The sequence below is a fragment of the Crinia signifera genome, chromosome 5, assembly GCF_055691185.1.
Source record: "Crinia signifera chromosome 5, ASM5569118v1, whole genome shotgun sequence".
In the NCBI taxonomy this organism is placed as follows: domain Eukaryota; kingdom Metazoa; phylum Chordata; class Amphibia; order Anura; family Myobatrachidae; genus Crinia; species Crinia signifera.
The window spans coordinates 41,590,074-41,653,095 of NC_139221.1; the positions used below are offsets into that span (position 1 = coordinate 41,590,074).

The 63,022-nt window shown below is 44.8% G+C and overlaps 1 long non-coding RNA gene across 1 annotated transcript; it reads left to right on the plus strand.

Annotated features, from left to right (window-relative positions):
* The first annotated feature begins 41,293 nt into the window (after nucleotides 1-41,293).
* LOC146079429 (uncharacterized) lies at nucleotides 41,294-43,089 on the plus strand. Its single transcript, XR_014474526.1, has 2 exons — nucleotides 41,294-42,050; nucleotides 42,908-43,089. It is a non-coding gene; the product is annotated as an uncharacterized LOC146079429 (long non-coding RNA).
* Nucleotides 43,090-63,022: the final 19,933 nt, after the last annotated feature.

The window sequence follows — 63,022 nt, forward strand, 5'->3', positions numbered from 1 at the left end:
TACATTTTTATGCCATACCTTGCCCTCTTACTGGGAAGGTACTGGCGGAATTTAACCCTTCCTTTAAAATGTATAAGGGACTCGTCAATACAAATAAATTTTTCAGGGATGTACATCTCTGCAAATTTGGCACTGAAATGATCAATGACCGGCCTGACTTTGAATAGCCGGTCAAAGGTGGGATCATCTCTGGGTGGGCACAGTGTATTATCGGTGTAATGTAAAAATTTAAGGATTATCTCAAAACGAGCCCGAGTCATGGCCATACGGTAAAATGGGGTGCTGTACAGAACATCTGTACTCCAATATTGCCTAATTTCTGGCTTTTTTACTATGCCCATATGTAACACCAGACCCCAAAACGTCATCATCTCTACTGCATCTACAGGGGTCCACCTAGCAAATGATGACGTGGGGTTTTGAGCAATAAACTGCTGGGCATATAAATTACTTTGGTCCACCATTAAATTTATAAAATCATCAGAGAAAAATAATTTGAAAAAGTCAATTTCTCTGAGACCTGCTGAATCAAATTTGATTCCAGGGATGGCCAAAAACTCAGGAACCTGGGGCTCAAAATTGTCTGGTGGTGGGGTCCATACGGGATCAATCATTTGGGGGGGGGGGTGTCTCAGCTGCTCTACGGGGGCGTCTTTGAGGGGGTCCCTCATCAGCAGAGGAGGAAGAGGAGCTTAAGGCGAATCCTTCAAATTCCCCGCTTGCATCACTGGCTGTGTCAGAGTCAGAGGCAAGCATGGCATATGCCTCCTCCGCTGAATACATTCTTCTGGATGACTGGGATGACATTTGGGATGACATTTTTGATGCCATTTTTATTTTTGTGTTTCTGTAAGTGTTATGTTTCAACACGTGTATAGTGTAGGGGGGTACAAACTTTATTTCAACACGAGGGGTATGTAGTGTGTAGTGTGTATGTAGTGCAGAAAAAAAAAATACTTTATACAGGAATTTGATCCCCAAAAAAAAAAAAAATAAATAAATTGAAGGGGTTAAAAAAAAAAAAAAAGGTCCTGCGCCAAAAATTGAGCACAGATGTTGGTCAGTAACGTCCGTCACTGAACAGCGCTCAAAGGCAACAGGACACCCACAAAAACAACGTGGGTGTAAAAACAAAAAAAAAAAATAAAAAAAAAAACTGCAGAAAAAAAATGATATCAACCTGTGCCAAAAATGCTGTTCAGTGATTGTACGTCACTGATCAGCGGCCACAGGACACCCACAAAAGCAACGTGGGTGTAAAAACAATTTAAAAAAAATTTCCACAGCACTCTCCAAAAAAAAAACAATTTAAAAAAACTGCAGAAAAAAAAATATCAACCCTGTGCCAAAAATGCTGTTCAGTGATTGTACGTCACTGATCAGCGTCAGCGGCCACAGGACACCCACACAAGCAACGTGGGTGTAAAAACAAAACCCCACTGCAGATCAGTGATGCAGTGATGCAACACTGATTAGCAGTGAGGGGCAGCAGACACACAACCTGACAGGGTATATATATAAAAAAAAAACCCTGGACCCCCAAAAAGTTGCTGATTAATTAATTTAAACTGACCAGCACAAAAGGGGGGCAGCAGGGGGGGCAGCAGTCAGTTGCACACGCAGCACAACCTTTGGTGCAACTGACAGGTATATATATAAAAAAAAAAAACCCTGGACCCCCAAAAAGTTGCTGATCAGTTAATTAATTAGCACAATCAGCACAAAAGGGGGGGCAGCAGTCAGTTGCACAGGCAGCACAACCTTTGCTTCAACTGACAGGTATATATATAAAAAAAAACCTCTGCACCCCCAAAAAGTTGCTGATCACCTCAGATATAGTGATCAGCACAAAAGGGGGTGCAGCAGACACAAAATATAGCACTCTCTATCACTCTCTATCACTCTCTATCACTCTCTGTCACTATCTGTCCCTATCTCTCACGATCTGTGACTCTATGACACTGCAGCAGCAGCACACACAGAAGTCACAAGATCCAGGAAGTATCCAGCTGCTGGCAGCACGCTACCAGCGGTGATCAGCGGTGATCAGGTAAGTTTCAGGCAAGGATCAGGTATGTATCACGACAGATTGGCACGGTGACCGCTCTGCACGCAATTCCAGACCGGAATGGCGTCTGCAGTGCAGTCACAGTTAGTTTAAATCACGCGCCTTGGCTGTGATTGGTCCGTGGGTCCCACGGACCAATCACAGCCTTGGGGGCAGGTGGGGTGAGGTGTCGTCGTCACCGATGACCCCCTCATGACCCCTGACGCCCGGCGGTGATTGACACCTGTGTTACCGAGCGTCTGATTCGCTGGTAACACAGGAAAACGCTGTGAATGGCTGTTCACACTGAACAGCCAATCACAGCGATCGCCGACGGGGGGGCGGCATCGCAGCCCCCCCTGGGCATGCAGGGACATGTCTGCTGTCAGGGACAGCAGACATCGTCCCTCTGTCCCCGCGTCTATAGACGCGGGGACAATTTAAAGTCATGACGTATATATACGTCATGTGTCGGGAAGTACATCCCGGCCATGACGTATATATACGTCAAATGTCGGGAAGGGGTTAAACACTCCCGTAAACTGAAAGTGCGGTGAAGGCAGAGTGTCATGTGCCAAAAATTGCAAGGCTGCAACTGTCCTACAGGGCACACAAGCCTTTGCCAGCAGCACCGGGCATATGACACTGGAAGCCTGAGCACCCAAAGACACCCAGCAACCCTTGCCTAGCTGATCATTCTTAGAATGGCAGATCTTGCACATCACCAGACTGTACCTGAAGACTATGTATTCGACAACAGACCTGAATCAGCAGAGCCTTCACGAACAGGGAGCCGGTTGTGGGGTCTGGACTGTTCCACTCACAAGAATGGATGCAATTGTTTTCCGGACATTTTTCTCATAGTCTTTGTAGTATTCCACAGCTGTATGTAGCAGGCCTGACTGAGAACCATTCATTTCAGATTTTGTGATTGGTTTAACATGATTCAAGCACTCAAAGTCATATAATATCATATGTTTGTATGGCCCAAACATCAACTTTTTTTTCAGAAGGAACCTTATGGGCCTGAGTCTGGGTCATTGGAACGATGCGGGATGCCATGTTCTTCACCATGAATGCTTCCTGACTGTTACAGTCCTGATTCAGGCACACAGTTTCTGTAATGTATTGGGCATTAGTAGGCAGTGACTGAGAAGGGATGAGGCTGTTGCATTTTATGATTTAGGACAGAAAGAAATGTCGCTGTGTGGTGCACCAAGTAAAGAGTCTATTAAAATCTAACCTTTATTATTGTTGGTTAAAATTATAGCGAAAATATAAAAGACACAAAGAACATAAATGACATACAAATTGTTAAAAAAGGATAAGAATTATCCTTGCTACGTGGGGTCCCACACTCCTTATTTGTGATTTTAGTACATATTCTGTCTAGTGAATATTTTAAGTTGTTTATGTATATGTGGCGAGCAGTGAACACACTTTATAAATTACCCCGTAGGTGGGGAAGAGGTTGGTATGGCTTAAGGTGGACTAGTGCGGTTGCAATACCAATTAATTTCTCACTTTATCTGAGTGATATTACTGGTTATGCCACAATTAATGTTCTGGCAATATTTGCACTGTGTCTGTGTCGACAAATGCTGCTGTTGCTCAGTGTGTAGTGTTTCCACGATAGGGAGAGCGTGTTAGCAACTTTGGATTTCACTTTTTAATCGTGTGCACACACAATGGTCACTGTAGGTTAGTCAAGTATCTTAGTAATGGTATTGATATAGTCCCTGGAGTGCAACTTGTCTGAAATAAAGACACGTTGTCTCACAATGTAGTAGGACTTATATCGGCGTTTCTTAGGAATATAATTTCAACCGACCAATACTTGTCTAGAGAAGCGCTAGTAGTTACTCAAAGGTATCACTGATACACTGTTTCTATGTTTCATCAGATGTTTGTGTTAATTACACCTTGGTTTGCAACGTTAATGTTGCTATTATTTAAAGTTACCAATAATCGCTCAGTGTGTAGTGTTCACACACATTACTCAAATGAGGTGGGACTGGAGAAGTGGTAATATCCCGGGTGTGCTATAGTCACACGTCGACTGAGTATGTCAGTGGCGGTGTCATTCACTATACAATCTACTGTCCCTGGAGCGCAGCGTGCGTATTAAATACACGCTGTCTCACAATTATGTAGGACTGTCTGACAGTTATTGATTCGAGGTGTGCGCTCTTCAGCCAACAGGCTGTATATTGATGCGCTCACCTGGTGATGTATTTATTCAACTTTGAACAGTGCCACAACAAATAATTAGGCAATTATGAACAATGTTTGTACTGACAGATATTAGTGATTGCTCAGTGTATTTTGTTCCCCGAGTTTAGAGGAGCGTAACGGTGACTTTTTAATCTCAATTTCACGTTTAATCGTGTACACAGTTATGTCAGTGATAATATTAAAATCGTCCCTGGAGTGCAATGTATCTAGTTTCTAGACACGTTGTCTCACTATGTAACAGGACTAGTGTCGGTTTTATAGGATAAGGTTTCAATTAGATAATTCCATTAGACCAATTCTATTAAAGGTATCAGTGATACGTGGTTCCAGCATGAATAGTGCACCAAATCAAGAGTGCCAGCAATCGCTCAGTGTGTGGTGTTCACATATATCTCTCAACGGGGCAAAACTTGAAAGTGATAGTGCGTCAGTTATACTGCGATCATATGCCGACTATGATAATTCAATAATAGCGTGGATCACCATATATTGTACGGAGAACAGTATTAATAACGTACACTCTGCCGTGTCTGGAGCGCAGCGTGTATGGTAGTTCACACGCTGTCTCCCAAACAGACAGGATCGTTTTGGCAGTTACAAGTTCAAAAGTATGCGCCCTTTAGCCAACGGGCTATGCGTTGATGCGCTCGCTCGGTAATGTGATTATTCAAATTTTAAGCTAGACAGATCAAAAATTTTTAGTACATTTCAATAGGGGTAAGGGAGTGGGGAGAGCCCACGAAGTGTACGGTCGGCGTACGCTTCGCTAATGAGCTTCGTCAGGACCAACCTGGGTGGTTCCTGAGAGCTCCTTAAGTACCTGTGAGTCTATGATTATGCTAATGTGTTTCCGCGCTCATTGGTTGTCCTGCTAGTCAATCAAAGATTGTACACAGTGCTGAATGACATGTTCCGTTTACTGCTGATAGAAAAAACTTCTGTTACAAGGAGAACAGAGCAGTTGTCATTATAGATATACGCTGGATATCAGGTGCCATCATATGTGTAAATTAAAATAGGGCACCTTAGGGTAGAAAATCATTATGAGGGTACGCTTATTTAAAGAAAATAAAAATAAAAATAAAAATAAAAATGTGTGGTTATGGCTGGACAAAGGCTTATAAAAGTCTGCTAGATCGTTTACTAATCCATAGTCCCCATTGACACTAAAATCCAACTATTTAGGGAAAGAGTACATGACCTCCAATGGGATGTTTTGAAGTGGAAAAGTACATAGAAATATACGATTATATGTTAAACAGCATTATTATCCGGTCAGAGGGAACCGATGATTGATATATCAGTGTTCCACTCGTTTTGAAAATATTGCTATTTGCATAGCAGCGGCATTCTTATTGGATGACACATATTTAATGCGTGCGCATATATGATTATCAGAAAATAATATAGTATTCATGAAAATTAATTAATTGTAATCTGCTATTACTAGTGGTACCTCGGGCATCTTGTGTGGATACATCACATTGTATACCGATAATTGGGATGCTCCGGGGATATTAAATAATGAATTAATAAATTATGTTCTGATATTACTGTTTATGCATCAAGGCATCCGTGAGAGTATATCACATTGTATATTGAGATGCTTCCGGAGAATTTAATATTTAATAAAGATTGTCATTCTAGTTGATTCGATAAAGTATGTATTAATATTAATGAAGATTCCAGGGTGTGGATAGGGGGATGTATTGACTCTAAAAATAGGTCTCTAAGATACAGGTGAGAATGTGTTTTATCAGTGTATTGCAGTGTGAATGAAGGTGTGGATGGCTCTATGGCCCACATTGGCTAAACGTGATAATTGGAAGGAAAATATTCGTGTGATGGTAGGAGAAAAAATGCAAAGTAAAATTGGTGAAAACAGAAAAATTGAAAAAACTAGTGAAAAAACAAGGGGTAAGGGATGGACACAAAAGAAGGAATATGTATGGTAGTAATTGAAGAAAAATGATGCGAATATAAGTGATCACGTGGATGTATTCATCCACTGGTGTGAGATGAAGGCCGGGGTGGTACATCCCGCCTGGGTCCCTAATGCCGTCACCTTCCACGCGTGTGATGGAGGTAACATGTGATATATTTAGACACATGTACCCCATATGCGGGATAGGGGGCGACAGTCGTTTCCCAGCGGGTGCACTTCTCCTGGCTAATAATTGGTGGTGTATGCAGTCTTGCTGCTAGTTATGGTGAAGTACAAGATTGTGTTGGGTCAGTGAAGGGGCATACAACATGGTGACATCTATAATAGTGTTCTCACATATACTTGACAAAAACACGCAGTATATGTTAGATATTAGAGGGTACATGGTATGCTGAATAGTTGGGGGTGAATTTTAGAGAAAAACAGTATAATTATTTTCTTCGTTGAGTCCTGCTGGGTACATAGACCCCATCAGGAAAATCAAACGAGTTTCTTGTTTTAAAAGTTCTCTATCCCAGTCTCCTCTCCTTATGTTCATGGTGACTTTGGTCATCCCATAGGCCTTTAAATTGTTGGAAACGCCATGATGGTGTTGGAGAAAATGTCTCGCTACTGGGGTTAGGGGTTTGAAATTCGCTTTGTCTCTTGAGGCATTTTTGATGTTCAATAAATGCTCGGAAAGTCTTTTCTTAAATGGTCTGCGAGTTTTTCCGATATATTGCTTGCCACAGGGACACTCCAGATTATATATAATTCCTGCAGTGTCACAGGTGATGTAGTCCTTGATCTGCCAGGTCCTGCCAAATTTGTCAATATAAGTGTCACGTGGTGTAATGAAAGTGCATACTTTGCATGTGCCGCATTTAAAGGTACCTTTCTTTTTAATCTTTACTGTGGTCCCTTTTTCTAAGTGGCTGTGTACCAAGATATCCCTTAAATTCTTACTCCGCCTCCAGCTGATATCAACCTTATTGGTCAGGATCTCATTCAAGTCTTCATCAGTTTTTAAGATGTTAACATGTTTGTTGAGTATCTGTTGGACTTCCTCCCATTCTTTACAGAAAGTGCCGATAAATCGTATTTTTTCTTTCTTGTCTGGTGTTTTGACCCTAGGGACTAGAAGTTCCTCCCTTTTGACTTTTTGTACGTCTTTTCTAGCTTTCTGGGTGGATTTTTTGCTGTATCCTCTGTTGTGCAATCTGATGTCCAACTCGTCTGCTCTCTTCTTGTATGTTTCGTCCTCGGAGCAGTTTCGTCTGGTTCTGAGGTATTCCCCTTTGGGTAAGCCTCTAATTACAGGTGGGAAGTGTGCGCTTTGGTTGTGCAAAAGGGAGTTAGTGGAGGTTTTTTTACGAAAGATGTCTGTGCTGATGGTACCATTGGTCTCTACGCAAATTCGGAGATCCAGATACTCCACTTCTCTTTGGCTGGCATGGTGAGTGAGCCTGAGATTTAGATGGTTACTATTGAGTAATGCGAGGAACTCTTCAAATAGACTAAGATCTCCTTCCCATACAAGGAGGAGATCGTCTATATATCTCAGCCATATGAGCACATGTTGGGTATAAACCTCATTAGGTTCTGTGAATACTATCTCTCGTTCCCACCACCCCAGGTACAGGTTGGCATACGTGGGGGCACAAGTGCTCCCCATCGCAGTCCCCTGCACTTGGAGGTAGAACAGATCATTACAGACGAAGTAGTTTTTAGATAAGACGAATTGTAACAATTTTATTATGAAATCATGGAGTGGTGTTTCTCTTTCCATACTTAGGAAGTACTTAGAGGCCTGTATACCGTATTGATGGATTATACTAGTATACAGGCTCTCCACATCACAAGTGACAAGCCAGGCATGGGGACTCAAGGTGATGCCCTGTAGTTTGTTCAGGACATCCATTGTGTCCCGAACGTATGAGGGTAGTGTGTTGACAAATCTCCTCAGGTGGTGATCTACGAACTGACTGGCTTTCTCAGTCAGTCCGCCCATACCAGACACGATGGGTCTTCCCGGTGGATTGACCTCATCTTTGTGCACTTTGGGAAGTAGATATAGTGTGGGTATCTTAACATGCTTAACTGAGAGGAAATCGTATTGTGTTTTTGAGATGACCCCATTGTTTTTTGCTCCTTCCAAAATCCGCTGGTAAGTGTTCAGGAAGTCGTCAGTGGGATTGAATGTCAACCTCTTATAGCACGTTGTGTCCTTAAGTTGTCGATCTAATTCCTTTTGGTATTTGCTTAAGGACCACAAAACCACGTTGCCTCCTTTATCAGAAGGTTTTACTATGGTGTCACTCCATTCACTGATCACCTTCAGGGCTTCCCGTTCGAGTGCACTCATGTTGTCCTCAAATCTAAAGAGGTGTTTTTTGCGTTCCAGATCATCTAGGTCCCTAGTGACCATTTCAAGGAACACCTTTGCTTGAGGGCAGATGGAGTAGTCAGGTAAGAAGACAGATTTTCTTTTTAGTGCTGGTGTATTTGGGTTCATGCCAGTTGGTGGGTCATTATCAATAACATTCAATTCATTCTCATCCGAGAGACCTTCCAGAATCTCAAGGATCCCAATGTCTTGGTTGTCAAAAATTTCATTAATGAGTGGTTGGTGTGGGTCAACTTCAATGGTTGGTGACAGTTGTGAGGAACTGGGGTTATCACTATGTTTCTTAAAGAACTTCTTCAGCAACAATTTTCTGACATAAAGGTTCAAGTCCTTCTGGTATTCAAAACGATCAAATGTTTTTACAGAGGAGAAACTAAGGCCTTTGCTGAGAACAGCTATTTGGGCTTCATCAAGTATATGGTCTGTGAGATTGATGATCCTCAGAGAATCACTCGAGGCTACCTCCTGTAGCGTCTCGTCTCTCTCCGGTCTTCCCTCCAATCTCTTGGTCCCCTTTTGGGCCTTCTTTCCCCTCCTAGTCCTCCTATGTCTCGTCCCAGGGTCTCTCTGAGATCCCTGGGACTGACCCCTAAAAAATGTTGATTGCTACGTCTGTCAGTGGTCTGATTGATCGAGTTTGTAGGTTCACTGTCAGACGAATCAATGTCTGAGGTGGTATATCCCGTAGTACTGTTTAGGGGTTTCTTCCTATTATTCTGATTCCATCTGTAGACCCGGTTAGTCTGGAAGTCATTAAGATCTCTTTGAAGTTTGCTTTTCTTGCGGCTGACAACCTCTTTCTCCACACTCTCTAGTTCTGTCTTAATTTTAAGGTACGCTCTCTGAAATTTGTCGAGACTCTCAAAGTTCTTAAGTTTGTCACTAAGCACATTTATTTCCTGTGTACATTGATTTAGAGTTATCTCATCATGTTTTATCAAAATATTGATGAGATTGAACGAACATGTCGTCAAAGTTTTTTCCCACTCATGTTTCAGAGCGTCATTTGCCAGTTCAAAGGAGGGGAATACTCTGGGTCGTAAGCCCCTTGGTGTGATTTGTTGTTTAAGGTAGTTTTCATAAGTCGCTTTATTCCAAAAAGTCCTGGTTTGTTTAGCCAGGACATTTTTTAGTGCATGCATGTCACTGATCCAGTCTTCTTTACTGGTATCAATCTGCGCACCTAAGCGCACCTGTTGCATTTTATGCCTGCTCAGGGATGGTGGATGATGTCACATGATGTCAGCGCCTGCCCCCTTTACGGCGAAGTGCGAAACACATCCTCTCTCTCCCGGAACACATCCTCTCTCACGTTAGAGAGAGGTTTCACACCGGAGGGAGGTGGAGGGGAATGCGGACTTTCGGACGGGTGGCGGTTACCTTTTTGATGGGCTGCGAACATACGCAGCCCCATGAACGATCCTGAATCAGGCACATTTTTTTCATTTTCATTTATTTTTTACAGCAGATCAGATTAAGGCTTACAATATTGTGTTGTGTTTTGTTGCAAACATCCCGCCTAGGGCCAGAAAGCCGGCCACGCGCAATGCTGATGTGCATGCAGTTGGAAGCAGTGGCGTAATTATCGAGGGTGCAGGGATTGAAACTCCTATGGCGCCCCACATCTTGGGGGTCTTTAAAGACAATCTCACTGCAATGCATCAGGTCTTGGGGTACCAGTATTTTACAAACCATGGCAATGGAAGAACTGATACATAAATTGACCAGTTGTCGGTCATAGTGAAAGCCCCAGTAAAGTGCTTATCCCCTCCTGATCCCTCCCCCTAAAGATAGTTACCAGCTGCCTGGGCTGCTGCTCCACTCACCAGCATTCCCCCACCCTGCAACTCACCCTACACCCGGTGAAGAAGAATCGGTATGTAGCAGTCAGGGGGCAGCCCTGGTACTAAAACGCAGGCATGTTCTGGGGGGTGTCAGAGCCAGCAACTGCATCCTCATACATAGCGGTTCTGATACTTGTACCACTCCTTTATTACTAGGATTAGCGTTTCAAATCTGCTAAACCTGTCTAAAGTCCTGGCTGAACTCCCAAAGCATAGAGTTTGCACACATTACATCTCTCATCTCAGGAGGTTGGGATCTGGATGTATCTCCTAGCTTCATGTGTGCCCGAATGGAGGAACGGTTGAATTGCTCCGTCATGTGCCATCTAGTGGCAACCTGGGGAAAAACAAGTGAATTAGCAGATATGAGAAGGTGAAGGTTGTCAATCAAATATCAATACCAGCAGCTGTGACATTTGCCTATCTAATCAGATGGACAGTTGTGTCCACCTCTGAAGCAGGTCCTCAGAAACTAGAGTTAATCACTTATACTATATCACTTATACTATGCAACTCCCCCCATTGTCCTTTGTATGGGTCTTCTATTTAATAAGGTGCCTTCAATAGAGCTTAAATGGCTAATTCTGTGTCAGATGCAGAAGTGTCCATGAGACTGAGATGTAAAAAAACCAGGGATGGGGAACCTTTGGCCCTCCAGCTGTTGTTGAACCACACATACCAGCATGCACTGCTACTGCTTTCTATTTGGCCATGTTAAAACTGTTGCATGCTGGGATGTGTAGTTCACGAACAGCTGGAGGGCCAAAGGTTCCCCATCCTTGTCTTAGGGCCTCTAGAGCCTTGGATCCGGGTATGAGTCATTGAGTCCGACCCTATTTAGGTCAACATACATACATTGGGTTGACCACTGAAGGTCGACAGGGCTGTAAGATCGACACTAGGATTAGGTCAACAATGGCAAAGCCTACAGTCAAAAGGTCGACAAGAATTTTTGTCCCGAATGTCTCGACATAGACACCGTCAAAGCGTACAACGTCCCCTCGCATGGAATGCTACGCTTGGCACACTATGTTATTCTCCCACCACGCCATAGTGGATGGTAGGGCATGAAATCCCATGTCGACTTATAAAAACGTGAAAAACTTGGTGACCTTTTGACTGTTGACATTGCAATTGTTGGCCTAATGCTTGTGTCAACCTTCCAACCCTGTCAACCCTAGCCACGTTTCAGGTGTCGACCTTAGTTCCCCATGAGCCTTAATCCGACTTTGGCTGTAAACCCTAGGGAAGTGTATACACAGCAAAGCCTGCACAAAATGAATCCAAAAATGACAGTAAATTGTTCCTCTTAAGTCATTTTATTAAAATATAAACTGTTAAGTTGCAATTCATGAAATTCCGGATACGAGTGACAGAAGGTAGACCGATCTAGAACACGGGCAGCTTCCAGCCTGTCAAAATGATGGAACAACAAACTGTAACAGTAATGTGAGCTCCAGAAGCTGTGCATGCCCTGAACGCAACACTTGAATTGCCCTGTTGGGTGCTATCTAGTTGCCGCTGGCATGATTGATTTCCCCCCTAGAGGTAAGGAGCAGCCAATTGTGCACCACCTGTCTTTAGTGGGCATTTTTTTTTAAACTGCCATGCTGCCGGCACTGCTGATCTCAGAGGATGCGGAGCAGAGCAGGCTGATCGCATTAGTGCTTCTCCACCGCTTAGCGTGCCTGTCATCAGGGTTTGCTCACTCTGCCCTGCTCCATCAACAAATACAGCCAACAGCCCAATGCAGGAAGGAGAACTGTGGGGTCTTGGAGGCGCTGGCTCTCATTTGCAAACTGCATGTACTGTACCAATGGGATTATCTAAAAGCTGGCCCAACATATGCTGCTGAGGAGTGATATTGGGGGCAAGCTGTCCCAGGTCAGTGGTGTTGGGGGTCTTTTATAGCTGTCACAGGGGGTCAGTTGGGTATGTCTCTGCAAACTATCACAGGGAAGGGGGTGTCTGTGGCACCCTGAGTAAGTCCCTCTGTCACTTCCTGTGTATGTCCCTCTGTCGGGATGCGGTAAATTTCCCGGCGGTCGGAATGCCGACCGCCGAAATACCAAAACTTTCTCAATCCGTGGGTATCCATTACACCCATTGAGGGAGAATAAATTAGCGTGCCGAGGGTAGCGAGGCACTGGGCCCGCAAGGGGGGGGGATCCATGTGTCCCCTTGTCAGGATTCCAGCGTCAGGATTATGACCGCCGGTATTCCATACCGAATCCCCTCTATCACCCCATGTATATCCGTCAATGGGCCTTATTTTGGTTCACTCTTAGAGGCAAAATCCTTCTTAGATGGGTAAAACCATGTGCACTGCAGGTGGGGCAGATATAACATGTGCAGATAGAATTAGATTTGGGTGGGGTTTTTCTTCAAAGTGAGATATATATTGCAGTGTAGAAATAAAGCAGCCAGTATTTTCCCTGCACAGAAACAAAATACTCACCCAAATCTAATTCTCTCTGCACATGTTACATTTGCCCCCCTGCAGCGCACATGGTTTTACCCATCTAAGAAGGAATTTGCCTCTAAGAGTGAACCAAAATAAGGCCCAATGTCACCGTGTTTGCTCCTTTGTCACTGTCATCCCAAGCATATGCACAGTGTCACCCTGTGTATGTCCTTATGTCACTCTGTGTCTATAACACTCTCACGCTGTGTATGTCCCTCCGTCACCCCTTGTATATGTCACTTTTTCACCCCATGTGTAAGTGCCACTGTCACCCGTGTATGTGCACCACTCTCTCTCCCTGTGTTTGCCCCTATATTGGCCCGTGTGTATACGCCACTGTCCAGTGTTGTCATCAGAAAATGTGGGGCCTTGGACTGACGAAATAGGCAGCTTCCCCCCTTCCCCTCTCTTTCTCAAAACCCCAGCATGCTTGGTCGACCTCCGGTATCTGCAGCACTGGCCACAGTACTCTATCCCTACATTGCTTAAAGGGAATTGTGAACTTTGTTTATGACAAATTAGACTTCAGTCCTGGACCCCCTTATTAAGTAGGTCCCCTTTCTGCCTGTGCCTTGAACTGGAGTCCTGGCAGTTCTCCTATGATGGTGACCCTGCCACTGTCACCCCATGTTTATGTGCACAGTCACACTGTGTATGTTCCTCGTGTATGTCACTTTGTCACCCTGTGTAAACATATCTGTTACACTGTGTACAGTATATGCGCCTATGCCCCTCTGTTTAGAAGGGCCACTGTCACCCATGTAGGCCCTTCTGTTGCCCCATGTATATGGGCCACTGCCACCCTGTGTATATGCTAATTTCTCACTGAGTGCCACTGTCAACCGTGTCAGTCTCCTTGTCACCCTGTAAATATGTGCCACTGTCACCCTGTGTTTGCCCCTATGTCTCTGTGTATTCCCTATGCCACCACCTGTATATGCCTCACTGTCACCGTGTTACAATAAAGAGGGGTGTGGCACACAGAGATGGCATATCCTATGAGACCACGCCCCTTTTTCTTTGTGCCCTCTAAGCTCCCTGCTTCCCCCATCATGGTGACTCCCTGTCATTCTTTTCTGGATCCGCCCCTGGGAGCACATTAGCATTTTACTATATAGGACAATAATATTACCGATGCTTAAGCATGGCTTTTCATGCCACAGTAAATGAATGAGCTCTCACACACACACTAAAATACCATATACCAGTGGTTCCCAAACTGTGTGCCTAGGCACCCATGGGGTGCCTCAGGACACTTGCAGGGGTGCCCTGGGTTGGAGGTCCAAGACCAACTCAAATGATTTATGGTCAAAGTAATAGGCAAAACCAGTGCTTGTGGCTTCCAATAATAATTTATGTGGACAAACAGAAGCGAATCCTGTCCCTTAGCACAAAATTTGACCCAGAAGTGATGTACTGTATAAACACAAATTACGTCATTTAATTATTTTTTTTCAAAATGCGTCAATAAGAAACTTTTGGCTTAGGGTGCCTTGAAAAAAATTCTGATTCTCTAGGGTGCCGTGATTCACAAAAGTTTGGGAACCACTGCCATATACAAATAAATGTGGCGTTCTTATGTTTAGCCAAAAATGTTCAAATTCAAAAGCTTGACCAATATGGTACATAAGCATGTGACATAAATGTGTACCTGTACAGACGCCACCTTTTGGTGTCAAATCATATTACAACTTTATTTAAACAAGGTAAAGTTGCTCTAGTTAATACCTCAGTATTTTGCATGTTGAAAGCAGGGTTGACAATTTTATATGAGTGCTTCAGAAAGAGGAATTAGACATTTCTTCTGTGGAAAGAAAATTGGGAAGACTCAGCATGGGAAGTAAAAACCTTTGAAGATGGAGACGCATGTACTTACCTCTTATAGCCACACTGATGATTGAGGTTTTTGGTGCTAAGATAGCTAAAAAAAAAAAAAACACCACTGGAAAGGAAATATATGCAAGTTTACAGTTTTTGCGGCGAGGTGCTGTAAATCTTTCATCTCTGTCTGAGTCCGTGTTTTATGTCGGCATTACCTATATATTATTACGCAAACCATTTGGCAATGCCGAGGGGAAGGCACAGAATTTATATTTTTCCGTTTCTGAAATGAAAACAGACTTATTATATTTAAAGAGGGAATAGCACAGAAAACAAGTTTCATACTGAAAATAACAAGTTCTCAACTTAGCATACATACAGTACAATTAGCATAATTTAGGCACAGAAGAGGAAGGGGAGACTGCCCTGTTCACCAGAGCTTACAACCTAGATTATTATTATGACTTCATTTATATTGCACCACAAGTAGTGGCGGTGTGTTCACCTTGATAGTTGCAATCGATGTTGGAGCTGTGATTGGCCATCGGAGACCATTTATGGTTTCATTCATCGATGGGCATCCATCTTTTCTCAGTGAATGGCCCGCGGGCGCCAATCACAGCTTGGGGATGGTGCCATGCGCCGTGTCCCAGCACCTTGCCAAGGGAAAAAAATATATATTCTTTGCCATCCATGTAGGAAAACCATTTGGGTTTCTCCCAACTATGGCAAAACTATTTGACATCGGTCATAAACCATCGATTATTTCCACAAGGGTTCCACAGTCAGATATTCCTCAATATATTTGTTTCATTACAATGACATTTCAAATGATCTTATACTCCTATGAGATCTTTATATATACATGCATAGCCGGATCCAAGGAGCGGCAACAGGGGCGGTCGTCCCGGGGCTCTTAAACTTTAGCGGCACCCACACTCTCCCCCTGAATCATGCATGCCGCTGGTACTGAAATTGAAGCACAGCTCTAGTCACATAGCCACTGCCAGCGCTGCCTGCCGAGGTGCTGCTGAAGTCACTGTCAGCCTCTCACAGGATTTCTGTGACATCCAGGACCCAGTAACTATAGTGTGGCAGCCCCAGCTGTGGCTTGGGGGAGCCAGTGATCTCAGGGCGCACTGAAAAATACCTGCTGTCCTGTATGAATACACAGTTTGCTGTCACTCATTAGTAGTGGCCCACAGTGGTTGTGTACTGTAGCTGCGTAACGTAGGTGACAGTCCGCCCCCCCTCCCCAGGGTTCTCGCCTCCTCTGCACCTGGGGTCAGCCAGTGTCATTACCCGCACATACTTCCGGCTGATAGTATCTCCGGTCGGTCCTTGGTGACGGAAGACTACAGTATGTCAGCAGACAGGATGACCTCCCTGTTACACCACATGGGCGCACGTGACTCCTGGGGAGCTGCAGCACTACATATGGCGGTGCACAGTGGCCCAGGTAACCAGTCAATTCCTTATTGATAAATGCGCCACAAATTTTTTGGCAGGGGGGAGCTAAATTTATAGTTACGCCACTGCCAGGACCTGAGAGGGAGGCTGCGCCATTTCACTCAGCTCCTTCCTCAGTGGTTCCGGCAGACTGGCTGGCAGCAGGCTTTGACCTGCGTGGCACCATACCGCCCTACCGCTGCCCCCTATAGTGCAGGCAGCAGCTGTAACATTCAGATACCTGGAGTCCCGATCTAGTACCTATTTACTCTTTTTTTTTTTAGTAACAACAAACTTCTGTTGTTATTATTAATAACTATGGTATACAGCAGGGGTGAGGAACCTTTTTTGTGCCAAGGGCCGTTTGTATGGGGAAAAAATCCTTCGGGGGCCATATGTAAAAATTTCTGTAACATATTGTACTGCTGCAGCCGTTTGACGCTCTGGCGGCTGCCACTGAATAGGACAGGCAGTCTTCGGCTGCTGTTAATTAAAAGGAATCTCGCAAGAACTACCAACTTCTTGCGAGAATTCCCCTGTACTTGACTCCTGGCAAAGGGTGGGAGGGCCACTCACACCGGCTACGGGGGCCGCATACGGCCCCAGGGCCTGAGGTTCCCCACCCCTGGTATACAGTATACTATAAAGTATACAAACATTCCTAGCACTGGCTGCTGTGCTGCAGGTGAGGTGACAGCAGAGGGGGAAATACCATTAGTGCAGCCGGTGCAGTGCTCCGTGGCCCTTGTCACCCACTGTATTTTCCTGTCACACTCTGCCTGTGAGGCTCTGCCTCTCCCTGTCATCCAGTGCTGTGTAGCATATTGTGAACTTGGGTTGGGGTGGAGGAGGGGGGCCCCAATTATAATTTTTGCAACTGGGCACAACACCCACAAATAGTATATAATATATTCTTTATATTATGCAAGATGTTTGGAACATTTGGGGTACGTAAAGTTTGATTTACATTTTGGTTTTTCAAAAAAATGTATCTTCATTCTTAAGGAATCGCAATGCTGATAAATTCTACTTTATTTTTATAACTGACATTATATCACTTTTATTGATAGGGGCCCCCACAAGTTTGTTGTGCAGGACCCCTACAGACTCTTAATCCACCTGTCTGCATGTCTAATAGTATCTATTAGGTTATGGTATAGCACAGTTGTGGCCAACCTGTGGCTCTTGAGAGGCATGCTGGGAACTGTGGGGGGAGGGGCCTGTGCACGCCTGCCAACGGCTTGCAAAAAAAATGCCGGCAGCTGCAATCTATTCACAACTCACTAACCATCAAATGAATTTCCCAGTGTGTGTAATTGTGCGTAACCCAGAACCATAGGCGAATCTAGGGGGTGGTCCGGGGGTGCACTGGACCACCCATTAGCCCATTTTGTAGCTGAGGGATGGGGCTTTCCAACGAGCCCAGCCCCATGTCTCTAGCCCCCTGGGAACCAGAGATACTGCCAGGCAAAGCTGGAATGTTTTCCCTATAGGATAACATGGGACCCGCTAATTCCGACCCCCACCCAGTTCAACGGCTGCCAGTTCCCCCTTCGGCATCACTGAAGCTGAAGTTTGATCTCAGTCGAACCCAAATTGCTAGGCCTTCAATATGATACCAGGCTGGATCCATATGGGTTAATTGGTTCCAGGGATATTGAGGTTAACCGTTTTTTTTTTTTCATTTTTTAAATGTAATTAAGGGCCTTATTTTAGTTCACTCTTTCTGACAAAATCCTTCTTAGATGGACAAAACCATGTGCACTGCAGGTGGGGCAGATGTAACTTGTGCAGATATAATTAGATTTGGGTGGGGTTTTACTTCAAAGTGAGATCTATATTGCAGTGTAAAAATAAAGCAGCCAGTATTTTCCCTTCACAGAAACAAAATAACTCACCCAAATCTAATTCTCTCTGCACATGTTACATCTGCCCCCCTGCAGTGCACATGGTTTTGTCCATCTAAGAAGGATTTTGTCAGAAAGAGTGAACCAAAATAAGGCCCCAAATGACTGTTTATGTTCTTTGAGGGCAGATTTCTCTGGAACCAAAACGGGACCAAAATCATTCGAAACCAACTCAAAAGTTCTTGAATATGATACTGGTCTCATTTATGTGTAATGGGTATTACAGAGTTTGCTAAAATGTGTAATGGGCATTACTGTGTATGGTCTAAAGTGTAATACCACACCGCTTTTGTGATGCCACGCCTCCTTCCCATGAGGCCACACCACACAAAGGTCCCCCTACTATCGTGGTCTAGATCTGGGACCACCCATTACCATAATTCTAGATTCGCCTATGCCCAGAACCTATTCCGCCTGTGCATTAGAATCAGGCTGATCGACGCCGGATATGACATCACAGACCAGTCCTGAAAATGATTGGGCACGCCTACATTTTCCCCAACACTCCCATAAAATGGACACAAATGCCGGCTTCCTGTCAATCAACTTGCGAATGGGCAGTGATCAGAAAAGATGCTGGATTTTGTAGCTGAATTGCCACATGAGCAACAACCCAAATGTATGCGCAGTTGTTCGATAATCAGTCACTGTGTGAATTCTCACAGCAGCGATAAGGTCTGATTAAATCCCTATGGGCGGGATGTATTAATATACATCGCCGCCCTTCGCGTAACAGCCGCCGCGATGCTGCCGCATATGTACTTACATGCGGCTAGCATCGGGTTGCGGTGACGGTGATGTGATCTGCGGGGGTCTCCGTCACCTCCCGGCGGCTGCCAGCGTCCCCCTGCATCTCCTCCTCCCCCCCTGAAGCCAGATGTCCTCCCGGCTGTGACACCTGGGGGGTAAGGAGATCAAAGGGGGGGGGGGCGAAAGAAGCCCTACCCTACAATGCATTGACGGGGCGACGGGGTTTTAATACATAGGGAAATGCGGTAAAACGGGTGTTTTACTGCATTTTCCCGTTAGTACATCCCGCCCTCAGTATCAAGCTTCAAAAGTGATAAAATGGAAAGTGATAAACAGCCAGCCAATCAGCTCCTGCCTGATATTTTTCAAACACAGTCTGTGACATGGCAGGAAGGAGCTGATTGGCTGGCTGTTTATCACTCTCTATTTTATCACTTTTGAAGCTTGATACATCTGGCCCAAAATGTATGTGGTTCTAGATTTCAAAACGTATTTTATGTGGATCTGGCGCTTCCAGTGTATTTTATGTGACGACTAGGGTGGCCAATCCCGGGATTGGGATCGGCGGGATCCCGGGATTTGGCCCCTAAAACGCCGGGATTTCAATCCCGGGATTGGAGTCTCCAATCCCGGGATTTCGGGATTAGTCTGCCCGACTTCTCCCTTCCCCGGCATTGTGGCTCTGCGCAGCATGACAAGGCCAGAGATCACGCTGCGCAGGCCAATCAGCTGCATAGCCCCTTCCTGGGTGCGCAGCATGATGATGTCATTGCACGCCCGCCTGCCTGCCCGGCCGCCCGCCTGCCCACCTCCCTGCCCGGCTCCTGCTGTCGGCTCGCGGTGTGAAGTGGCCACCTCCCGGGATCAGTAAACGCCCGCCCACCCTCCCAGCTTCACCGACCACCCTCCCGGCAGCACCACACATGTGAGTAAATATGCGGAGTGGCCGGGGCTGGGTTTTTAATTAGAGAAGTCAATCCCGGGAATCCCAGGATCGGGCATTTTTTCAATCCCGAATTCCGGGATTGAAAAAATGCTCCGGGATTGGCAACCCTAATGACGACGCTTGCACAAAACGTTTTTCATGTTTTTTGGTGCCGAATGTCACAGGGATCCCTGTGGACACTGTATATGTACACAGTATCTCCTCGCATGTCTCACTGCGCTCGCCATGTTTTGGGCACGGTGCCTCGCTATGAACCAAGTCAGGGCCCTCCTGCCTCCATGTTTGTCTGTCGTTACCCAGTTTGTTCTATCACCGTCTACTATTGTAAAGCGCAATGGAATCTGCATAAATCTAAATAAACAGCTCTTTCTGGAGGATGCTTAATCCTGGATGGGTGGTATATAGGCACCACAACACTCTGAGTGCATCACAGCCAATGTGGTTCTCTGCTAAAAAAAAAAAATCAAGACTGGTCGGCTGGTCAGTCTTTTGAAAATATTTTTTTCAATTCTGCTGCCACTTCCAACCCCGGCCGCTGCCCAACTCTCCTGCGGCTCCCTGGGAGTTTACGTTCGATAAATCGCATGCCAATTATCGCATGTAAAAATGGCATATCAAGTGCTAAATCGTAAGTAAGCCTGCTGGAGGAGCTCCAGGGCAATTTGGCTAGTGTATGGGAGCTTTAATTGATTGCTTCCCAGGCTGGCCATGTGGTAGGCTTACATTAATACCTGCCACTGTGATATCAGTAAGCATTGTGGAAGAAACAACTTCTTAGGCTGATCATGTGACAAGCTTACATTAAATACAAAAAGTTGATGATATTCTGACCAGGGATGCCAATCCTGAGGCATTTTTTCAGCCCTGGGAATCTTGATTGAAAAATGCTCAATCCCAGGATTAGCATCCCTAAAACAAAATTGCCCCGTCCTCCACATTAAGGGCCTTATTCTGGTCGGTGCGGATATATCAGCGTGCGTTCGGCCTGCCGATGTTTTGTGTCTGCGCATGTGCAGAGGCGTCTCTGCGTATGTGCGAGCGGGGCGTACGGCCAAATCCCGCATGATATGTGAACACTCCGAACAGGGGGTGGAGAGGGGCGTGAAGGGCTATTTGGGCTCATTACCATATGCATACGCCCCGCGTTTCATGGACGTTCCCATGCAAACGCTGGGCGTACGTATGGTAATGCGGCTGTGACGCACGTGTAGGGGGCGGACATATTACATCGCCGGATGTCAGCTGCCCGCCCAGATCCCTGCTTTTGCACGGAAAAATGTCCGTGTGGTCTGAGGTTGCGGGAGCTGGTGGAGCACTCGGTCCTGCAGCCGATGGTCTGCGACCATCGAATGATGGGGGAGGTTCCCTTAGATGGAGGAGGCGTATTCCGTGTAAAATACACGTGCGGTCCGTTCGGCCAGCTTCTTACCGCATACGGACGGAGTTGGCGATCTGTATGGAAGGCGGGGTTTCGCACGCACGGTCCTGGCCGCATAATCGGATCCGGCCGCACCGACCAGACTAAGGCCCTAACTTACTTGGGAAAGGGGAGAATTCGGCAGCATTGCTGTGGAGCCGCCAGGAGGAGAAGGTCTGCTGGTGTTACCCCAGGTGCATCTGGCATCCTTGTGTGCTGCCGGGAGCAGTGGTCGGGATGCGGAGGGTTTCAGCAGCAGACGTGCGGCCAGCGCAGTGTGACCTATGACCTAGTCACGCTGCGCAGGGTGCACACTGGGTCGGGAACAGCTGTGCAGCGTCTGAGTGGGTGCTCAGGCGCTGCCCGGCATTAGACTGCCCATGTGCAGTCTAATTGTGAAATCCTGTGTTTGAAATCCCGGACATGTTTTGGCCATATTGATCCCGGATTGGCCACCCTAATTCTAACCCATGCTATTAGCAAACATTGATATTTTGTTAAACTGGATGGTGATATCTTTAATACCGTGGAGACATTTGTCAGTGTAACAAATTGTCAGTGTAACAAATAATAAAGTATTGTTTCCGCATTTCACACTCCCTGCAAGCTGTTCTTCATGCTCTGACCCATGACAATGTGTACAGCTTCAGGAAATCATAAACCTGAACTGTAACAATGTTCCTGCTGACTGCAGCAGGGGACCCGCGGAAATAATTAGATCTAATAGGAAAGCTTGTGCACATTATATTGTCACGGGGAAATTCATACTGGCAGAGAGCAGCAACACATATATCTCTCTGACATAAGGGAAAGGTTATCGTTTAAAGATCGTTGCCATCTATAATTCATTGTTTATCACTATATATACTGTATATATATAACTTCACATGTATTCCGCGTCCCCAAATGAACTCCACGCCGACGTGGATAGTGGGTGTATGAAAAGGTGGGGAGGACACGTACCGCGTCCCCGCGCGGGGCTCAGTGCGCTCGCCAAGCCTCGGGCTGCCGTGGATAGTGGGGGTATCAAATGGAGGCATTTGCCAGTATATAACATGGAGCACTGGCAAATGCCTCCTTCATTGTGCATGAGACGCACTTGCGTCCGCACCCCTTCTTTGTAACACCTAGTTACTGTACCCAGCTGGGCGTGTCAGACACACCTGCGACTAAGACAGATTGAGCGTCTGAGTGGCTCCTACGTCTCACACAGATGGAGCACCTCTCCGCCGGTGTCCGTATTATCCCCTCTCCACAGAAGACAGGATATCATGCGGGCTCCAGCGCTGTGTGAGAGGCGCTCACTAGCTATGACTAAGAGCGCTGCTGCCGGCGCTACGCTGATAACGTAGCTTAGAGCTGGTGAGCTGCCAAGATTCAAACTGCAGGATCCAAACATAGCGTAGCGCAGAGCTGGCGCCGTGAAACTACACAAGTGCCGAGTAGCCAAGTATGGTTTCATGGGATCCCCTCTTAGGGGTAAAATTACTAAGACGGAAGATCTATTGAACATGCATGTTGCCCATAGTAACCCAACAGATTCTACTTCTAGAAGATAATAGATCTAAATGATGCAATTTGCGTCATTTTAGCCCCGCCCACTCCCCAAAGAGCCGCAAATGCCGGTATTTGACTAACAAAGGGAGGGGGTTCAGGGGCTGATGCGGGGGACCCTCTAAATGTCCCCCTCCTTCCGGGGGGCCGGGAGGGGGACCCTCCCTGACATTCCAGGAGCATAGGTAAGTATGCATGAAACCTCTCTGGACTGAATAAACATCTTCACAAAATCCCCATAGAAAAATGTAAGGCTGCTATGAGTGGTGCTGTATTGTAAAGTTACAGATATCTCGTATATCTTCTGCATTATAGCTTTGATAAATAGCGGAGAAACCTATTTCTACCTTGAATCTGTGGAAAGAGCTGTATCAGCATGTTGTAATGACAGAGTTAGTTTGATAAATAGGCTGCCCAGACACCACTGATTTAACCTAACAACAAGCAGTATTTATGGGTGCTTAAAATCTATTTACTGCTTCTAGTTCTTCTCTCCGCTGTTGGCATACTCTTAGGAGCGCTATAGTAATTTAACCCCTACTCTGACTGCAAGCAAAACAAATGGTTCCCCAGTAGGAGATGTACAACGAACAACACACAAAGGCATTATTGACTTTTAATATTTGTATCATTCCTAAAAATGCTATTAATTTCTTGGCAGGAGAATGCTGGCCCTGTGGCTTTCAATAAATTTCACAACATGAACCAAGGATCTAGCACCCAGGTATTAACTCCAGATTAAATTAGGACAATCTGGGCCACGGGAAGTAAGAGGATTTGATAAAATATCATATTTGTTCGGCAGTGTTTCAAAAGAGTAGAAAACAAGATCACTCCATGTGTTCTTTCTTCCTCTGCTTGCTTGCCATGTGCAAGCTAGTTTTAAAGACCCATGTTTTGTATGGCTGGTATTGGTAACCATCGCTAATGCCGTTCTGTATAGAAAAAGAAGAACCAAAATAAATTTCTCTATTAAAAATGCTTTATTGGGTAATGGTTGAGTACGTCAGATGTGTATTACATTGTATTTCGTAACCAGATGGGTAGTTGGGTTATAGAATATTATAGTTAGGATTTTCCCTTTATTATAGTGGACCCAGTGGGTTATTCTGGGTCACTCGCAAACTCAATTTCAGATGGACAAAACCATGTGCACTGTAGGGGAGGGGGGGGGGGGCAATGATGCACATCTTACATCAGCCCCACCTGCAGCGCTCATGGTTTTGTCCATCTGAGAGTGGATTTGCCTTTGCGAGTGAACCACAATAACCCCCTTAGTAGAGTGTGGTTAATCTGGCAATCATCCAAGGGCCTACAAATTGAGGGCTGTCCACTGAGCTCTGGCATATGGAAAAGCCCGCAGCCTGGATTTTCGGATATCATTGTCTGCTGCAACCACCATGACACTGATGCATGCTAGGCCTGTCTGATACCCTACTGGAGTCTGCCGCTTGCCTGAGGAAGCTCATCTGATCTGTCATTTGGCTCTGCCTGTGGAGGATGGTTTCCCTGCAGGCACCTGAGCAGTTGATCGTTGGCATGTTTGTCCCCTGGTAGTGCCTCTAACCAGCATTCTGTACAGAACCCTATAGCTCTGCCAGTTCTCTGTTTGGCTTTGTTGGTATCTACACAGCTGCAGATGCTAATGTAGACCGAACGGTTTATATAAATCAAATGAGGCCCAACTTGAGAGTTAGCCAGAGGTCTCCAGTTACACCATTGAGTGGAGTAGATTTTAAGAAAAGATAAAAAATAGAATTATTACATTACTGTCATCTCTAGGGTATGAGAGAAGGTTGTAAAGTATCACAGATATAATTACAATTATATATGTTATGCATACTGTACCAGTAGCGCACGCAGGGGGGGTTTCTGAGTACCCAGAAACCCCACCAGGAGTCTAAGGACCATAGTATGAAAGCTGAGGGTCCCCTCTTTCCATAGGTACAAGAATTTTAAAAATCGGCCCATGGAAACCGGAGATATCTGACTTCAAACAGTGGTCCCCATCCAAGCCTGTTAATTGCCCTTCTTAGTGAGTAATTCAGGTTCTCTCTGACTTAGAGTTTTTCCGAGGGAATATTCCAAAAGCTGGGACTCTCCCCCTTTGATGGACTCTAGTAGCTTGTCTCTACTCTTCCCAGAACCAGAGATATCAGCCTTCCAGCAGCTGGATACTGCTCCAGCTCCACACACGTGGTATGTAGTTTTATATACTCATTGGCAGATTGCTCTGCCTCCTGAACTCTGATCCCCTAGTCCCCAATACCATTTGGTAGGTGGGATTCTCTAGTTTTTAATTCCATTAAATTCTAAGAAATCTATTTCCGGGAACTGGAGATATCTGCAGTCAAGCAAGCTGTCCTCCCACCAGAAAATTATGAATAATGAGCCCACTCCACTATACACCCCTCCTCTGCATATTAAACATCCTCTACCACCCTGGAAGTTATGTATCAGGGCCCCTTCATTCAGCCCAATGCCCCCTTCTCCCACCCCATCTCCCACCATCTGTGCAGTAAAGGGGTAATTAGTGGAAATTACTGATCCAGGCCCTACATGCTGAGCGGTTGATATAATAACCCTACCACCCGTGGGGCATCAAAGCTTCCCCCACCCCTACCGCTGGAGGATTGGTAGGGGCCCCAATACATTGATATGCCGAGAGGTCTACACTGTTGTTGACACTGTATGTATATATAAGTATGTATATATATATATATGTGTGTGTGTGTGTGTGTGTATATATATATATATATATATATATATATACACTTTTTAAAACATTTTTTAAATTATTATTTATATACATTTGGTCTATCTATAATACTTTAACTGACCCGGCATATACTGGGTCACCTTAGTGTCCACCTCCGTTGCTTTGCTCCGCCCCTCTGGAAACCCCCGTCTGAAAATCCTGTGTTTGCCCCTGTGTACCTCCCAACTGTCCTGCGGTAGTGTTGGGGGCAGTTGGGAGTCCCCCTGCCTGTTGCTGCTCTGTGGGAAATAAACACTATTCTTGGAGGTAGAGGGACAGAGAGCTGGCCATGCCCCCAACAGTATGGGCAAGCGGGGGCATTGCCTTACAATCGCAGCATTCCTGCGAGACCATGCCCCTTTACATCGAGGTCACGACCATTTTGGGGGTTCTGCCTCTATGGGTGGTCCTGATTTACGTTGCTTTAAAAGTTGGGACATATCATTATGGTTGCCAGCAGTTGCAGATAAAGGGGGGGGGGGGGCACAGAGGCACAGGGAGGAGGCGATCACGTCGGAGAGCAGGTAAGGGGGTGGACATAGCTGCCGGGAGGGGCTGGGGAGAGACACGAAGATGACAGGACCTGGAGGACGGGACAGAGAGGTTACTGCCCTAGCGTACTGCAGGGAAAGTGGGGTGGGTGTGTGGACAGAGCTGCTATGAGGGCTATCGGGAGAGACGCTGAGCTGCTGCTGACAAAAGAGGAGGGGGGAGGAGCTGCCAGGTGCAGAGGTGATACAGCAGGGGAAGTCTGCTATGTAGAGGGCCAGGCAGAAAAAGGCAGAAGGGTCAGTGCGCCCAGTGAACCCCTCACCATTTATCTCTCCCCTTCCCATCAATCCTAGTGCTCCCCTATATATAAACCCAGGGCCAGCCCTACCGTTATCCAGAGTATGCAGCTGAGTAAGGCACCAGAGTAATCAGTGTGCCTCACTCAGCTGCTGCTCACGGTAACGGGGACAGCTGCTGCCGGCCGGGTAGAATTAACAGCCAAGCGGATAGTGGTGGGCTGCCCAGCTGTCCTCAGAGCAGGGCCGTGGCTATTTGAAATCTCCCCCCAACTCGTTAGCCAATAGGGTTCGGCAGCCAGTCAGGAGGGCCAGTGGTGGCTCTTGATTGGCTGCTGGACCGTAAGCTCCGATTGTTTTGCAAGTCGGTGGGAGATTTCAAATTCTGCTCGGCTAGCGGCTGCATTTTACTCCCCCTCGGCAACGAGCACTTTACTCACCCTTGGCATCAAGCATGCAACCCCCCTGGGCATCAAGCATAAAGCCCCTGGCATTGAGCATGAAGACCCTAGCAATGAGCATGTAGGTAAGAGGTATGTGGCAATGGGCATTATGCTCTAAAGCGAAAATGCGTCAAAACCCCATTATCTGGGTTTTTACTGCATTTTTGTATCTAATGCCCCTCTGTTGGGGCAGCGCTGCGAAGGGTATAACAAACTTTTGATGGCGATACCCTATAGAAGCCTATGGCTTCTTTCCGCTGCACTGAGTGAGGGATCCATCACGGATCCCTCCCAGCATGCCCTGCAGTGGGGCCATCACTCTGCGCATACCCGGAAATCCGGAGCCGCATTGCAAAGGACAGCTCTTATCGGAAGAGCTGTCCTTTGCGTTACTAATCGCATATGTTAGAGCATATGCGATTATTAATAATGCGGTAGCCGGCAGAGAGCGGCGATGTAGGGTTGCAGATGTTAGAACTTCCTATCCATAATATGTAATTGGCATCACATGTGGTATAATATGTAATGGGCATCACAGTGTGGCACAATGTGTAATAAGCATTACAGTGTATGGCACAATGTATAATGGTGCAGTGTGTCTAAGGGGCTATAGCTGGCACAGTGTGGTGTAATGTGAATCGGTACTATTATGTTAGCTCCACTCCAATTTCCACAGTGAGGGGCGCTAAAATCTATCTTTGCTTACCAAAAATAATTTGCATTGGTATCGACCACTGCCTCTCCCTAACACCCCCTTATAGTCCTGTCCCCCACTTCATCTACCTGTCACCCTTTGCTTCTCCATGTCACCCCCTACTTGACATCACCCGCTGCCTTTCCTTGTAATCCTCTACATCACCCACTGCCTTCCCCTGTCACCCATTCTCTGGCTTCGCATACTGCTTTTCCCTTGCCCCCCTATTGCAAGGCCTTTTCTGGCACAATGAGCTTTTCCCTCTTTTCCCCTGCCATTGTGCCCTCCCTGTTATTTTGTATGTATCCGCCCCCTGGTTGCCAGTAACTGGCTAGCTTATAATGTATGTGTATGTCAAATATATGTGTCATGTATTAAAATCCTTTCAGCAGTGGCTTCCCTAAAAGTTTCAGCACCTGGAGTGGCAGTAAATTTAGCCAGCGAGGCAATGCTGTGCACCGGCAAAAGCGTGCATGACCTCATAAGTTGGGGATGTGGCCTAACAAGTTGGGAGCAGTCCAAGCCTCCATATTTTTCACTCCGCGGGGGTGGAGCTGTTGTGCTGCCCCCGATGACTATGTTTTCTGCAATGTCAGCTCCAGCCTGCACTCCACTGCACTGCCCTTCAGGATATACAGTTAATGTTTTTCTATTATACAACCAATGCATTGTGGCATTTGTAGCTCCTGCATAAAAAGCTATGAAAGTGCATTGTTAGGAATTATTACCGAATGAGTGATGGGATATCTGCTTCATACAGGGTGCAAATCTGGGGTCATTGAGATTGTCGCTCAACAGTGACATAGGCGAAAAGGCCCACCGGGACTCTCTGCTGGCTGGATCCTGTTTGTCCCCTAAATTGTCGCCAGTCAAACCACAGTTGGACAAACAGCTATAGCAATTGGAGCTTCTGGGAATGCATAAAAGCTCATTGATGCAAAATACAGTATACAGGGCCAAAGAGGAGCCTTTGCAGAGCCTGTCAGTAACTACTGATGGTTTACTTCCGGCACCCTCATCAACATCTAGACCCCATTTTTATGATTGCCCTTGCAACTTAACTGTGGTCCCAGTGGCGTAGCAAAAAATGGGAAATTGGCACACCCCCCACCCGAAAAGTTCAGCAACCCCCCGGCACCCCCCCCCCCCCCCAACCCCACCTCTCATCTCTATTTTACCGCCGGGTCTGTAACTGCAAATCTACTTGTTTGCGGTCCTGGCGCTGCTAAGAACAAAGTCTTTTGCAAAATGGCTGCCATCTCACAGCAAGAAGAGCGCTAAGTGAGAAGAGTAGGGATGGCCATCAGTATGATCGCCATTGATAATTGCCATCAATGGGGATAGGGTTACTGGCCATTGATGGTAGCTTACTTATGCGTCGGATGACCATTGATGCTTTTAACTACCAATATACATCCATTTTCCTTGACTAATTGTTATGTGGACTAATTACAACCTCAGGGTGAGGCTTCATGGGTATCAGGAGTGGAGTTAGGCTCCCTGTCCCGGGCCCCAGATGGTTTCCCTCCATTGATGGCAAACATTTTCTACATTGGCCATAAACTATCAATGATTATGAGTTATCGATGTTCGATGGCCATCCCTAGAGCAGAGCACTGAGGAGAAGAATGCCCAGAATTGGTATGCGGCTGAGGAGCAGAATGTCCGAAATCGGCATTCGGCTGAGGTGACCAGTGGAAAGTGGTAGCACAAAAAGGCACTGCTGAAAGTAATGCCCAGATGCAGACCCCAGAACTATCCAGACATGAGGTGTTGGTACACTGCTAGCAGACCTCTAGCCTTCCAGTCTGGAGAGACATTGCAAAGTTAAATACTGTAGGACATTTTGGTCCTATGGGTTATGACAGTGGTTCACAACCCTGGTCCTCAAGTACCCCCAACAGTACACGTTTTCCAGGTGCACTCATTATTCAGACACATTTTAAAAGATCCACAGGTGGAACTAATTATTTCACTGATTTTGTGTGGAGACCTGGAAAACATGCACTGTTGGGGGTACTTGAGGACCAGGGTTGGGAACCACTGGGTTATGACATTGAGGTTCTGACACCCTTTCTAACCAACTGCCACTCATCTTTACTAAATTAGGGAATGGATGCTCCTAGATTGGGGCCTTTTGCCAACAGTCTTTATTGCAATTCTGCTATAAATCCCAGTTTGTTGTCATAATTCTCACAGCACCACCTTCATATATGAAAATACGCTAGAGCCCACAATGTTTTACATGCATTTCTGGGATTTCCATGCATTCAAAGCACAGAAACACTATGAACTCTAAACATACCTCATGTAAAGAAGCGGTTAAGCAATGATAGCTAATACTCAAGGGCAGAGAAGCAAGTGGTAAATTTGCTGGAACATTCTGAAGAAGGTGGTTATTATTAAATGAAAACAAAACGTAATCTTAGAAAATACCATAGTTACTGTACATATAAACTGTCATTTTTGTATATTGTTCCCTTTTTTAAATATCAAAAGAGGAGTTGTGGGAAGTAAGTTTTTTTTTTTCGTGACGATAGCAATATGTATAATCCGTGTATTATTCAATTCCTTTACTGTCCCCACTTCAACTGTTACATAGGAACACATGAACATAGAATTTGATGGCAGGCAAGTGGGGGAGGTTGGCTACTGCTGAGGATGGAAGTGGGTGAGGTCAGCTGCTGGTGAGGGCTAGGGAGTGGGCGACTTGACTATACTGAAAGCAAGGGAGGCATTGGGGTATATTCAATGCCAAATTGCAAGCTATAAAAATAATGGTGGTGGAGCGCTCAAATATAATGAAGTTACAGAAAAATGCTGATCAATTGGGTATCACATATAAAAATGAATTTAATTTGAAATAAAACATAATAAACATCTAATACTTGTCATATTTCAAAGCATGATATATGATAGAATTAATAAAAACCAATAATAAAAAAAGGCCACACTCTCTTGTTGGATATTGGGCTTAGTTGTTGCCCCACTTGGACCAGCTCTCCATCATCAATTTTTTTCTTGGTTCCCCATTACTGTTTATACTTCTAACTGGACTCCATCCATGGGACACCGCCACCTGCTTACTACTTGGAGCCTATTCTGACTGCCAGCCAGGACCATTCTCACACCATTACGATCAAAGTACAAGGCATCCGGCCAGGTTTATGGACACCCACCAATTATTATATGAATTATCATCTGGGAGATCATGCATAGCAATTGGAGGAGAGCACAATAGGAACAAGCGGAACACACATTAAGTATATTGTCCATCCAACATCATTCCATAATTAAGTGCATTTTTATCTTTTTTATTATTCATTTTTATTAATTCTGTCATATATCATGCTTTGAAATATGCCAAGTATTAGATGTTTATGTTTTATTTCAAATCAAATAAATTTTTATATGTGATACCCAATTGATCAGCATTTCAGTCATTTTCTGTAACTTCATTATATTTGAGCTCTCCACCACCATTGTTTTTATTTCTTACCTAGGTGAACACTTTTTTACAAATGGCAAGCTATGCTGGCAAGCAGTGCATATAGCTCGCCGTCATAGTTCGCGGGTCAGTTTTTAACTGACACTCCTTCAATCGCTGTTTCCACCTCGCTGTTTCTTGTCAGTAAGGTGGAAATGGCGAGTGCAGCCATCAAAATGGCGAGATTCGCCACTATATGCAGCATGCTCACTTTCGGGGATTCCGGGGAATCCTCGCGATCCTCTGACGGGAAGGATTTCCCCGGAACATAGAATAGGGCAAGCTGCCGGCGAGGGGGCTGGACGGCGTGGATGGCTTTTTCTCATTAAAAAAAACCCATCTTCGCCATACAAACCCCTGCGCCGCTGCTCGCCGATGGCATTGAATACCGCCCATTGAGTTTTGCCATGACCCAGGCAGCTGCTGGTGAAGGCTAAGGAGTGGGTGACTTGACTACACTGAAAGCCAGAGGAGGCATGGAGTTTTCGCATGACCCAGGTAGTAAATCAAAGGTTGAAACCTAAGGGGCTGCTTTTGTGAATGAAAGTGGGGGAACCACACACACACACACACACACACATATATTTTTGCAGGTAGCCACCGTCCTCCCCCCCACCGAAAAGGAGTATGTAGGGGATACTGTATCTCACAATTGTAATATGATATAAAGGACCCTAAAGTTTTGTTGTGATAACAATTCCATCTGTTTTGTTTTTTCCCATTTTGCCTATATCATATACAGTAACCTCCCTCTTCCTTCTACTCTTCCGTCTTCTATCACCTTGGGCTAATCTTACTGTACTGTGCAGCACTTTCCAGAGCTGCTGCGTCTTCAGCTGTTTCTGACACCGTTTTAAAGGGCAATTATATTTAGTAATACATAACTCCTCATTGTGTACTGAGTAAGAGCCGCTTTACATTCATCATCCACAACCTCTAAGAAATGGTAAGTAAGTTATCCCCTCATCCACTACATCCATATATTTTACTAGTGTTTGACTGCCGGTAAGCTACACTCTAGACCAGGGGTCCTCAAACTATTTTGCTCTGGGACCCCCATCAGACAATAAAAATAATGACAGGACCCCAGCAAGTTACGGCAGAAGGTCATCAAATGGAGAGTGATAAACAACCAGCCAATCAGCTCCTACCTGCCATGTCACAGGCTGGGTTGGAAAAATGACAAGTAGGAGCTGATTGGTTGGTTGTTTATCACTCTCCATTTTTTCACTTTTCAAGTCTTAGTACATCTCGCCCATACAGAGGAGCCTGATAGCATACAAATGGCAAGTGGAGGGAATGGGGTGTGGAATGTTCCAATGGCACATAAAGGACATGTAAATGGGCCTAAGGACATATAAGGGGCAGGTGGAGGGTTCCAATGGCACATTGTAAGCATTTGGAGGGTTTAATGAAATAAACCATGCATGAAGAGGAGTCTAATATCATGGACATGTGACATCTGATCCACCTGCTGCCACATGCTCTGCTTCATGTTGCTTTGAAAAACTGTAGGCTGGTCATTGAAAACGTTGACACCAAAAGGTCAACATGGTCAACAATTAAAAAAAGGGCCAGATGTACTAAGCTTTGAAAAGTTATACACTGTACAGTGTTTAAGTACCATCCAATCAGCTCCTAACTGCCATGTTACAAGCTGTGTTTGAAAAATTACTGGAGCTGGCGGGTTGATACTTTATCTCTCTCCACTGTATCACATTTCAGGGCTTAGTACATCTGGCACAAAATGTGAAAACAGTCAAAATGTCTGGCCTGGAATTCCTGAACAATCATAACCCCCCCCCCCCCCAAAAAAAAAATGGTGTACCCCCTGCTGGGAAACCCTCGAGTCTTGTCTGAAAGCTCTGAGCTGTTCCCCACACCCATTGGTGGTGGGTGTGGGGTTAATTGTAAAGTATAGACAATATTGTTCATACCGGTGGACTACAGGTCTAACAAGCTTGCCCCGGCATGCTACCACTTGTGTTACAACACTGCCTGTAAAGAAAATATTAAAATAAGGACAGTACATAATCACCAAAGGTTGGAATCCTTTATTAAATACGAAAAATAAATTAAAACATACTTATAAATACCTTGTGTGACCTCTTGTTCAGTCCATGTAGTTGTCCAAAGGTCAAAATACAAAAGCAAAACCAGAGCCTCATGGACAGCACTGTACAATTGGTACAGTGCTCTGCATAATGACAGGTCATTCCCGCTTGCTATGACCTCACTATAATCTCTTCTGATTCAATTTAGACAGTATAACCACTCCTATTTTTCAATAATCCAATCTGAATTGAAGATATGAAGACTGGTGTTTATTGCCTGCTGGGTCCTCACCTGGCTGCACAGATCAGCTGACCGAGTCACACGTTAGTACAGATGTGTCCCTCCACATCCTCACCACTAGTTGTGGCAAACCCGAGTTGTATGTTATGACTAGCAGCCAGCACATGTACTGCATGCATGCAATCCATACAATCCATAGGAGTGCATAAGCTCCCATGAATGTGTTTCACGTGGGTGCATCTAGTCATGATTGCGATGCAATACATTTGTGGTTAAGCTGGAGGTGGCCACATCTGTAGCTCACACAGGCTACGGATTCCTGAATGGAGATGTCTCTTAAGTTTCAGAGAAGCCTACTACTGGCTCGTCTCAGCATGCAGGAATGGCAAAGTATGGAAAATGGTGGAAAGACTGGATAATGCCATCTAAAGATGGCATATTTATTGCAAGGCTCCCTCCAGTATATATTTATTTTGAGTTTAGTAAATGAGCCGACTTTATTTCCTATAAAGAGTATGGAAAATGTGATTTGCTTGCTAAATTAATTGTGATATTGAGGACTTGTTTTCATTTTTGGAGAAAAATTCTCCAAATTTCCACAATATTTTAATAAAATAATTATTGTTAAGTATTATGTCCAATAGTGTGAGTACCCTGAGGCCTACATGTACATGCACGGTTCAGACAGTAGGTCATACAGTAGGTGTTTCTATAACAGGTGCAATGGGTGTGGTGCACTTTACTATTCACCTGAAGGATGTTTGCACAAATCTACACAAGCCAGTTAGGCCGCAGAGTGGAACGCATAAGGTGGTAAAGGACATTCTATTTTATGTGCTGCGTCGCCACCAGTGTGTAGAACTGAATGAAGTGGACGCTGAATATGGAGACCTAGTTTTGCATAATAAAGCACACTAGCTAATCCGGGGCACTGCACTGTACTATTCACTGAACTCCTTCCGGATATTGTGCATCCCTTAAGCAGGGTTCTCATGTACTGCTCAGCAGGTAAATATCCATTTACCAATAATTTCCAGTCAGCTAAATGTGACTCTTTGACCCATTTCCCCGTCTCCTAGAAGCCCTGACTAAGAGCTCTGATGACTGTCATTCTGGGGGCAGTGCATCTGATCACTGTGACGTGCTGACTGTACGGAAATCAGTTCTATACTAAATGACCTGCAGCCCTTCCTATCTGTGCTCAGTACACTGCAGTGATCCGTTCCAGTTGAAATCTGTCAGCAAAAGTTGGAAAAAACATTTTCAAGATTGTTAAAACAAACCTGTCCACCATTTGTGCGTTTACCATTGTCATGTCAACATTTTGTACTTGTCGACCTTAGACACAGCCGACCTTTTACCTGTCAGCATTTTGACTGTCTAACTAGACACTTGGCCTAAGTCAAACCTGATCCCATGGCTGCGAATTCTCAGGCTGGGCGATTATCGATAGTCTGGGTATGGCCAGTAGTAGGCCTGCGTGAGGCCGTCCTGAGATTTCACCGGCTAATTTTATTTAATCGCTGGCCGTTGGCAAGGTGATTGAAAGGAAGGCGTCGTTTGGGGCTGGTAACCGGCCGTTCTCTCGTAGTGTCAGGGAAAATACAGGCATGCCAGGTGATTTAGGGGAAAGTGTGTGACGTCAGCTCCAACGACAACAGACTGCACACTGGGAAAATCAGTTTGTTAGAGATGGCTGAAAGTCTGGCTTTCAGCCATCTCTTATGACATGTAATGAATGGTCTTTTTGCAGGTAGGAAGAGCTGGTAGATGCCCTTTTAAGCTTTTAATCCACACAGACTTTTATTATACGTCTATTCCCGGAGGCAGAGGGGCTTGGGGCATGGCCAGCAGCTCACAGAGCAGCTGTGCATAGCGCCAAAAATGAGGGCGTGGACTCACAGGAAAGCAGCAAGTATAGACCACGCCCCATCACTAGGCAATGCGCCCACATTTATGATGAGCACAATGTCATTCTTCATTTTCTTCAAATGTTGGGAGGTATGGACAACGAACAGACCTAGGAACTCACACAGCCAATATTAAAAGTAGAGCTTAATTATGCCGCAACATAGAATACCTGCCAACTTTCAGAGGTGGCAAATTGGGATCTGCAGCTGGGAAGGGACTGGACCTCAGATAGAGGGGGCAGGGCATTGGGTGGAGGGGCAGGGGCAAACGCAGGATTTTCAGAAGGGGGTTTCCAATGGGGCGGAGCAAAGCACGGAGATGGACACTTAGGTGACCCAGTATATGCCGGGTCAGTTAAAGTATTGGGGCCCCTACCGATCCTCCAGCGGTAGGGCTGGGGGAAGCTTTGATGTCCCGCAGGTGGTAGGGGGTATTATATCAACCGCTCAGCATGTAGGGCCTGGATCAGTAATTTCCACTTATTACCCCTTTACTGCACAGATGTTGGAAGATGTGGTGGGAGAAGGGGGCATTGGGCTGAATGAAGGGGCCCTGATATTTAACTTCCAGGGTGGTAGAGGATGTTTAATACGCAGAGGAGTGGTGTATAGTGGAGTGGGCTTATTATTCATAATTTTCTGGTGGGAGGGCAGCTTGCTTGACTGCTGATATCTCCAGTTCCCGGAAATAGATTTCTTAGATTTTAATGGAATTAAAAACTAGAGAATCCCACCTACCAAATGGTATTGGGCACTAGGGGATCAGAGTTCAGGAGGCAGAGCAATCTGCCAACGAGCAAATAAAACTACATACCAGGTGTGTAGAGCTGGAGCAGTAACCAGCTGCTGGAAGGCAGATATCTCTGGTTCTGGGAACAGTAGAGACAAGCTACTAGTGTCCATCAAAGGGGGAGAGTCGCAGCTTTTGGAATATACCCTCAGAAAAACTCTAAGTCAGACAGAACCTGAAATATCTGACTGGGAAGAGCAATTAACAGGCTTGGATGGGGACCACTCATTTGAGGTCAGATATCTCCAGTTCCCAAGGGCCGATTTTTAAAATTCTTGTACCCACGGAAAGAGGGGACCCTCAGCTTTAAGCCTAGGGTCCTTAGACTCCTGGGGGGGGGGTTCTGGGTACTCAGAAACCCCTCCCTGCGTGCGCTACTGAGGGGCGGTGCCTCGCAGTACAACCCCTTTATCATCATTTCTGTCTCCCGTCCCTGCACGACATCTATTCAGTGATCACTGGCTGCTTTGGTGGGATAGTGAGGACGCTGTGTAAATAGCGTGACTATCCTGCTGTAATCGGGACAGGTAAGACATGGCATGGACAGTTGAGGGTTTAAAACACATGCTTTTGTTGCATTTGATTCAGTGGCATATATGTAATGGGTGCAGTTTATACTGTACATGTGCCTCTGGGTCCACACCGCATTTGCTGGACCCATATATCATACCTTTGGGAATAGACACTGTGCAAATGTGCACAGCGCCGCCTATTCCTGCAGGCCGAGGGGCTGGGGGCATGGCCAGCAGCTCACAAAGCCACTGGCCATGCCACCACATCGACAAAATGCGAGCGTGACCTCGTGGAAGTGATGTAATTTGTAGACCATGCCCCTGTGTCACTAGGCCACACCCCCAAATTTCAGCCACGTGCCTTCAGCGCATGTGGAGGTCCCGCCAGGCATCATTATGAAGTTGGGAGGTATGATATATTATTATATATTTAACCAGTGGCACAAATATAAATTTTGCTCCCCCCTGCCAAAAAGTTTGTGCCCCCCCCCCCCCACACGTGTGATGTGATGACATCACACGCATAATGGAGAAACTGAAGCCGGAGAGAGGCAGAGAAACCAGCAGACACTTCTGCTTCCCCTGGCTCCGATGTGTCCCAGGTCACCCCAGCATGCCCATCTGCTCACCGATCCGCCTGCCCATCCTGTACACATTAGCCCATAGCCGACTGTGTACAGTCAATTGAATCAGACAGCAAGCAGCGGCAGGCAGCAGCATGTCAGTGCATCGAGCGGGTGCCAGCGCCCACACAAACCCTGCTGCCGCTCGCTCCCCCAAGCGGCAGCTGGGGCTGCTATACAGTAGTTACGCCACTGTACTTAACTCTCTGAAGTCTTGGGTTGGTGCGCATATCACTGGAAAACTTGTGAGGATGCCATATTCCTGGAGACATGCGAGTGTGTTGTAGATTCTGGCACAGTACTAGAGTCTACTCACCACCAATGTCAGCAAAATAGGATTAGGACCGTACAGAGTTTGCACAAAGGACCTGCAACAAGTGCTCAGCACATAAGCACCTGCTGCTGTGAACTTATAGTAGAAACTACTTCAGCAACTTCCATTTATATATTTTAAGAGAGAGCAATGCAAACCGCTTGTAACCAGGTGCAAATGCCATGTTCTTTTACCCAATGAATGACACATGCAAATAAGTGTGTTCAAGGTATAGTTAAAATTAAAACCTGTGTTACAACAAACCCATACAGCTGTATGCAAAAGACAGTGATGCAAGAAAACCTCTGTGAAAAAACAATCTCTAACAGTATAAAGGATCTACAGTATTTAGGTTGAAAGTCTATAAGTCGACACCAAATTGTCTACGTACAGGAACAAAAGGTCGACAGGGTCAAAAGGTTTAAATGACACTGGCCGACACAAGTTTTTTCATACAGTACTTTAAGTTTGCTTTGCCTGACAACCTTTTGCAGCAGTCCACCTTTCGTCAGTCGATCTTTTCTATCTGTTGAGCTGATGTTTGTCTAATGACTACGGCCCTAGTCTACCTATAATCTGGAGACCATCTCCAGTACAGTGCTTACATGTAACTAGCAATGTTAGGGTTACCAGTGTGTTGAACCATTTAATTAGAAGTTTTTCATTCCTATAACAATGGTTTATTCTTTGCACAAATCCGAGAGCAAATTGAAATAGGTCATTGAAGATTCTGAAGGGTAAAAGTACTAAGCAGCAGTTTTACTGTAGTTTTGAAAAACACTAGTTACAGTAAGTGCACTTTTGTGGCACTTTCTGTAAGCTGCACTACAGGGGGGCAGCATGTGTGTAAGGGGCACTACAGGGGAGCATCTTGTGTGTAAGGGGCACTACAAGGGGCATTATGTACGTAAGCGGCACTAGTGAGGGCATTATTTGTGTAAGAGGCATTAGTGGGGAATGTGTGTAAGCTGCACTTGTGGAGGCACTATTTGTGTAAGCTGCACTACAAGGTGCATCATGTGTGTACACTACACTGCTACGTTTGTGGCTCCTGCCCAGACCCTGGAAATAGCCAGGAATAAAGTAAAAAAAAAAAAAAAAAAACAGATATGTGGAGGACTTTTGCTTGCTACTCACACAGGGAGGCAAGGAGAACAGTTTGCCCCCCCCCCTCCCCCAGGTATGACAGAGGCATGAGTGTGCCCGGGACACTTTTCTCCGAATTCCTCATGGGCTGTTTCACATTGTAGGCATGCCAAGCACTCCCCAGCTGCGGTGGGGTGTAACCCATTCTCACTGAAGATGTAGCCTTATGACACCTGGGAGCAACCCACACCCCGTTGTGATGCCACTGTAAGTGTGGTCTCTTGTTAATTGGCAATGGATGCATACTGTAGATAAAGTTTATAGTAAAAAAAAAAAATTACTCCAAGCTGCTTTTTACACCAATTGTAAATCAAGGATCTCACACAGAAATGGATTGTCATGCTTTAATGACTGTGGTATTGTCCAGATTTAGAGATGGGCGCAGCTGAGAGAACACATTTGGCCTAATAATTGTAAAATTGCCCATGCATTACCAAAAAAAAACCATTACCACATACGTGCATTTGCATACGTCATCGACGTAACTTGAGACGACGTCTACGATTCACGAATAGTTCAAGGAGGAGACTGGAAGGTGAACTAAAGTCTTGTTAGGGGAGTGTCATGGGCGTGTCTCAGCATTCAGTTGCTATCATGTTCACAGCATTGCAGTCACAGTGGCCATATCTAAAGCAAATTAAATGGGAGTCTCTGCGCCAGTCAGGGAAGCTCGGGGGGTGCATGTTGTGACTGATGGTGCATCAGTGGTGAAAGGATCACATCCACCAGCGTACTACAGGATTGCTCAGGTATGCAAAGTGTGCGTTGCATTACAGTGCACAAGGGGAATGCTTATACTCGCACGTGCGTACTGTGAGCAATCGCAGCCTTGCATGATCTACAGTATGTGCATTTCTGTATCAGGCCCTATATTACTTAATGTTTACATTCTTTAAATGAAATGATGTATTATAATTCTGAACAACTTATCTCTTTGAAGATAAAAGTTTTTTTATGTCTTTTACATTTTTCTCAGAACATAATTATACAATGCACTTTGCACTTTTTCCATTTCATTTAATATAAAACATTTTCCTATGTTGCAATATACTTTTACTACTGGAAATTAGTGTCATGGCAATTTTGCATTTTACACCAATTATAAAGATGTTACATGTTAACTTTTATAGCACACCAGAGGATATTCAGCCAACAGAATGTTGTTCCGCTCTGGAATAACACTGCAACGACATAAAACATTAAAAAGACGGCAGAGAATGGTACCATGGAAATACTTGTCCTAGTACAGCTGAAAATTAATAATAATAATGTTACATTTTATTTATAAGGAACCACAAGTGATAGCATCACACATATGGCGCATATTAGAACAACAAAGGTTAAACACATCACATTACAGTAATCAATACTAAAATGGAGCACAAGTAAAAATTTGCACCAAAAAAGGTCAATACACAATATAGCTGGGAGTGAGAGGAGATGCGGGTCAGATGGCCACTGAGTACAGTAGGTGAGGGCTGTAGTTGAAATAGAAGAGGGGTACTTATATATCGGATGCGATATCGGCCGATATATTGGATGCGATATCGGCCGATATATTGATGCGATCCGAACCGATTTTTGACCTGTTCATAACCCCACTATCCACTATTCATGGAGAAGAATTTATATAGCCACACTATATAAAATCATTATGAACAGGTCAAAAATCGGTTCGGATCACATCGATATATCGGCCGATATCACATCCGATGTATCAGTCGATATTGCATCCGATATATCGAGCGCCGTGAAAATACACAAGTACCGAAGAGGGCTGCAAGAACATGAGGGAAGAGGGCCTTGCTCCAAGAAGCTTACAATCTATTGGGAGACAGATAGGTGACATGAGGTGCAAGCAAAGGAGAGGGCCTGAAGGCAGGAAGTAAGCATGGTAGAGATGGCTAAGGCAGGAGGCAGGTGGGGAGAGCAACCTAGACACAAGTGTTTTTTCAGGGCCCGATTGAAGCTTTGCAAGGCTGGAAATACAGTAGTCTAAAATAGTTTGATTAAGCACATTCCAGTGAAGCAGAGCAGCAGGGGAACAATCTTGGATTAGAGCGTAAGATGCAGTGACCAGGGTAGAGGAAAGGCGACAGTCATTGGTCGGTCCGAGAGGGTGGAAGAAAGAATGTAGGGGGGATGAGGTTGGAGATGTATGGAGCTGTGATGGAATTGAATGTGAGGGTGACAAGTTTAAGTGGGCATCGTAGGGGAAGTGGAACAAGTGCAGGTTTTGTTGAAAGGGAGTGGCAGATGTGGAGCGGCAGGAGAGGATGATGGGTTTAGCTGAAGCGTTGAGTCAAGAAACGACCAGTGAGTGGATAATAGGTGTTGTTGCTTTCTGGGAGAGAAATGGTCTGGTGCAAGTGATGTTGCTCTGGTTAAGCTGGCCATACACTTACAGATACACAGGCAGTGGAGTTGGGGGACAGGGGAGATGATGGTGTTATCAACAGTGATATTGAGGGAGGGTGGAGGATCTGAGTGGGAGGGAGATGATGAGCACGATTTTGTCCATATTGAGCTTTACAGATCGCTCAGATTTCCAGTAGGAGATGGGGGACAGGCAGCAGGATACCTGAGAGAGGATGAAGGTCGACACAAGCAAACTGTTGACATGGCAATTGTCTAGATATGCAAATTTGGAATGATAAAATGCTCTGAGCGCAGCGGTAGTGGAGTTAGACATCGGGCCTGAAGCAAGGCAAGCAAAGCCTGCTTGACTTCCAAGATAAAGGTTGTGGGTCTTCTAATTAGTACCAGTGTAACTCGGATTCAGGGTTTCCCAGCAGAGGTCATTCAACAAACAAAGTTCATCTAACACAAAGGGGATCTTTTTTGGGGGGCTAATATTGAGCGATTACTGTGCTCGTTATGGAGATGGGGGAATGAAATACTACACAGTTGTAATCTGAAAGGTGTCCAGCCTTTCTGGTAAGTCTATGAAGGCCTCAGGTTGATTCTTCTCATAAAAACTTTGACTTCATTAGACTTTTGTAAAGGCAGCCACATATTACATGCAGATGTTTTCCGTGGATAGTGGCACATACACGCTGTTCCATATCTAGGCTTTTGGTCCACTTGGTGTTATCTGCATTATCTGGGTTAGGGTTATCTCCTGCATTAATTGCAACTTTATGGAAAACTTCCATTTGCTGTAGTTTTCTGATACTGTTAGTTTAATCAATCTCATACGAGCTCCTGCACTATACATTTTCTGTACTCACAAAGATGCCTTTATTCAGTATCTCTGCAGCCTGTTTTCTTGATATCATTAATCTTCACACACTGGTGTCTTACGGTGTTAACAGGAGTCAGCGGCTGATCCATGAGAAAGCCGCCAACGCACAGAGGCGGGGAAACGCGTCAGTCTCAACACATTTGGCTTGTTAACAGTTGCCGGCCAGCACCCCCACTGGTGATTCGAGACCACGGTGGTAAGCCGTAAGTCCAGAGAGTATTGGAGGCCACTGGACATTAGCTGAAAGTTCTGCAGCACACTTATGGTCCACACTGCAGAGTGGTAACTATACCATAACATTTTAAGACCACTTGCTATAAGCTGCTTGCTTGGACGAATTCCTTTTTTAACCACTGATGGGGAAATTCCAGGGGCCATGCTTTTAACAATTAACACTAGACAGACTGCCTACTAATGACTAATTATTGTGGCCATATACCATTGGCACATTACTAATACAGGCAAACTTGCTATGATCTTTAAATGAATGTGGCTTACAAATTATTCCTACCGGCCGGGGTGTAGTTTATGTCTTGTTTTGATTTGATATTAAATTCTATATATGGCTATATTTGATTGTCCAGTTTCTAGCACTGCTTCTTACCTCCCTTTTTTCCCATAAAGTACTAGTTACACTCCTAGATGGTGTACATACACTCTGCCATACCACTGTCACTTGTACACACGGGATTGGTATGAAATTCCGGCGGTCGGAATCTCTGCGTTCAAAATCCCAACGCCGAAATCCCAACAATGGGGGACGTGGATCGCCCCCCCCCCCCTTACGGGCTCACTCACCACGCAGCGGGCCCGGAGCCTTGCTACGCTCGGCACACTAATTTATTCTCCCTCTATGGGTGTCGTAGACACCCATGGAGGGAGAAAGTATTGGGATTTCGGCGGTCAGGATTTTGAGCGCCGGGATTTCAACTGCATCCCGTACACACACATTCCATCACCCATTTGGTTGCTGAACCTTTGAATGACTGTTCATCACTCAGATAGAAGCAACTAAGTTGAAAATTGCAGCATTGTATTTAGTGTTTGGTTGAAAGACTTGTGCATCCATTTGTAGCATATGTAAGCATGTTTGTTATGTTTCCAACCTATTACTTTTTAACTGTTTTTGTTCTCTGCAGATTACGCTAAGCATAGCACTCATGTTCTATGTATTCCAACAAGCTCAAGTGGAGCTGAATGCAACTAGCATGGCTTGTGAGATGGAGTGAAACCAGTCAACACAGTGGGGGCAAGTCGGCCTTCTGTGGCTAATGAACCTTGTTCTCTTTGGATGTAATAAACATTGTATGATTCCCATTCATGCCATGAACCCTTTGTTTATTGCCAAGACTCAGATTACTATTTTCTCATAGCTGGATAGGTCCTACAGAACTTTCTAAATGAACCGGAAAGGTGTTTCCTGTGCGAGGACACCAATCAGAATCTCCACATTGCCTTGGCATTCTATGTGTGCCATGGCTTATACAATTCTTCTTCTGCACAGGCTTCATATATGTAAAGGCAGATTCTGTAGGTAAGCCAGGCCCGATATATGTAATGGTAGATACTGTAAGTGACCTTTGTACAGTATATTGGAACAATACCGTTTAGTGCAAATAAGTGCATGCAATTAAAAATGTTTTTCCTTGTGAGGCAGCTCAAGCATGACATCCAACTGTAGTCCTGTGTTCCATTCATCTCATTTCTTCCAACCAAAAGCACAGACGTCTCTGTTCATTTCATTGTAATGTTGGCAGCTAGCTTCAGGGATTCCTTGCCTTATCTCGGATGACAATCTCCTTGCCAGAAAAAGAGCACCTGACTACATTACCTGGTAAATAAGTTAGTCATCAAAAGCGAAATGCACAATTAAATACATTCTCTTATGTGACATTGGAAATATAATTTTGTAGAGCTGATATTTCCGGACCTGAGAAATTGCCTACCTGTAATTTCCAAATGTACATTATTTTTATTGCAATTTAGCAGTTTAATGGTCCATCAAACAAAGGTAGAATTGTGCAGAAATATAGTGATCATTCTTAAACCAGATAAAGTTATGTTCTTATTAGAGATTTCCTGACTTAGTCCCTGGGAGAGTGGAGACCCACAAAATAAAAAGAATTACACTGGGGCACCCAAGGGCCAGGGCTGAAGTCCAGTGCTATCATCAGTACGGCTGAGCAATTGATGCCAAATTGGTAGCATTGAAGTGAAAAACTATAATAAATATTGTGTTTGACTGTGGAACTAGAAGTCCCAGCAAGCCTCCCCTATATGCTGGTACTTGGGGAACCACAAGTACCAGCATGCCAGGGCTATCTAGATGGGGGTTTACTCCAATGTACACAAGGACCAGTATAAACCTGTCCCCCAGCTGTGGCATTACCTTACTGATAAGTCGAGCCTGGTGCTGGTTTTAAGCATACGGGGGACCCCTATGTTTTTTTCTCCCAGTATTTGTGGGACCAGTCCAAGAGCCCAGTACTGGTTCTTGAAATACGTGAAACCCCTACTCAATTTTTGACCCTGTATTTGTAGAACCAGCACCAGCTCTAATAGCCCAGCCAGGGCTGGTTATGCTTAGGAGGGGAGAACCCACAACTGTTTCTATTTGTATTTTAACCCTTTCTTTACTTTTACACATAGAAGCACTGCACAATTTGACTCATCCGTGCATGCTTTAGCAAACTCGGCTGCCAAAAGGTGGTCAATTTACCATTTTTATTTTAAGCTGATTTATTGTCCGACTTTGCAGATATAAATGATCGTAATTTCCATGTTGTCCTGGTGCCTATGGAAACTCCTGCTGAGTTTGGCCGATGGTCTATTGCGGACATTTTCAACCGGTGCAGTGTGCCGCGGCCAGCTGGCGGGTGTGCCACCAGACCACAGGTCATGGCAACTCACCAGCACGGGACGTGCCTGTGTGTGACATGCGCCGGGAACATTAGATCATCCTATGCGTTCCAGACACCAGGCGCGTCCCAGCACATGCGCAGAAGGCCTCCAGTGGCGGACTGAGGATTCCGGTCGGAGCCATCTTGCAAGTGCGCAACTCTTTTGGAATACCTGAGTGGGCAGGTGCGTGCAATAACAAAGCAGGGGCATTTGTGTGTGTCATTTGTAAGGGGGGACTGGTGCTTGGAATATATAAGGAGGGGAAGGTATGTGGAATAATTCAGGGGGGGGCAGGTTTGAGGAATTACAATGGGGACATGTGTGTATAATTATTACGCTGTGGGGGCAGGTGTGTGCAATTACAATGGGGACTGTTGGTGTGCCTTGGCAATTTTTTAAGTCTTGTCGGGTGGGCCGCGACCTGATAAAGGTTGAAAATCACTGGTCTATTGATTCATACTTCTACCCTGATTTTTATTCGTATTTCATAATTATTTTTCGATGTGGGATTCCCAGCTGATAATAGCTGATTAATAGCCATTTGATTTTAGTAAATTTACCCCTGTGAGTCACTATAGTGTGAAGTTGATGTAATTTGTTATAACGAAAACTGTGTATATTTTTTTATGTAAAACTTGCATGTCTTCAGGCCTGGACAGTGGACAGCATCACAATAATGCTCAGTCATTTCTTTGCCACCACAATGATAATTTGGATCATGAATGGTCGATGGAAGAGCAGGAGCAGCAACAAAGTACTAGTGGTCTGGTTGCTACCAATTATGACAGTACTACAACATCTACTAAAGGTGGTCAAAGGGGCAGAAAAAGATTAAGAAAGGGCACCTGAAATCAAAATATTTCACATTGCTAAAAAAAGTAGTAGAGGATACACCTCTGAAAACAACAAATCAGTGCCCTAAAAAAGAAAACTAACAATAAAGAAGTAACTGCATGTTCACAAATCCCTTGAGGATGTCCACGTTCGCTATGTGCAAGTCTGCCATTTCTCATACTGCACTTGTAGAGAAACCTTCTTGTAACATTTCTGCACCCACTGGAAATGTGCAGTCCAAGTAAAGATTGTGATGATTATATACAGTAATAGAAATTGTGGAAAGCCAACAGAATGAAGGGGATATTTGTGTACTATCCAATGCTAATGAGGATACTGATAATGATGACAATACTGATTATGTGCATACTGTAAGTCAGCCACCAGGGGCAGTAGTTCTTTTCCAGGATAAAAAGAAAGCAATTGTTATGCCTGAACATAAGACCAGAAAAGGATGTGGGATACTTTTTCCCAATTCCTTATAACAGGCACCTCCTCCATGAAACATCATTTTTGGCAAGTTCATGTGATTTATTCTACAACTTTATAATCATTTGTAAATTAATAACAAGCAGTCCAGTATCAGCTCCATGCAGTATAGACCAGCTCAACAGCCTCGTCATCAACATAATAATTAATGATCAGTGGTAGTCCTTCCCAAAACTTGTTTTGTGGTGTCCTAACAAACCAATCAGTTTAGCTGATTGGTGTTGAGTGTTGCAAAAACAGAACCAAAACATGAAAACGAATGAAGATCCAATTTCCGTTATGCTATACAGTGCCCCCATTTGTCATTTTGCCTCACAGTACCCCCATTTCCCATTATAGCTGAAGATGGCACCTGCCGCCAGCTCAACTTGTCCCATCCGCGCCTTTCACACAGAGTTAGGCCAGCTTGGTCACATCATATAGTCCTCCCCTGTGCAAATGACGTGGCATGGTGTCCTTCTCTTGCGCCCCCCCCCCCTCACGTTGATTATACTCTGAGTCCGCAACTTGTCGTGTCATTACATCAATAAAACATCATGACACAGTTGTGTCCTGATGTCAATATGTAAATGAATTGGCCACTCAGCACAGTACCGCCCAGGAGGCGGTGCTGGGAGGTGCTAACAAAATATGGATGGACACCTGGCTATTGGCCCTTCTGGCTTTTGCCAGAAGTGCCAGATGGCAGGTTCGGCCCTGGCGTCAGACTTGGCCTTTCCAGGTTTATGACCAAGGAGTCCATCTGCACATGACAGCACGGATGTGAGAAAAAGCCCATAGGTTTCTATAAGGTAACACCTGCAATAGCGGTCATTAACCTCCACACCAAAGCCTGTTGCTGGGCTTAGTACATACGTGAAATGCAATATAACTATTGAAGACACAGAGCCCCCATTTCATATTAAGGGCCAGATGTATCAAGCTTCAAAAAGTGATAAAGTGGAGATTGATAAACAACCAGCCAATCAGCTCCTACCTGTCATTATTCAAACCCAGCTTGTGACATGGCAGATAGGAGCTGATTGGCTGGGGGTTTATCACTCTCCATGTTATCACTTCTCAAGCTTAGTAAATCTGGCCCTGTGGATGACATGGATCACACCTTTGAAAGAGATAAAGTGGAGAAACTGCCCATTACAACCAATCTGCTTGTAGTCTCATAAATGATAAATAGAAGCTGAATGCTTGCACCATGTATACTTTTCCTGGCAAGAAATACTGTACCAGGTAGAGGGAAATATTGGATGGCAGTGCCAGTCCCAGAAATGAGAAGTATACACTATATGCCAAAAGACTCATCCTCTCTTATCAAAAAAAGAAGCATAGATTGAAGGTCAAGAGTGAATCCATCTCTTTATTGCTGAATGACTTGGCGGCAGAGTTACTGCTTTCCTCACCTGTGGAGAGATGAATTGATTAGATAATGATCCCTCCTTTTAGGCTGTTGTGTAATGACTCTTCAAGAGCAGCATATAGCCTTCATTGCTTAAATCGAAGGATAGTTTCTCCTGTAATGGGTGGCTTTTCTGCCATGAGGTCACCCAGGGAACAGGTGACTATAGAAAAGTAATGGGCCCCATACATCAGCAATCACAATTTATGGATTTTCAGATATAGGGATATTTTGGCCAGATAAATGGATTTTACAATCTATCTGACTTTGCCCACACATTACAGATTTATTTCAGTGATCGGCAGATTTTTCCATCTAAAGATTGCATCTTCATATCTGGAAATTGCCCAATCGATTGCTGTTCATAATGTAAATAGATGAAGAAGACGAATTGGGAATGCCCACACATATAAAAAAGATCTGCAGATAATACCAGATTATTAAACATGTTTAAAAACCTGATTAAGCAATCGATTGGCGATTTTGATTGGGATTGCCAAAAGGGGGGAGCCCACACATTTAAAATTAATTGTGGCAATCATCTCCATATCTGAAAATTGTCACAATTAATTGCTGATGTATGTGGCTCTTTACAGTTATTCCTCCAGGGTCATTCTGATAAAGTTCTGCCTGCTATAAACCAGCGGTTCCCAACCTTTGTTCTCTCCCGTACTCCTTGATTAGGCTTTTCATTTATGAGTACCCCCTTCTCTCAATATGAAATATCCACAGTAATTACGAGTGGAGTGGAAGTGAGCAGTATGCATATCCTTATGCATGTCCTATTAAGGAGGAGTGTGCAGTCAGGAATCGGGTCCCTGTTTGTCTGGCTGCTGGCTGTGTACTGGCTGGGAGTATCCAACACCTGTAGGATTAATGCTGCTGCCTCCAGCTGAACGTTGATGTCTGAGGGCAGCATGGTAGCTCCCAGTGGATTGCTGGTCAGGCAATAGCACAAGGAAATGCTGATGACGCTGTGGTTGGAACTGGTGACGCAACGTGGTTCCGCTTCACCGCAATGGGAGACTTCTTCCGTCATCGGGAAGCTTCTCCCTTTTTTCCATCATTACCAATCATTTCAAGTACCCCCAAATGGTCTGCAGGGTACTTGTGCCCCAGGTTGGGAATCACTGCTATACACAATGATCATGAACATTTAGGAGTAGACAAGGGTGTTCTTATCTCTGACAGATTCTAAGGGATAAATTTGCTCATTCATATTAAGTAGAGAGTGCATTCTAGGCCGTCAAATGCATCTTGGTAATTTCCAAAAGACAAAATAAAGCAGTGTTTGCTCAAATACGAATGAAAATCAAATCAAATTGGCCATCGGCCAAATTTGGCAGGACTTTTCCCAGGTACCACTAAAACGGAAATTTTTGTTTCTGCAAACACTGCCGTTAATTTGGTTCAAAATGCATTATTAAAATAAAACAGCTTTCTGCTGGTGTGTTTGGAGAACCATGCATGAATCAGTCAGATGCAGTGCTTCCTTGTGTAAAAGTATAAGAAAAGGTTCAAAATTAAAAAATGCAAACTGAGTGGGGTTTCCCCTCTAAGCATAACCAGCCCCAGGCTCTAAGAAATACATGTGGGGAAAACAGGGTTGAAGACTGATATTATACCCAGCACCCCTGGGTGGTGAGTGCCGAATTCATAGCATTAAAGTGAAAAATTAAGAGTTAATATTGTGATTTATGTATGGAACTACAGTTCTCAGCAAGTCTCCCTTGCATGTTGATACTTGCAGAACCACAAGTAGCCACATTCTGTATCTGTAGTTCCATCTGTTAAACAAATATTACAATAAACACAGTAAACACACCCCGTGAGTAAAGTTATATTACACATGCATGCACACTTACATACTGACCAGAGGCAGAACTACCATTGGTGCAGCAGGTGCATTGCACCAGAGCTGCTGAGGACTAAGGGGCACACTGCTGCCACCCACTGCTGTGTGGCATATTTAGAACTTGGCAAGGGGTGGAGGAGGGGGGCCCGAATTATATTTATGCACCTGGGCCAACCACTCACAAGTGCTGCCACTGATACACACACATAGCCCTTCGGTCCTCTTGTCCTGTAGAAATCCATAAGAAACCTGTAAAAAAAAATACATACTCCAGTGTAGATCGGTCCTCTTCTTCCTAAGTAGGTATCCAGAAGTTATAAAAAAAAAAATTAAAAGAGCAAGTCCCCAACCAACATCACTGAAAGGAATCCACTTTGTCCACAATTGGCAGGGTAAATGTAATTGAGGACAAATTATTTTTGTTTGAAAATAGAATCTAATACTGCTTTCACATTTAACCCGTTTTTGTAAACGTTTCATAAAACGGGTCAAAAGCCAGTTAAACCCCTTTCACATTGCATGTTGTAACCAGTATATTACTGTTTCAATACCGTTTTTGTACCTTTCACATTCAACCCATTTCACCCATTTCACGCTTGTGGGCGGTAACAACATGCAGGGAGACAACCAATGACCCTTGTGCAGATTATCATGTGTAGTTCAAAACGGTTCTGGGCCGTTCAGACTGCAGGAAAAATGACTCAGAACCGTGTAGGATCCTGCTTTTGAAACGTTTTGAAATACCGGTATTCTCTAACCGGTAAATTGGCTGGGGAGCGTTCACACTGCAGATGGTACCGTTTTAAAATGCTAAAAAAATGGCAATATACTGGCTTACAGCTGCGATGTGAAAGGGGTATAATGATGCTGCATTTTGTGAGCTGTAGTTACATAATTGTCATTTTAAGTATTTTTTTTAAAGATTGCAATCTACATTTAAAAATTGAACAGTACAACATCAACACCATGTCCTATTTTTGGATTCCCTTACCCCTGAAGTACTGTAGCATCCAAATTGTCATTTTACTAATTGAGGCAATGGAGTTTAATTGAAAACATTAAAAATTTGAACTCGATGTCCAACACACAGTCCATGGTTTGTGACATGAATTACTAACATAATATATATAAGCTGACATTGTAATCACTTTATTTAGTGCTGCAACATGCATATTTATCAAAGTAATTTTACTAAAATAATGTGAAAATTTGTGTTTTCACACCTTTTTTGCATTATCTTAGTATCATCAGAAAATATTAAAAGGCTTTTGGATGGGGGAGAAGACAGGTGTCAAGTTGCTTTGGAAGAGAGAAAAAGAAATGTGTGGAGCGCTATAAATTAAAAAGTAAAAAGTGATCAATTGGGTATTACATTAATATAAAGAATTTACTATAAAATAATAAGCATTAACTCATTCAATAAAATTGTAATGATGCATAAAGAATATTAATCACATATAAAATTCAATTGATTAATATAACTCTAATAAGTTGTTGAATAATGGAGGACATTGGAAAAGGTATCATGTATACTAAGATGCAGTCCTGCTTGTTCCTATGGTGCTCTATTGATGTTTAATATTCCCCAAGCGGTAGGTCCGGAGCTGAAATCAACTGGAACTGGTAAGTGTCCATATACATGACTGAAGGGCAAAAAATTATTTCTTTGTAACAGAGTATAGGATGTCAGAGGAAAATGATTGGCTCGCCGCGGCCGTTTCCTATTGGCCGCCGATGCAGCGTTTTGAATTGGCAGCCGAATTGGTGCCAAATTCAAAACCCCGCTTTGCAGATGGGATGGGAGCCGCACTTTACAGCGTGGCGAGCCGCATGCGGCTCGCGAGCTGCGGGTTGGCCACCGCTGGAGTATAGGATGTCAGAGGAAATGATCTCAGTAGGGAAAAGGACAGGGGGGTTGACAGGGGTTCAAGCCACACAGGATGTCATCGTCATAGGCGGGTTGACACCAAAATGTCAGCTCCTTCGTAGTGACAGGAGCCAGATTCTGCAGTGTGACATTCACCTGCAGCACTTTCACAGAGGTGGAGCCGGCACTGTAGCCATTAGTCTCTGTGGCATCCCAGTATCTACGTGACTGCAAGGCACAAACCTGGAGTCAGTGGTGGCTCTTACCCTTGAGGAGGAGGGTGGCTGCTGCGATGCATGCCCCCCTCCTCCGCTGCTGCTGCCGGTCCCAGCCGCCAGTCCCCTGCAGGGGACCAGAGCATGCGCAGTAACGTCATACATACTGCGCATGCGCTGGCCCAAGCCTCCATGGGCTGCCTTTGCAGCAGCCCCCTGAGGCATATGCAGGTTCCTGGGTACGGCGCATGTGCTGTATCATCCATGGTACTGCACATGCACAGAACCAGATTTTGGGGCAGCCCCGCAGTTGCGCACTGAGAGGCATCCTGGAGGGAGGAAACACCTCCCAATGGGACTGCCTTAAGTGACTGGCAGGTCGGACTTCCAATAGGAAGTCACTGCCAGTCACAGTGAAGCCAGTGCAGTCTCACAGACTATGTTTTGGCTTCACACAGTGGTGGATTTTACATGGGGGGGCTGCAGCCCTGCAGCCCATAGGTAAAAACCGCCACTGCCTGGAGTGATGCAATCAGGATTTCCTACAAGGATTTCCCCTATATGATAGACCACATCCCATGTCTGGGCAACAGCAGGTGATATGAAGTCCGCACCAAGTGTCACCAGCCCCAGTGATGTCTCTACCCTGAAAACACCTGTGTATCTATAAGGAACCGCAGAAGATATTGGAGATATCTGCTGTGGTCCCCAGATTTTGACTGGAACAAGCTAACTTGAAGAATTTACCAAGCTCCATGATATGAAGCACTCCGGAGCTTGCCCCCCAGTAGCTAATGCCATCTGAAAATGGTATAAGCCAATGTAGCCTCTAAGTTACATTCTGCAAAAAGTGGTATAAGAGAGATCCGTACGAGAGCGATCGCTGGCACTCACCACTTGCCTGTGCGTGGTCCAAAGACCACACATGGCATCAGTGCGGTGTCATCTGGCTAATGTGAGAACATGGCAGTGACAGGCTCCTATAAGAGCAACTACGTGTCTATTTGAAAACATGTCAGCAGCAGCTTGTTTCTTATTGTGTGAATAGCATCAATAAGAAATTATAATGACCTGATAAAAAATAAGCCCATTGGTTAGAGAGTAGAGGTAGAGAGTGCAGCCATTTTTTGTTAGCCTATTGCAGTGTGCTGGGAGAAAATGTCTGTATTTTTCCTTGTGTAGTTTAACCCCTCCCTTACATGCACATGCTTTAGACTGAGCAACTTTTTTTTTTTTTTTAATATGATTTATTTATTATTTATTAACAGTTTTTTATACAGCGCACACATACTCCGCAGCGCTTTACAGAGAATATTTGAACATTCACATCAGTCCCTGCCCCAGTGGAGCTTACCATCTATATTCCCTACCACATGTACATGCACACACAGACATTTTAGGGTTAATTTGTTGGGTGCCAATTAGCCTAAGAGTATATTTTTGGATTGTGGGAGGAAACCGGAGTACCCGGAGGAAACCCATGCAAGTACAGTACGGGGAGAATTTACAGACTCTGCACAGTTAGAGCCATGGTGGGAATGGAACCCATGACCTCAGTGCTGTGAGGCAGTAATGCTAACCATTACACCATCTGTGCTGCCCAAGACTACTAGTTGAAGTAACCAGCGGTTTCTGGGTTATTAATGAGTTGGATGTAACTGTCTTACATATTAAAAATAAATAATAACTCTTCCAACAAACTCTAGGTCAAAGTTCTTCCCTGCACTTTATGAATTCTGCCGTGAGGTCCAACAGGCCACTAACATCCCTAAAACCTGGCCAGGATCCATATGGACCAACTCAAGTTGATTTCATCCCAATCGGTGCATGGGTGTCTAAATGCATAACCAGACAGACCAATGAGTGTTATATAAGTTAGATGGATCTGTTTGCAGATACAGGGGTATATTCATTTAGTGTTGGATCCATTCCGACATTCATTTATCGGAATAGATCCAACACTACCTATTCAATCAACGGCGGATTTGGCCGCTGTTGCTTCTGCTCACCCGGCCGAGATCTGGCGGGAGGCGGTACAGCGCCAGGTGAGCTGCTTTCATCTGGCCCTGTGGCGGGACCCAGTGAGGAGGGAGCCAGTGGCGGGTTGGAGGATGGTGCCGGGTGAGCTGCTGCCGGTGCCATCTTTCCTGCCTCAGTCCGGCATTTTTTCAAGTCGATTGAGATTGCTGGAAACGGGACGGATTTGACCACGTTTCCATCAAAAGCTGGTGGATCCAGGGCTATTCTGCCAATCCACCTGGAACAGCACATATTGGATAGGTCGGAACCCCTTCCGACCAAAAACAGTCAGAAACTGATGTCTTTCAGACAAGATGGCAGTTTCGACCCTAATTTAATATATACCACTGTCGCAATTACACACAAAATATAGGCATAGCAAATAATGTTATACTGTTATACTTTTTTGTAGATACACACAAATTACATGCAGAATATAGGCAAGCTGTATATCAATTTAATCAGCAGCACCTGAATGTGCATATGATTCACATACTAATGCACATAAGATGCATTTGATGGGCAAAAAAAATGCTAAACTGACATATAAAGTACATAGGCTATTTTGTCAGATCAAAGTATATTTTGCATTTTTATGGTTAGAAATAATTGTGAAATGTATTATTTGTTGCAAATGTGCAGTAATTGTGTACTTGGAAATGATTTTAAACATTGCCCAATACAAATTATCAAAAACAACCAGCTCTACTTATGTCCGACTTTATAGAGCTGCTTGTGTGAGACTTTTTTAAATCGTCTCCCATTGCATCTGTGCCTGCAACTGTTAAACTATAGGACACATTATGGTTGGTCTTAAAATCATACGCTTCCAGCTCCAAATAACCTGTACTGAAGACTCACACAATTACATTGGCCGAGTTCCAGGTAAAAGTCGGACATTCTAATTTCCGGATTCAAGTGACTTTTACCTAGGCCACTAAAATCCTCTCCTATTACATCCCTGTCTTAGGGTGTCCATAAACTGAGCCGATTTGGGCCGACTTAGAAGAATCGGGCCGTGAACTCATCCCAAATCGGCTGTTTGATGTCCCCTCAGGTCTGATTCGCAGTCCCATGCACATCGGACCCGAGCCGGGGGTCGGACTTGCTGCCGGTCTGACCACGCGACCTGGGACCTCCTTTCCCATGCGGGGGGGAAACCGGGGTACGGCCAGCTGGTGGTGGCGGGAGGCGGGCCACCATAGCAGCTCCCCGGAGTATTACATGCAATACATTGCATGCAATTTATTGCATGTAAAAAGTGCCAGATCGCATGTGAGTCTCCCGGGGGTCTATCAAGGGCAAACTGGTCCAACTTTTCCTTAGGACAAATCTGCCCCGTGTATGGGGGCCTTTAGAGTTTGAGAGCCATACATGGCATTAGTAAGTGAAGGGAATGCTGGTCCTTGTGCTATTTTTGAGGATTTTAGAGTACCACCTGATAAGTTAACTCTCTTACACAAATTTATGAATGGGGTAGTACGGATGGTGTAATGGTTAGCTTTACTGCCTCACAGCCCTGAGGTCATGGGTTCGATTCCCACCATGGCTCTAACTGTGCAGATTTTGTATATTCTCCCCCTGCTTGCGTGGGTTTCCTCCGGGTGCCCCGGTTTCCTCCCACAATCCAAAAAATATACTGGTAGACTAATTGGCTCCCAACAAAATTAACCCTAGAATGTCTGTGTGTGCGTAGAGGGAATATACAGTAGATTGTAAGCTCCACTGGGGCAGGGACTGATGTGAATGCTCAAATATTCTCTGTAAAGTGCTGAGGAATATGTGTGCGCTATATAAGAAACTGTTAATAAATAAATAATTATTAGAGTATTGCTGTTACAGGCTTAACATCCTATTCACAATGTACATGACTTATCTATTCAAAAAGATCAACCTGTTTATGTTTTAATGAGGATATGGATCTAGACTAGAGCACTTTCACAGAGACATACTGTATGTAGCTTATTCTGAATTGTATGCTAGGAAAGAGTTATACTGCCCTGCTCCTCCCCAGAAACTATTTCAATCTTTTTAATTGCAAATTTCATTAAATATTTCTGTATACAGTATAAAACAATGTATTCATTTCATAGGCAAAAATATCTATCAGTATTTTTATGACTACAGTATAAGGACAGGGTCCAATCTCAGCAGTACACCCCTAAACTGAATGAGAACATGCCCAATTTGTCTCCCTGGCCAAACTGGAGAACGGCTTACGGCCACTATAAAAATGATTGCAAGAATGAAGCATCACAAATCAGGATTATGGCCCTTATTCTGATCGGTGCGGCCCGATCAGAATATGCGGCCACGACCGTGCAGGCGAATCCCCGCCTTCCATACGGATCGCCACCTCCGTCCGTACGCGGATATGTGGCGATCCGCATGAAAGTTGGACGGGGATACGCCTCCTCCGTCTTGGGAGCAGCCCCTGCATTCGATGGTCGCCGAACATCGAATGCAGGGCTGCACGCTCCACCAGGTCCCGCCACACAAGACCACACGGACACTTGTCCGTGTGAAATCATGTATGGGGGCGGGCAGCTGACATCCGGCGATGTCAGATGCCCGCCCCCTACACACGCGTCACGGCTTCATTACCATGCATACGCCCCGCGTTTGCATGGGAACGCCCATGAAACGCGGGGCGTATGCATAGGGTAATGAGGCTTAGTAGCCCCTCACACCCCTCTACGCCCCCTGTGCGGCGTGTAAAGAATACGTGCGGCGAAATCGCCTGCACATGCGCAGAGTGACCTCTGCACATGCGCAGACGATAAACATCGGCGGGACGTCCGCATGCGGAGAAATCCGCACCGATCAGAATAAGGCCCTATGTCTGAGCTAATACAACGTACAGGGATCTGCAGAAGACATTTGTCACCCATCATTCTAGACACACAACATTAACCTGACAATTCAGCAGATTTGGCTTAATTCAGAGTGATTGCAAAAGCAAAACCTTTTACAAATGGACAAAACCATGTGCACTGCAGATGGGGCAGATGTAACATGTGCAGAGAGAGTTAAGCTGGGCATCCACTGCCGCGTGTTCTCACAGCAGTGTATGCCCAGCAGATCAACCGCGAGCCGCCCGCAGGGTCGCATGCGATCCATCAAATGCGGTATTTTATCTTGTGATGGATCACATGTAACCCCTGTTCCCTGCCCAGCCAGCTGCCAGGAGGGAGGTTCGAGGTCAGACCTGCATGCCGGTCCGACCTCTGAATCAGGTCCAATACATATGGAACCGCGCATCGGACCTGAGGGGACATTACACTGACCCGATTTGGCCAGATTTCTCAGCCCATTCCTTCGGGAAAGAGTGAAATCGTCCCAAATCGTGTTAGTTTATGGGGTCCTTTAGATTTGGGTGCATGTGTTCAATCTGAAATCTAAATTGCAGTGGAAAAATAATCCAGCCAGTATTTACCCTGCACAGATTCAAAATAACTCACCCAAATTTAACTCTCTCTGCACATGTTACATCTGCCCCACCTAGAGTGCAGCATGGTTTTGATTTGGGATCCATGGTGGGCCCATTAGCCTCTGTTGCTGCTTAGATGTAAATATAAGGTGAAAACTGAAGACCCGCAACCCTTTGGTTGTAAAACCATTCTTGATCTTCAGATACAAGACACTGTACTGTAGGTACCTATCCTAAAAGCACCACAGAATACTAGGTGAAAAGTTGTATAAATCCACAGATGTAAGGGCAGTAGCAGACCACTTGGAGAGCAAAAATAATGTCCAACAAATTAATTAGGGTGCACTTCCCCCCCACTCCCCCCCCCGTTCCCCATGTGCTTCACTGACAGCCACTCCTCCTCTGTGCATCCTTAAGCATCCAGCACCCACAGGCCCACTCGCAAGAGGCAGCAGAAGCATCCTCTCTACCCAATCAGTGGGCAACATCGGTGAGAGTATTGGCTAGCTGCACCAATCCCAGATGGCATGTCAATGTGAGTCCGCTGCTGCATCGTAGCATTAACTGCTAATGTTGCCAGCCCTGTTTTATCACCTGCAGTTTAATGTGGAGACACACGGTCAGTTTATTTGAGTAGCTGTAGTCAGTAGTCAGATCCCGTTCAAAACGCAGTGACAGGTATACCAACATTCTGGCTGCTCCTGCCATGACTTAAACCACCCCGTTAGCAATTGGAAGTTGAACCAACACTTTCAGTACCTACTACAGTACTATTTACCAATTGCCCACCACCAAAAACTCACAAGGCCAAATAGTGTACTTCCTTCCAGTGGTCTGAGAACCTACCTTCATTCTGATTAGGATTATGAAGATTACAGTTTACTTCTGTAGTTTTAGAATTGGAATAAGGGGCACATTTATGACAATCTGCTGACAGCCCCCCGTATCTCTTTTGGGGAATGTTCCAATGTATTCACAATCTTTTTATTGCCAGTTTTGGACCCCAACTGGACATGAATAATCCAAAACTCTCACAATTGCCATTGTGAGCAGCTCCAGACCACTCGAGAGGGATCACAAGATCCGTCTCTGGCAGGACTGTCCTATTGAAGGTAATGGGCAAATGCCATCTGAAGATCCAGAAAGCTACACCTTGCGAATCTCATTCACTATGCAGATGGAATATCTATATTGGTAAATTTAAGGAAAGGACAGAATTTCCTGATAAATATATCCCTAAGTGTGGTTTGATAAGTACGGGAATTACATCACCTGTCTTCTTTTTGTACTATACTTGCCTTGTAAGAACACAATTATTTTTAATGTGTGATGAAAGAAGAGCATTTAAGACATGACAATAAGCAATGGGTATCTGTCTATTAGCAACCCTCATTCCAAATCCTGCTAATTATGTAGAGATTTGAGCCATAATTTAAACTGGGTCAAAGCTGCTTCCTAATTATACACCGAGAAGCACTGAAAATAACCTTCAATATTCGGAAAATGTTTTATTACCGTAGATATATATATATTCTTCTGCTGACTGTGGATAGGTGCACTAGACTGAGCGGAGCTGCAAATTGAGTCCAAGTATGGACCCTGTCTGAAGTATTTAAATTAAATTTGGATATTAAAAGTGACCTTTTTTTCCTCCTGATGGGAGCCTAACATGCACCTAGGATTCCGAATTCATTTAATAAGGGTTATAGGGCCTAACACAGCGGGTGTGGTATATGGTCCCGACAGTCGCGATCCCGACAGTCATTAGCCCGAAGTCGGCATCCCGACTGGCCGGACTCAGACAGCGGGGAGAGCACAACAAAGCCTCTTGCGAGCTTGCTGCACTCGCCATGCTGTGGGCACGGTGGCTAATTAGACCCGCCACCTATTCTATTCTCCCTCGAGGGGCCGGTGGCCGTCGGGACCCCGAGTGTCGAGGTTTTGACTGTCGGGATCCCGACTGTCGGAAAACTGTCCGGCACCCAACACAGCACATATTATTCAAGGAGGAAATACATCTACACTAGTTGTTTACTGAATCACTAAATTGATCCCAATTCTTTTGATCATACTACCATTAATATAATGTCTGAGGTATATCTTTTAAACATGTTATCAGTGAAAAACTATGGTGCCTACCTAAGAGCAAGGAAAGCCAATACAAGTTATATCACATCCCTGAAGAAGTCCCAGGAACGAAATGTGTTGGATGATTTTGAAACAACTGGGATCAAAAGTGGACATCAACAAGATTCCCCATACAGATGCACATATTGTATACAATCTGGAGGTATTATGGGAGAAATTTACTAAGAATACGAATTTTCATATTCTGAGTACGAATGCATATGACTGGTACAGCCTTATACAAATTCGTATTCTGGAGGGGAACTTACAAAGCAGTCATATTTGACTGCTTCATATTTTTCAAATGGCGTATGGATTCTTATTTTTAAATATGGGTACCTGTGGAAAGATACCATACTTAACAGGGTCCTTCGGCATAGATCGGGTCCTCTTGGTTTCATGTAGGCATCCTGGCACTTGGCAAAAAACATCCCGAAACATCACATGACATCAGCACTTGCCCCAATTCGTAGAAGAATAATCAGCATAAAAGTAAGTCCAGGGAGGAAAAATCATTTGATGATGAGTAATTATGAAATGATTTTTCCTCTGTGTGGGCGCATGCGAGCGGATGTATAAGCGTACACATCCAATCACATCATAGCCCGGCGGTTCGGGCGGCGACTAAGGGGGGGGGGTGTTCAGCAGGGCGGCATTAGGCCCAGCGAGCAGGTCTGAAATAGGCCCAGTGTTTTCATATATTACACCCAAGAATTGATAACCCGGTTGATCTGTATTATTGACAAATCATTCTAAACGCTGCTTTTAATTTGTTACATTATTCTCAGACTACATAACGACTTCTGCAGATGGAATAACTCATGTCGGTCTGATAATTATCCTGTTTATACAGTATGTAAATGAACCCTATTATTACTCCAATAGTCTTATCCTAAAAGTGTGCCACATGCATATCTACAGCCATGATAAATAGTAAATGCATCGATGATTGCTGTGATACATCATCATACGCTTTCCAGTGCAATTAGCACTTCCTGCACTGATCACTATTGCACTAAGACTTTCAATAAACATCAATAAATAACATCAAATCAATTTATTTTCTTTTTTTTTTCTTTTTCTTTTTTATATGTTAGTTAATTATTTGACTTCTCATACCTTGTTATTGATATATTATATCCTCATTATACACTGTAATCTGGGGACCGAGTAGGACCTTAAAGGACTGTACTCCATCTCTGCCCTTATTAACTTGAGATATTATTGTCCAGCCTTTACTCTAATGTTATCTTTTTCATGGTTATAAGTAGTAATTGGGAGATATACCATAGACATACAGTATTTGATTTTCTTTTTCTATTAGTGAAGGATTCATCTTCAAATTGTGTCTGTAGCCTTTGGGAATAAAACCCAACTTTAACATTCATCTTTTCAACATACACAGCTACTGTGCATCAGCAGCGGACACCTACAGTAGCAATTTCTGTTTGATTCAAAAGGATAAATTACATGTCAAAGGGACTTTTGAACCAATAATAGTTGTGCAAGCCTTTGAAATTTTCCCTCACGAATAAGGAGGCGTCGAGAGAAAAGTAGAAATCACATACAGTAGTTACATAGAATACACTATACAATATATACACTGCTCAAAAAAATAAAGGGAACACTATCATAACACATCCTAGATCTGAATGAATGAAATATTATCAATACATACTTTGTTCTCTACATAGTTGAATGTGCTGACAACAAAATCACACAACAATTATCAATGGAAATCAGGGGTGAAATGTAATAGGATGAGAGATTCAGAAAGTGAGAGATTTGGTAAGAAATCTCCAGTTTTTTTAAAGTGGCAATCATTGACACAGCAAAATCACACTGGTTTTGCTGTGTAAATGATTGCCACTTTAAAAAAACTGGAGATTTCTTACCAAATCTCTCACATTCTGAATCTCTCATCCTATTACATTTCACCCCAGATGTATTAACCCATGGAGGTCTGGATTTGGAGTAACCCTCAAAATTAAAGTGGAAAAACACACTACAGGCTGATCCAACTTTGATGTAATGTCCTTAAAACAAGTCAAAATGAGGCTCAGTAGTGTGTGTGGCCTCCACGTGCCTGTACGACCTCGCTACAACACCTGGTCATGTTCTTGATGAGGTGGCGGATGGTCTCCTAAAGGGATCTCCTCCCAGACCTGGACTAAAGCATCCGCCAACTCTGTGGTGCAACATGACGTTGGTGGATGGAGCGTGACATGACGTCCCGGATGTGCTCAATTGGATTTAGGTCTGGGGAATAAGCGGGCCAGTCCATAGCATCAATGCCTTCGTCTTGCAGAAACTGCTGACACACGAGCCACACGAGGTCTAGCATTGTCTTGCATTAGGAGGAACCCAGAGCCAACTGCACCAGCATATGGTCTCACAAGGGGTCTGAGGATCTCATCTTGGAACCTAACGGCAGTCAGGCTACCTCTGGTGAGCACATGAAGGGCTGTGCCGCTGTGCGGCCCCCCAAAGAAATGCCACCCCACACCATCACTGTGAAACCGGTCATGCTGGAGGATGTTGCAGGCAGCAGAACATTCTCCTTGGCATCTCCAGACTCTGTCACATCTGTCACATGCTCAGTGTGAACTTGCTGTCATGTGTGAAGAGCACAGGGCGCCAGTGGCGAATTTGCCAATCTTGGTGATCTCTGGCAAATGCCAAATGTCCTGCACAGTGTTGGGCTGTAAGCACAACCCCCACCTGTGGACGTCGGGCCCTCATACCACCCTCATGGAGTCTATTTCTAACCATTTGAGTAGACACATGCACATTTGTGGCCTGCTGGAGGTCATTTTGCAGGGCTTTGGCAGTGCTCCTCCTGTTCCTCCTTGCACAAAGACAGAGGTAATGGTCCTGCTGCTGAGTTGTTGACCTCCTACGGCCTCCTCCACGTCTCCTGATGTACTGGCCTGTCTCCTGGTTGCACTTCCATGCTCTGGACACTATGCTGACAGACACAGCAAACCTTCTTGCCACAGCTCGCATTGATGTGCCATCCTAGATGAGCTGCACTACCTGAGCCACTTGTGTGGGTTGTAGACTCTGTTTCATGCTACCACGCAAGAAAAAGCACCACCAGCTTTCAAAAGTGACCAAAACATCAGCCAGAAAGCATAGGAGCTGAGAAGTGGTCTGTGGTCACCACCTGCAGCACAACTCCTTTATTGGGGGTGTCTTGCTAATTGCCTATAATTTCCACCATGCAAAGTTGATTGTCAATCAGAGTTACTTCTTAAGTGGACAGTTTGATTTCCCAGTAGTGTGATTGACTTGGAGTTACATTGTGTTGTTTAAGTGTTCCCTTTATTTTTGGAGCAGTATATATATAGGTCGAGTATCCTGTATCCGGGCATCCATTATCCGAATTATTCCAAAAACCGTGGTTTTTGGAATCATTCGAATATTTTTTTTTTTTTTTTTTACCCCCCTTACCCTCTTTTCATACTTACCAAGTCCCAGGGCGTCCACAGCAGGCCTCCGGCATCTTCTCTGGGTCTCCAGCGGTCCCAGGAATGCATTGCGCGAGTGTGCGCACGCGCCGGTGACGTCACCGGTGCGCGCGCACACCCGCGCAATGCATTTCGTGGGACCGCTGGAGACCCAGAGAAGATGCCGGAGACCTGCTGTGGACGCCCGGGGACTGCGTGGACGCCGAGGGACCACCGGACACCATCAGGGGACAGGTAAGTATGGCTAAAACAATTTATTCCAAAAACCGAAAAATTCCCCTATCCGGAATGCTCGTGGTCCCGAGCATTTCGGATAGGGGATACTCAACCTGTATATATATATATATATATATATATATATATATATATATATATATATATATATATATATATATATATATATATATATAAATACTGCTATATAGACTTTGGGGGGTTGACGGCTCTCGGAATGAAGTCAGACCACACAGTGGATAATACCGATGTTTCTGAGCCGGAAGGCTTCTTCCTGCACCTTGATAATAGAGCAGATGTTTTTATGCATAATATTTTTATAACTATATATCACATGATGTTTTCCAATGGGCAATCCTAATGTCCCACTATCATTAAACCTCGATCTTGTAACCAGTTTTTATATAGCGCACACATATT